The 70,578-nt window shown below is 54.2% G+C and overlaps 1 long non-coding RNA gene across 1 annotated transcript; it reads left to right on the plus strand.

The window, feature by feature from the left end:
- Positions 1 to 15,608: 15,608 nt before the first annotated feature.
- On the plus strand, positions 15,609 to 46,081 carry LOC118023967. Its single transcript, XR_004682961.1, has 3 exons — positions 15,609 to 15,944; positions 43,711 to 43,809; positions 44,187 to 46,081. It is a non-coding gene; the product is annotated as an uncharacterized LOC118023967 (long non-coding RNA).
- Positions 46,082 to 70,578: the final 24,497 nt, after the last annotated feature.

Here is a 70,578-nt window from a genome sequence, read left to right on the forward strand (position 1 = left end):
GGGCAACCTGACCTAAGACACCTCCTCAGGGAAGCTTTCCTTGATCCCCCTTTCTGGTCTCATCTTCATGGATCTCTCTTGGCGGCCCTCATTATGGCCATATTTCTACACTTTCTCAGATGTTTATTCGATTGAGGTCTGTCCCCTACCCCAGAATGCAAGGCAGAGATCATGTTGACTCTGTTCTCTGCTGCATCCCCAGTGCCTGTTACAGGGCTTGCCACACAGTAGGTGCTCAATAAATACTTGCTGAATGACTGAATGAGGAATGGCTGGGTGAGCTGGAGGTTAGGGGGGCTGGACATCATCGAGGCCCCAGGTGCTTCCCATCTCCTCCCAGCCCAGCTCCTCCCAGCTCCACGATGGTGCCAAAGCTCCTGCCATCTCTTTGTCACACAGCCACGGCCCAAGCAGGAAAAGGCCCTCACGTGTCCTCTTAAGAATGAAGCAACTATTCCCAGAAGTCCCTTGGCAAACTTCCCCATCTCACTGGCCACAAACGCATTCCAGATCTCGCCTCAGCCAATCACTGCAAGGGGAGAGAGAGGGCCATATTTGACTTGAGCCAATCAGCATTCAGCCCCAGGGTGGTGGGCGGAGTTTGCCCTTGCTTGGGAAGCGGGAATCCATCTGGGGCCACGTCTGGCCCTGAGCTGCAGACCCCTGAACTGCAGGCCTTTTTCATGTGGATCCCCTACCTGCCCTCCCTCCCGGGGGAGCCCTTGGGTGGTGGTGTGAGAAGGGAGGTGGGGTTGGGTGAGTGTTTCAAGCAAATTAGGTGGCCAGACACCTTCCCTCAGTAAATGTTTATGGCCAGTAATGGAGAGGAGGTGGGCGGGCCCAGAGGGTGAGTGTGTAGGGGAGAGACAGAGAGACATGCTGGAGAGATGGAGAGACACTGAGGGAGAGACAGAGACACAGCAGAGAGACAAAGGGAGCCACACTTTGAGGGTTGGTCTGAGAGACACAGGGAAGAAGAGAGGCAGGGAGGTAAAGAGGGGGGAAAGAGAGAGAGAGAGAGAGACTTGGCCAGGAAGGCTTTTGCCATTAGCACCTTGAGTGGTTGGAGGGCTTGTCGTGGTGGAAGCAACATCCTTGTCCCCTTCTCATTGGCTTGATGTCTGGGGCAATCTTGTGTCCAGCCTGAGCCTTGTGTCCTCCTCTGCTGGACAAGCTAAATGACCCTCCTTCACAGAACTGTCCTGGGGTGCCCAACACACTGGGATTATCATTGGCCAGTGGTCATCTTTGGCCTGTAAATGGCCTGGAGTATTGGGAATTGTCACCCCAGTGATGGGCCCAGAGTCACAGCAGGAAGGCAGGAGGGATCCGGGCCATGGGTGTGATTCTAAAGCCCCTGTCCTGTCTGTGCCCCACATAGCTGGGTTGGGCAGTGAGGGGAGGGGGGGGGTTTCCTGGCTGCTGGACACCCCTAGGGGTAGTGCTGGCCAGTAACTACAATCTTGGGAATAATAATAATCATAATGGCCGCCATGTTCTAAGTGCTTCCCAGGTGCCGGACACCAACCCCATGAGGGAAGCACTGCTTAATTCCATTTAGTTTGTAATTCCCATTTTACAGATGAGGAAACAGCCTCGGGGAGCCCCAGTGACTTCCTAACGACAGAACTGGGTTTTGAAGTCAGGCAGGCCAGGGTCTGAGTCCCTGCTCCACACCTGACAGGCTGGGTGACCTGGGGCAGTCACTCCCTCTCTCTGAGCCTCACTTTTCACATTGTAAAATAGGAAAATAACAGTTTGAAGGTTGATATAAGGGTTTTTAAAAAAGATTTATTCATTTATTTGGGAGAGAGAGAGAGCACAATCAGGAGGAGGGGCAGAGGGAGAGGGAGAGAGGATCCTTCAGGCAGACTCCCTGCTGAGCAGAGAGCCCGACATGGGGCTCAATCTCACAACCCCAAGATCACGACCTGAGCCAAAACCAAGAGTCGGATGCTTAACCCACTGAGCCACCCAGGTGCCCCAGTTGATATGAGGATTAAATGGGATGATGTACAGAAAGTGCTCAGCACAGGGCCAGGTACAGAGTAAGTGCTCAGTACTTGTTAAAAGGTATGTTGGATAATAGTATTAAAGTGATTTAAAAATAATTCCTTTAATTGCGCTCCTTTATTCAGAGGAAGAGCTGAGGTTCAGAGGGGGAAGTGACTTGCCCAACGTCACCAGCTGAGTGGAGCAGCTAGATTTTAACCCAGTGGGTCTGAGGCCAGTGTTCACTCCCAGCCCTCTGTGCCACCATGATGGCTCAGCCCTGGGTGGCCTGTTTGGGACTCAATCCTGGTGGGTCAAGAAGAAGATGCCTGTGGCCTGGCCTGATATCCCTCTGGCCTGGCACCAGCCATGATCACCCACTGGGGCGATTGCAAAACCGTACTCCCTTCACTAGCCGATAAAGGGTGCCCATTGCAAAACTCAGCGGAGAAATTATTAAGTGTTGTGTCATCCTGCGGCCAGGCCCTGGGTGCCCCTTTCCTGCCCAGAGGCCTGGGTGGGGCCGACTCCTCACTCTCTCCCTTCACAACCCTGACCTCGGGAGAGGCTGGAGTGGGGGTCAGCATGGGGCTTTCGGGGGGTGGGCAGAGGACAGACCCAGCCACCAGTCCACGCATAGCCCCGCACTCTCAGGAAATGGCAGCTCTGTCCTTTCAGGTGCTCAGGCCCAAGCCTTGGGGTGACTTGTTCATGTTTTGCCCCACATCTAATGATTGGTCAGGAAATCTTGTCAGTTCTACTTTTAAAATACACCCAGAATCCAACCAGTTTCCCCCCTTCCACTTGCACACGGGATTCAAAGCATTTCCCCTCTGATCTCGCTGCTCCTACCTTAATTCAGTCCATTCTCCACATGTAGTCAAAGGATCCTGTTCGAGCCAAGTGGATCCTAAGTCAGATTTTGTCTCTGCTTAGAACCCTCCATGGCTCCCATCTCAGAGCACATGCTGAAGTCCTTACAAGGGCCACGTGACCGTGCCTCATCTGGCCCCATTGCCCTTCCGACCTCATCCCCACCATTTTTTCTCCCTTGCTCACTTTGCTCCAGCCACAGTTGGCCTCCTTGCTATTCCTCTAACACACCCCAGGGCCTTTGCACTTGCTGCTCCCTCTGCCTGGAATGCTCTTCCCCATTTCTTTCACGCAGCTGGATCTCTCACTTTATTCAGGTCTCATCTCAATGTCACCACCTAGGAGAGGCCTTCCATGGCTACCCTGTTAAAATGTCACCCTCCACTGTCACCTTCATCCCCTCGATCCTTCTTCCTGACTTGCCATTATTATACATTTGTTTATTTGTTTAATGTCTGTCTTCTTCCTTCGATTGTCCTCTTACTCAGGGCAGGGACAGTTGTCTGTTTTGTTCACCAGTCTCCCTTGGCACTGAGCCTGGGCCTGGCACCTAGTAGGTGCTCCACAGAGAGTGGCTGAATCTGTGAACGGTGGGCAGAAGGGGCCACAGCAGCCCAGATCATGCCTCAGCAAACCTCACCAGCCCCCTTCCTCTGGCCGGTGGCTTGAGGGTGGTGCCCAGAGCATGCTCCACCCTCCTGCAGGTTGCAGCTGGAGGGGGCTCCCTGCTGGCCCAACTCCCCCCCAAACCCTCTACCTAGCTCCACGATGGCACTCGCCGTGAGTGCTGTTTTGCTTCCATAATTATCCACCTTCCTCTGCCCAGACTCTGAGCTCTCTGAGGACAGGAACTTGTCTGCCTCAGGGGCACTGCTGTCCCCAGGGCCTAGCACCGGGCCTGGCACCCTGTGGGATGGGTCAGTGGCTGGCCGATCTGCGTTTGCCTCATATGCCCCATTTACAGGGCCAGTCACAGCCAGGAGGGGGTTAAGAGGAGCCTCAGTGCCTGGACCTGCAAAGTCAGGGAGAGAAGGGGGCCCACTCAGGCCTTAATTATAACACATCCCATAATGACATGGTGTTATAATAGGGCACACAAAATGCACTAATCTGATATTATATCTGGGCTTTTTACAATAGATACAATCAGCCGGCCTCAGTTTGCTAACTCATTCTCGACCTATCTCCACGCTCCACCTAAGATTATTATCAGCTTCCTTAATTAAGTGGAAGGCAAAGCTCTGCAGGCGAGGCTCACAGCCCCAGCACCCCCGAGTCCGGCCTGGCCCTCCCATAAGCTGGGATAATCGCTACTCCCACATGGGGTGAGGCTTGTGCTGCCTTCTCCATCCCAACCCCCTGTCCCAGGCTCGGGTGTGACGGGCCTGTTCAAGGCCTAGTGAGCCACAAACACGAATCACCAAGGACTCCAACTGGTGGTCCGTGGGCCAGGTCAGCCTTGAGGTGCATTGGGTTTGGCCTGTGCGGTGCTTTTGCTGAAAGTCAAATGAGTGGCCAACACTGAAAAATTGGGACATTGTATACAAACATCCAGATTTCTGGCTTCTCTTGAGAGATGGGAAGATCCGGGAACCCTGGGCTCAGGTGAACTGTGCGCTGGGGTGGAAAGGCTATCTCCACAGGCAGGAAATGGTCATCACAGTTGCCCCCCACCTGCTTCACTTTTGTGTCCCTGCCTGGCTCCTGTAGGCAGCTGAGTTTGCAACCCTTGCTCTAGGGTTAGAGGTCAGTTACCTGTTTGCAAGATGGGAAACTGAGACTTGGAAAAGGCAAGTGACTTAACCCATATCCTACAGTGAGGCTGGAACTCAGGTTACTTGTTAAGAGATCTTTAACAAGTCTTTACTGAGCACCCACTGTATACCAGGCAGTGGGGACATAGACCACGATTGGCAGAGTCCTGCCCTCAGGGGGTGACAGTCTCCCACATCACAGCCATATTGTCACCTTTATTGCTGGGAAACAGTGTCTGTTGGAGACGGGTCCTTTCTTATCCCCTTGGGGTAGCTGTTGGCCCCCATCCCAGGACAAGGACTGGAGGCAGCCATCTTGGAAGGAAGCCCTCGGCAAAGGCTCCCAAAACAGGCTGCCACCATTCCCCATCCGGGAGGGGTGGGCAGGGGTGGGGGGAGGGAGTGAGGAGGGTGGGAGTGGAGATGGGGGAGGGGAGTGAGCCGAGAAGGCACAGTGTCAGCCAGATAGAGCATGAGAACTTTTCTGCCCTGCTTGAACCAAAGGTGAATCAACTGGGCTTCTCCCACTGCCCTCGTAAAGGCAAGAAGTGGAGAGACCAGTCGCTGGAGTACCCCAGTTCCCCACTTGCTAGTCCAGACAAAAGGCATTTGCTCAGCCAGCGGAGGACAAATTGCTCCCCACCCCCACAGCACCACCTCTGGTCAGGAGGAGAAACTGCAGCCTGGAACCCCTAGCCCTAGTCCCTCGGCATTGGACGCAGGTAGGGTCCCACTGACCCGAGGGCCACAAGGGCTGTCATAGACCTGCTGGCCTCGCAGGATCCACATCTGAAGAGCATTGAGCAGACCGCGCGCTCTGTGGCCGGCTCCCCACTGACGCAGTGGTGGTGGGGGGGGGCGGCGGGGGGGATGAATAACAGTCCCAGCCATCATGTGCATTTGCTAAAAATAAACTTGACATACTTTTGCATTGGGAAACAATGTAGATTCCAAACATTCTCAAAGGGCAGAGAGGGGAAAAAAAGGAAGAATGGAAATCAGGTTTTCGAGCTTAGTAATTAATTAGCCTGTAAACAAATGACTCACACTCCTTCTTGGCTATTTTTCTTTCCGTTTTGCGTGGATTTTCGCAGGGGCCAGAGGAAGGAGGCCAAGTGAGCCAGGCTGATAGGCAAGACAGGGCCCACATGTGTGTACCTGGGGTGGAGGGTGTTGAGGACTTGACCAGTTGGAGAGTGAGAGGAAGAGCCTCAGGTGAAGGGAATGGCATGTGCGGCGGCCTTGAGAACCAAAAGAGCTTGTCATGTAGGAGGAACAGTGAGGAGACCCATGTGGCTCAAGTAGAGTGGACAGAGGGCTGAGGCCAGAGGGGGCTGGCCACATCACACAGAGCCGGGTAGGCTGTATTAGGGCATCTAGACTTGATCCCGAAGACAGTGGGAGCCATGGAGGGGTTTTGAGCTAAGAAGGAACATTATCTGATTTACACAATGATGTCATTTTCAAAATGGATGAACAGAAAAATAAACTCTAAATGTTCTCTGTTGTTTGGATGCTTCTGGTATTTAGATTTTCCAAGTAAATGATTATTTAGTGTTTATATTTCTTAGGGGTTTATATGTTTAATGTCTGTCTCCTCTCTGTAGAGCATCAGCCCCATGATATCAGATACTTTGTTGGTCTTATTTAGTTCTGTGTCCCCAGTGCTGAGACCACTGCTTGGGAACACAATAAATGTCAAGTGACTGTACCCTCTCTGCAAGGTCGGTGGCCTCATTCCATTTTATAGAGGAGGAGCAGAAGGCAGGGAGTTCTCCATGGCCACCTTGGGAAGGTCCCAGGAAAAGGCAGGTTTTATTTAGTTCAAAATAAGGAGAAGTTTTATGGCTGAAAAATCTATTTTGTGAGGGACTGAGCTCCCCAGGTATGGGGGCATTCAACTAGAGATCACACTGGCAGCCTTACAGTAGCCCTCTCTGATTTGAGACAAACTCTGTGCTGGCTCACAGATGCCACCTGACAATCCATGAGGTTGGCACCTTGTCATATCCATCGTGCAGATGGAGAAATGGATGCCCAGAGAGGGGTTGTCACATGCCCGAGGGCACATGGTTACAAGTGGGGAGGCCCAGGTTGGGATCCAGATCTGACTATAAAGACTGTACTTTTAACTCCTTTTCTGAGCCATAGACTTTGATTTAAAACCCTGCTCTACCACTTAGATGCTTTGTGACCTTGGGTGAGTCACTTTACTTTTCTGATCTTCAGTGTTTTGCTACACTAAATGGGGATGTGGATAGTGCAGGTATTCATATCCTACACTATCTGGGTCTGAGTGGATAATGGTTGGCACACGGGTGCTCAAAACATGTGCACCCCTCCTCTCTCTGCTGGGGTCCTTCTGCCTTTGGTCCTCCCGGGCCATTGACCTCCTTTAGGCCAGCAACTCCATGGAGCCTGCTCTCCAGCCTCCACCCACCCACTGGGTGTTGATTCACCCATGAGCTTCTTGCCCTCTGCCTGTGTTTTCTTCCTCCTTTTCTTGGTAAACCCACTGCCTTCTGTGATTGCCAAAGCTTCTCTCAGGGAGCAGGCAGGCGGTGGCGGGACCCCATCATCCCACAGAATGTCTCTGCTTCTTCCGCATCCCTCCTACCCTCACCACACCCAGCTGAGGTCACCAGGCACGAGGCCTGGACCAGGGACACAGGTCACAGTTGGGGGCTTAATTAATCATTGTGGAGCAGGTGGGGCTCTGGCTGGTCCAGGGTCCCCTGTGGGAGGGCCGTGCTGGTGGGGAGAGGGGGAGTGTCAAAGGAAAAAGTCTAGGAAAGATGGCACTCACAGCCCATGGTGGACAAATACGTGGAAGAAGCCACCTGAGTGCTAAGGGGGCATGCACTTATGGGGGCAGGGGTGGCAGAGGTGGGCGGGGGTCTTGGAGAAGGCTTCATGGGGGAGGTGTGTCTGGAACCAGGTATGCAGAGGGGAGATGGAGGGCATGGGCTCTGGGGCCATCTCACCTGGGCTTGAATCTCAGCTTTGCCCCTTTCCCGTTTTGTGAATTGGTCAATTTCACCTCTCTCTCTGTGTCTCGGTTTCCTCGTTTGGAAACGAGCTAATCATAGCACTCCCCCTGCCCCCCAGAATGTGCTTAGGACTAAGTGAGATGATGCAGATAAAATGTCCAGTGCAGGGCAGGGAAAACAGCTAATGCTCAGTACATGGCAGCTATTATTTTTATTATTCCTACCAGCATAGTGGAAATACTAGAATTTCAGCCTCAGGCCTGGGTGAAATTCTCCCTTTTCCACATCTCCATATTTTGGAGGAGGCCTCCTCACCACAACCTTGGTTTCCTCACACAGAGATGGAGATGCTTTGACTTCACAGGGTTTATCATGAGGCCGAAGCATATGAATCCATGCAAGTGCTTAGCACAGTGGCTGGCAGAGAGTAGGCGCTCGAAAAACAGGGATCAGCCTTCCCTGGCCTTATAGATTCGTGGTTAAAAGCAGGGTTGGAGGGCGCCTGGGTGGCTCAATTGGTTAAGCGACTGCCTTCGGCTCAGGTCGTGATCCTGGAGTCCTGGGATCGAGTCCCGCATCAGACTCCCTGCTCAGTGGGGAGTCTGCTTCTCCCTCTGACCCTACCCCCTCTCGTGCACTCTCTCTCTCAAATAAATAAATAAAATCTTAAAAAAAAAAAAAAAGGCAGGGTTGGAGTGTTGGCTGGGTCCGAGTCCTGGCTCTGCGGCCCCAGCTTGCTGTGGGGATTAGGACCACAGGTATAACGTACCCATTCTGGTGCCTGCACACAGGTGTGGTTCTGCCACTTTCACAATAAGGAAATTGAGGCTCAGGGAGGTCAAACCACTGGCCTGTGGTGGGACCGCCGGTCTGCTTGGCTCTAGAGACTGTCTTTTTTTAAGGGTGGGAGAGGGGTGGGGGAGGCCTTTGGGCGTGTGCATTGCTGGGGAGATATCCCACCCAGGGCCCCTTAGGTCCACCATGGACGCTGAGGTAACAGCTCTTTAATGACTAAAGCAAGCAGCGAAGGCAGTGACTCTTGGCACGAGCTTCTGGGATCCAGCAGTGCGTTCCCAAGGCCCCTGTCCTAGGCTGGGGACTGGGGGGTGGCTTTGCTCTTGGGGCAGGGGGGCAGCCTCTACCGGGGCCACCCTGGGCCTTTCTCTTTCCACCCAATCAGCTCTGTAGCACTCTGCCTATTTTTGTTTTCTTCTTCTTCTTCTTTTTTTTTTGGTTAATATTGGGTACTTTGGACCATTCTTTTCTGTCCTGAATCTGAATCTCCTTCTCATGTTTGGAGAATTCCCTGCTCTACGAGCAGTTTCCATCTCCCACAAAGGATGCTGAGACGATGAGACTCGGTTTCCAGCCTCTCTTGACACATGACTCGGCTCAGCCAATCGGAGGCGCTGTCCTGTGGGGCGTCCCCTCTGGCTCGGTCCAGAGGCGTCGGTTCCACGCAGGTCATGTGGCTTCCTGCTCAGAATCCTCCATGTCTCCTCATTGCCCTTAGGGTAAAACCCAAGCTCCCCCTCATGTCCCATGAGGACCTCACCTCCTCTGTCCGTCTCCTCCTCACTCCTGCAGCCACATGGGCCTCCCTCAGCTAAACTCAACGCACTGCCAGGTGAGGAAATGGGGCTGAAGGGACCTGTGCTGGGTGCAAGGGGAATTGGAACTCAGGGTGGCCTGGCCTCTGCCTCAGCCTCCCAGCTGCCTCCACCCAGGCAGAGGCCCCTTCCTCCAGGAAGACCCGCCAGCTCCCCTTGGAAGAGGCACACCTCTGCTCGCCTCAGCTCAGCCCAACTGATGCGTCTTCAGGGGCCGTGGAGCGGGCGTGGGGGGCCATATCGCCCCCAAGAGGGTGGAAATTGATGCTCGTGGAGGGGAGAACACTTGGTTATGTATAAAGCACACACACACAAGCCATACACACATACATAGTGTATCTGTGGCATTAAAATTTCTTAGGGGGGCTGGTTAGGAAACAGGTGTCTCAGAATGCTCCTGGGGGGGGTGAACAGTGGCAACAACAGCCAGCTGAGAAACATTAGTTTAACTCAACTCAGCTTAAACCCACCTGAACTTGATTTGACTCAACTCCTCAAGTCAACTCAACTCAACCAAACTCAACTCGCTCAGTTCGGCAGACCTCAGCTCGGTGTCGCTCGCTCGGTTGACAACGGCTCTGTGCCCCTCAGTTCAGTATAGCGCAATCCAGTAAAGGACACAAACTGATTGAACTCAAGTCAACCTAACTCAACTCAACTCACCTTATCTCAACTAGTTGTTCACCTTGGTTCAGCTCAGCTTAATTCACCTCCACTCACCTCAATCGCACCCACGTCAATTCAGCTTGAGTCAGTCCCACTCAGTTTCATGCTCAACCCAGCCTAGCTCACCTCCTGTCCTCAACCCACCCCATCTAAACTTGATTTAACTCCACTCAGCTCGACTTGACTCCACTTTGCCACCTCAACCCACCTTAAACATTCATTCTCTTTGTCACCTCCCCTCCCCATACCTCCCCCAGGTCTTGCAGGAGAGGGATGCCTCAGACATTGTTCCTGCCCCCAATGTGCTCCCAGTCTAGCTGGGGACTCTGACACATCCATCTCTTCAACAGGTGCTGTCATGGGGGAAGCCCAGGGCGCTATATGAGCAGCCCTAGGGAGCCCTGGATGACTTCCCATAGGAGGAGGATCCAGCTCAGGCAGAAGAGTGGGAGGAAGGACATTCTGGGCAAAAGAACAGCATGTGCAAAGGGTCTGAGGCAAGATGGACAGAACATTCAGAGGACTGGAAGTGGCTCCAGCTAGAGGGCAGAGTGGGAGGATGAGGGTGGCACAAGAGGTGGCTTGGGACAGGTGGGGATGCTGGCCTGGGGACAGTGGGCAGCCACCACAGTGTTGAGCTGAGGAGAAATGTGGTTGAAAGGATCCCTCTGGTTGCTGGGAAGAAACAGAGCCGAGAGGTGGGACTGGCATATTGGGCAGTGCCCGAGCTGAGAAATCCAGCGTTGGGTGTTGGCGGGGGGGGGGGGGGGGGGGGGGGGGGGGGGGGGGTGGGGGGTGGTGGCAAGCAGGTGGGAGCTTAAAGAAAGAATTTAGGAAATGAATCATAAAAAAATGACCAGGAATCAAACTTACTCTGGAGCAGGCCTTGTCTACTTGTCTTAAATATCTGGCTAATGTGGCGCCTGGGTGGCTCAGTTGGTTAATCGTCTACCTTCACCTCAGGTCATGATCTCAGGGTCCTGGGATCGAGCCCCATGTCAGCCTCCCTGCTCAGCGGGGAGCCTGCTTCTCCCTCTTCCTCTGTGCCCCCCCCACTCATGCTTGCTCTCTCTCAAGTAAATAAATAAAATCTTTTAAAAGATATATGAATATATATATGAACTAATTCAATCCTCACAATTCATGAGGTAGGTATTACTAATCACCCTATTTTACAGATGAGGAAACAGGCTCAAAGAGGCCAGGACATTTGCCCATGGCACACAGCTCCTAAGGGGCAGAGCTGGGATCTGAACTCAGGCAATGATGCGCCAGAGACCTCAGGAGCAGCTGTGAGTTCCCTTCAAAATTCCCATGGCAGGTGCTGCCGACAGGTCTCCACTCCACGTAACAGGTGCTCAGGAAACCCTTGTTCCAGGAGTTTATGGGGCTTATATCATCACTGCCATTTGATTGGGAATGCCCCACCCCCTTTCAAAGGAAGACTCTTATCTTTGTCATTTCACAGGAGAGGAAATTGAGGCCCAGGGTCACAGAGGCAGGAGGTAGTGAGGCCAGGATTTGAACCTCAAGTAGGAAAGTGTTCTACAAATAGGCATGGTGATCCTCATTAGGATCTTCAGCCGTTTGAATTTTAATTCAACCTTCATGTATGCACTGAGCGGGCCCTGCATACTGCACCGGGGAGAGGATCTTGCTCTTGTCCCTTCCCTGCTCAGAATACCCCCAAGGCTGCCCATGGTCCTGAGGATGCAATCCAGGCTCCTCGCTCCCCCCAAGGCCATGCCTGATCTGCTCCCCACCCTGCCCGCTTCTCTGACCTCCCCTCCCACATTCTCCCTTTCTTCCTCTCTGCTCCGGTCTACTCCAACACATGTTTCCCACCCCAGGGCCTTTGCACATGCAGCTCCCCTGCCTGGAACTCTCTTTCCACAGCGACTCCATCTTACCCCTTGGTTTTCAGCTCTAATGTCACCTCCTTAGAGAAGCGTTTCTTGATCATTTGAGCTCAATTTCCCCCCGTCATGTTACCCATCACATCACCTTTTCTTTTCCTTTCTTTTGTTCTTTTCTTCTCTTTTTCTTTCTTTCTTCTTTTCTCTTCTCTTCTTTTTCTTTTCTTTCCTTTTCTTTCCGTATTTTGCCCCCTTGCTGGAGTTTTATTTTTTTATTATCTACCTCCTCTAGTGGGCTGTGCCCTTGTGGGCAGGGACCATGTTGGTTTTGTTCACTGCTGTACTGCCCGGCTATAGTAGGTGCTCCATAAACATGTGTGGGATGAATGAATGAGTGAGGGATGGATGGAAATGGTTGGAAAAATCTGGGTGCTGAGAGGAGGAGTAGAAGGCTCAGGGCCCAGGCTGGGGTCCGAGATCTCTTTTCCCTGGGTCTCCCTGCCCTGGAGAGGAGCCCCTGCCAGGGTGGGAGGGTGGACGTGGGGGCACCGGGCAGGGCCGGGCGAGGCCTCCTCGCTCCTTACTGTTTTCATCCTCTTGGTAATTACGGGCTCAGACACTCCTCGATGCCTTCTCGGAATAATAGCCGGGCCTGTTATCAGCAGCATCTCCCCGACCTTTTCACAAACAGTCATTAATCAAGTCTCGCTGCCACCCTGCCCTCCCTCCCGGTGGAAACCAAGGCACAGAGAGGTGAGGCCACTTTCCCAGCATCACACAGCCAATTTGAGGAGGATGGGCTGTTTTGCCCCCGACCCTCTGGTGTGGGATAGGGTCTCCTTCCCCTTTCCACTTGGGGGGAGCCTCTCAGCCTGCCCTGGATGGGGGGGGGGGTCCTGCCCCCAGTTCCCAGCCCCCAGCCTTCCTTGAAGCCCTGGGGGCCTTCCAAGGTGGCCTCTTAATCACTGCCGGTTAATTAAGGAGGTTAAACAACTCTGTGGGGCCCATGCGGGCCTGCCCAGGGAGAAGGTGGCAGGGCTGTCTTGCAGTGAGGCCCCCACTCCCCAGGCCTGGCAGGGCACTGTGCCGCCTCTGCCCTCCCCAGGGCCTGGGGGTCTCTGGGGAAGGTTCCATAGGACGGCACTGTTGGCGTGCGCCCCCTCCCCTTCTTCGGGTGGTGTGTGGGAGGTGCTGGCCTCGCTTAATGAGGCCTCCACGGCTGCCAAGGAGAGCTGGAGGAGTTGAAACAGGTTCTGGGTGAGGTGAGTTTCATGGGCTTGGCAGAATCTGTGGCTCTTTGCCATGTGGGCGCTCCCTGGGGCAGTGGGGGGCAGGTGTGGGACCCCTTCCTCCTCCCTGTCCTCCCTCTGCCCCTATGGGAGCAGAGGAGGCTTGGGAGGGGACAGTGAAGATGACAGTGGACGGTGGTCAGGACTCCCCTGCTCCCCACCATAAGCCTGTGGGAACCACACCAAATAGGACCACAGGGGCCAGGGGTCCTGAGCTGTTGCTAATCTGCACTCTGATACAGACTTGGGCCCTGGTCTTCCTGTCTGAGAAATGGGGGTGGGGGGTGGGGGCCGAGGTTGGAGGTGACAGTCTCAGGCCCAAAGCTTTAGTTTAGGAATGGTCCATCCCAGACAGAGCTGTCTAACTTGCTGTGTGACTTTGGGCAAGTTGCTTTCGTCCTCTGGGTCCTTGTAGCTCTGGCTATACTGGTGGTGATGGGGTGGACAGAGTGATGACACATGGTCGTTCCTGCTGACTCTCTGTCTCTGGTGAGGCTGAGAACACCTCCTGAGGGGCACCCAGAGCCACTTTCTCCAGATCACACAAAGAGGTTGGCCCTGGGGAACCTGAGACCCTGGACTCAGGCCAAGGAGGTTTGGGAGGAAGCTCCCATGTGGTGCCTGGACACTCCCCGGGGCTGGGCTGTGGGTCCCAGGACCTGGAGGGCCAGCCCCTCTGCATTGCTGACCATCCCCCCAACCCACCCAGGGTCTACCATGGGACAGGCTCAGGCAAGGCTGGCTCAAGGCAGGACCCACTGTGCTCCTGGAGACCATGGGGGAGTGGGGCCCTACTGGCTCCTTGTGTCCCACAGCTGTTACGTTTTTTTTTTTTTAATCACCTTTTTGGAAGTATAATTTACATACAGTAAAATTCACCCTTTTTTGGTGTACAGTTCTCTGAAGTTTTACAAACTTATACAGTTACATAACCACTACCACGAACAAGATACAGAGTACTTCCTCACTCCAGAAAGTTCCCTGTGCCCATTTGTAGTAAATCCCTTTCCCCACCACCAGCTGCTGACGACCACTGATCTCCCCCAACTTTTTATTTTAGAGATTTTCAAACTTATAGAAAAGTGCAAAAACCTTACCATGAACCATGGTAGTCCTTCCACCCACATTCTCCACCTGTCAGCCCTTGGCCCTGTGTGCATTCTCGGCCTCTATCTCTCTGTCTGCATGATTTCTGCGGAACTGTTTGTAACTTGCAGACGTCCTGACGCTTTACCCTAAACACTTCAGGGAGCATCTCTGAAGAACAGGGCATTCTCTGGCACAGCTCACAGCCCTAATGCCATTATCATACCTGAGAGATTTAGCTTTGACTCGTTCCTGTCACCCAATATCCAGGGCCCGTGTCCAAATTACTGAGATTGCTCCAAGGTGTCCCTAATGGTTGAGGCTTTTTTGCTCTTTGTTTTTTCCTGGTCCAGATTCCAATCAAGGATCAGGCTCTGCCTTTGGTGGCAAGTCTCTTTGGTCTCCTCTTATCTGGAACATTCTCTCTGCCCTTGCTTGATATGTAATGCTCTCTTTCTTAAAGCTGCTCTCATGATTCTCCATACCTGGAGCTCGAGGGCAGGTACCAGGCGGACAGAGTGCTAGGGAAGAGGGCTGCTGACTTGGGGACGTGAGGTATCCTAAGGGTCTTTTCTTAACAACTTTGTTTAGAAGGAGGGGCTTGAAGGGAGGGAGAGAGAAGGAGAGAGAGACAGACAGACTTGGGTTCATTGTTTCAACTTCCAATGATGCTGAAGAATTCAAAGAAAAAGTATAAATTGCCCAGTTTGAATTGAGAGGGCTCTGTAGTCCGATGGTTGTGGCCCACATCCCAGCTCTCCTCCCTGGGCTGTGAGACCTTGGGCAGAAGACTTCCCCTCTTGGGCCTCAGTTTCCCTGTCTGTGAAATGAGGATAGTACCAGTCTGTCCACCTCCCTCCCACTGTCTTGAGAATTCAATGAAGGAACTCATGTAGCATATAAATAACAGCAACTCTGGTTGTTAACCATCTGGTGACGGTCTTCCCAGACATTTCTCTCCATACCTATCTACCTGCATGGAAATATTACAGCATATAAGTTGGGTCCCCTCCTTTTCCCCTTAATAGTTTATCAAAGCATTTTCCCACATTCAAAAATGTAGCACTCTTCCATCATTTAACAGATTTTAACTTTTATTAATGTTTGTCTACAGATAATACCTTCATAGAGCACCAAATGCACAGGTACCAGAAGCCTGCAGTTAAAAGTCTGTCTTCCTCCTGCCCCCCGTCCCCTCAGTTCCTCCTGGGACGTTTTGTTTGGCTTTCCAGAAAGGTTCTAAGCATATACAAACAAAAACATAGATTTTCTTTCTTTTTCTCTGCCTACAGATATTCGACAACAGTACCCATGTTTCTGGGCCTTGTTTTTTCACTTAACAGTAGATCTTGGAGATGGTCCACATCAGTGCATAAGGAATGCCCTTCCTTTTTTAAAAAAGTAGTCCCTTGTGGAAACGACCAGGATTTAATGACCCGGTTCTTACTGATGGCCATTGAGGTACTTACAGGCTTTCGCCACTAGAAATTGCAACAGAGAGCCTTGTGCAAACGTCTTTGTGTCCATGTGCAAGTCTGTAGCATATATTCCTAGAAGTCGAACTGCTGGGTCAGGGGTCATGTGTATTTTGAGCTTTGCTCGTCCATCATCGCTGATGGCTACATGGATCCCGGTGTGTGTAACTGTCCCCTCTTGGTGCGCATTCAGGGGTTCCAAGTTGTCTTTCCTATAAACAACACCACAGTGAACATCTTTGTGCAGCTGTCTTTGTGTGCGGGAGAGCCGGCTTGCGGGGAATTCCCAGGAATCTGAGGACGGATCAACAGGAAGTGCTGAGCAGAGAAAATCGAACCAAAGGGGCCTGTGGGTAAGGCTGGTGGTTTGAGTGGCTGCTGGTGGGACCCTCATAGTAACATAGTAACAGACTCCTGTAAACCCAGTTAGGACCCTCCGCTTGGGGCCAGCCTGGGAGGCGGTTAGAAATGCAGAGTCTTGGGCCCCACCCCAGCCCTGTTGAGTCAGAACCTCCATTTGGCTGGCACAGACAATTTGGAGAAATGCCCTAACACAAACCCAGAGACCCCAAGGCCTGTTCCTGGATGAAATGGTCTAGCCTTGGCTCTGGGGTGGATCTGAGGCCAAACCTGGCTTCTCCACCCACTGGCTGTATGACTGGGGCTGAGCTGGGTGACCTCTCTGCCTCAATTTCCTCAACTCTAAATAGGAACAAAAGTAGCCCTCACCTCCCCAGGGTGCTTGTGAGAATCATATGTGCTCACTCACAGAGAAGTGTTTCGCATAGTAAGTGCTCACTAAATGCTGTCATTGTTCGGGAGATGCACATTAGGTAAGATGTGGGAGTTGGATCTCGCTGTCTCCACCATCACCACTCCCTCTGTCTCTCTCGGTCCCCATCTGTCTCTCCTTCTGTTTTGGACTCTGTCTCCCTGTCTCTCGCTGTCTCTGACTCTCTGTTTTTCTCTCTCTCTCGTGCGGCCATATGAACTTTATAAGCATCTGTGAAAATGCTAAAAGCGTGGAAAAATGAAGCTAGAATACAAAGAGGAAAATGCAGGCTGAAAAGGAACAGTACCATGAGGGCAAAACCATATCATTACACAAGCTTAGAAATATTAATGGCAAAAAAATGCACTTTTCCAGCGGGATGTGGGGCCCTTTCCATCTGTGCGGTGGGCTGTGGTGGGGGCCTGCCAGGACCAACAGCCCGGCCCGTGGTTGCCTCTCTTTCCTATATCTTTGGACCCAGTGCAGCCTTTGGACTGGGGAGAGCAGAATGATGAAGAGCAAAGATTCTAGCCCCAGATGGCCACGGAGTGCCTTCTTCCCTGTCATATCCTTGCTGCGGGACCCTGGGTAGGCAGAGTTAGTTGGTGATTTGTGTTCTTCCAGCTCATTTACAGAGCACCTGCTACGTCAGGCCCTGGGATGCAACAGTGTACGAGATAGACAAAAGCCCTGCTTCATGCCACTGAGATCACAGGGGTATGCATATGGCAGATAACATAGACGTGAGTGAACAAATATGCAGGACAATTTTAGAGAGTGCTAAGTTATCTGACTAAAATAAAATATGGTTATGTAATAGAGAAAGATAGGGGTGGAGTTACTTTGCCCTGGGGTTAAGGGTCTGGGAAGGCTGCTCTGACCTTAATTCAGGGACCAGAATGATGAAAAGGATCTGGGCATAGAAAGTTCTGGGAGAAGGACATTCCAGAAGAGGGAATAGCAAGGGCAAAGGCCCTGAGGCAGGAACAAGCTTGGGGGCCAGTCATGATTGGAAGCTTTCAGAGGAGGAAAAGATCTCAAGAGCAGGACAGTCTTTGCTGAGTGTTTCAAACAAGTCACTTGCCCTCTCTGAGCCTCTCTTCCCCCTGTGTAAAATGCTAAAATCCAGTAGTGGGCCAGAATCTCTCTATATCAGGGAATGATTGGAGCTTGGGAGGATTTGTCTTGAAACTGGGGACAGCAGGACCACTCTTTGTACTTGGATTATTTGGGGTGGCTTTTGGGGGGCGACAATGGAGGTTATTTGGGGCTGAAAGCCATGCCCCAGTCTCACCATGGCTCAGCCCCTGATTTCAGGAGTTAATAGCCGGAAGCACTTGGCATAATGCCGGGCACAGAACAAGTAGACAGGAATGGGGAGGGCATTCCAGGTGGGAGGAAAGGCGTGGAGACGGGAATGTTTAAGGCGTGTTAGGGAAGAGTGAGGAGACCAGCTTGGCTGGTGGGGAGGGGTGAGGGAGGAGGCTGGAAAGACAGGTTGAGGCCCAGGATGAGACCTTGAATGGCATGCAGAAGGAGGGTGGACCTTAGCTTGTAGGCAGTGGGGAGCCATTGTACGTTCTAGAGCAGGAGAAGCCACGGAAATGGTTGTTTTTGGTTTGGTTTTCAATGAAATATTTTAGACATTCAAAAAAGTAAGAAGGATAATAAAATAAGCTTCTGCGCAGCCATCATTCGGCTTAAGAAGAAAACACCCCAGTATCGTTGGCAACCTCAGAAACCCCTCCCCAGTCGTCTCTCTCCTAAAAGTTGCTGCAACCCCGGATTTGGTGTTCAGGATCCCATGCATGTCTCGGTTCTTCTGTTGTTTGTTCGCTGGAGGTATAAAGTACACACCGTCAAACGCAAAAAAATCTTATACAATCTGATAGCTCATGGGATCACCACCTGCATCCAGTTATAGACCGATTCTAGCATTTGGTCTTGCTGTTCTTGAACTTCAGATGCGTGGAATCATTCCGTATGTACTGTTTGGTATCTGGCACTTTCACTCACTGTTAGGCCCATGAGCTCTCTCTGTGTTTTGCGTCCGTGGTTCATTTCCTTTTCTCCACTGTGTTGTAGTCCACTGTTTAAACAGACCACAGTTACCTTAATCACCTGTCTATGGAGATGGACATTCCTTCCAGTTTCCAGTATTTTGAGTAGTGCTGCTGGGAATGTTCTTGTGCATATCTTTTGGTGGGCATAAGAACACCCTTCTTTTCGTCTCTGTTCAAGAAGGGAATTGCAAGATGATGGGGTATTTGCATATTTAGTTTTTCGAGCTGTGGCCAGTTTCCCAAAGTCACTGTGCCACATCTTTATACTTTTACGCACACACACACACATCCCTGAGGGTTCGGGGACCCTGATTCAGTTGTGGGTACAGACGGTGTCTCTTGTACATTTGCTTCTGCAACTTGCTTTTTTTTTTTTTTTTTTTCCTACTCCGAGTCCTGTTCCAGAACTCTGTGCCCAGTGGTGTAGCAGCTCGGATGCATCTATTTGTTCCCAGTGTAGGATCTGTCGTGTCAACAGACTGCAGTGATCTTCCAGCTCCTGTGCATGCGTATGTAGCTTATTCCTCTGGGATTCTCTTTCTGGATTTTCAGGATCATCTCCTATGTGTTGGGTCAGGCCAGTGAGGATGGGCGTCAGGGAGCTATTGCATCCATCCTGGTGGGAGATGAGGTCGAGCGGCCGCTGGTACAGATGGATTTGAGGGACATTTAGGGAATCTGATTGTGGGGGGAGGAGGAAGGAAATAAGACCGAAGACCGGGACGCTGGGGGCCAGAAGCCCGTGGTTGAATCCCTCGTCCCACTTTCTGGCTGGGTGACCTTGGGCACTTGATTTTGTTGTCACAGCCTCGGTTTTCTAATCTGTACTTGGGATCATTCACCTGGCCTGGCAGGGTGGTTGTGGGGGTTGGGCGAGTAGGGACATTTGTGGACTAGGCAGGGTTTGAATCCGTTTATTAGCTGGCTGACTTTAGGCAGCCTCATCCTCTCCTCTTGTCATCTGTAAAATGGGGATAACTATACTACCTGCCTCCTGGTGGATTTGTGACAAGGCAATGAGATCCCATACGTAAAGCATTTATTACGCGCTCGATAACGGAGAGCTATGCGTTATCATTGCTGTTGTCATGCCTTCTCTTTCCTTCCCTCAGAAGGTGGGTGCCGGGAGGGCACGGCCTGGCCTTTAGCCCCCCTCTTCCTCCCAGGGTCATCAGAAATCTGTGGAGTCTCACTACACACGACGGCTGCGTCCCAGGTGGGTGGGCTGGGCGAGCCCAGCCCCTGCCAGAGCCTCGGTCTCCTCCTGTAATATGGGGCTCGGGGCAGGGCCTGCCTGACCAGGAGGTTCCCGCTGGGCCTATGATTTAGAAAAGGGAAAGAGCTCTAGAGTGGGTAGGCGGGGCCTTGTGAGGGGGCGACATTTTCTTAACAAAGCTGTGGATGCAATCTTGGGGGACCTCCTGGAGATGGGGTGGGTGGGGGCGCTTCTGACTGAGCCCCTTTGGAAAGGGGACACGGGGGTGGTGAGAAGAGAGAGGAAGGGCACTGTGACTCTGCTGACCCCCCAAGGGAAGGTTTTCGCAGCAGGGATGTCCAAGCCCCTTGCTGTGGGGTGGGGACCACAGGCCGCAGTGAGAGGGAAGCTGGCGTCCCAGTTCCCGACCCATCTCTGATGTCCATGTGCTGTGTGGCCCTGGGTGCCGGGTCTATCTTCTCTGTGCCTCGGTTTCCTTTGCCGTGAGTGTCTCAGGTAGGCCTCGCTCCCTCACCTGCTGGATCTCCCGGCCCCCGCAGACCCCCTGGCCCGGCCCCCTTGCCCGCGTGGAGGCTGAGGCCAGGGCTCAGGGCCAGGGCTGCGCACCTTGACAACCCGCCCACGTCAGGCACAAAGGCCCATTGTTTGGGCCCACGTTGGCGGGGAAGCGGGCGGGGAGCAGCCGCCTTTCTCCCAACCCGCTTGTGGTCGGCGGGGACTGAGGAGCGATTCACAGAGGCCCCCGCCCCCTGACCGGGCACCGGGCCAGGCCGCCTCCCGGGCAGGCACCCTTGCCAAGCGGGCAGCTCCTACGCTGAGCTGGGCCTCAGTTTCCCCAGCTGAGAAGAGGGCGGCCGAGTGGCCCTGGCGGGGCGGGCGGAGCTTGCTCTTGGGTCTCGCTGCCCTGAGATCCCTACCCGTGGGGCTGCGGCTTCGTTGGCACAGAGAGGCCTCCCCAGCTGCGCCTGAGGAGGCCAGAGGCATTGGGGCTTCAGGGCCTGACAGGCCTGGGTCCAAATTCTGGGTGATTTGGGGTGAGTCTGTTCACCTCCATGAACCTTAGTTTCTTCCTCTGTAAGAGGAGACTTGGAGGCCATGGCCCTCAGGGAAAACGAGAAGAGCTGCCACAGGTGACATTTATTTGGTCGTTCATTCAAAAATACATCCTGGGTGTCACGCAGGTACACGAGTGACTGTAGAATTTGGGTGCAAAATGAAATACAGTGCCCCTTGTTCACAATAAGAGCTTCAAGATGAAACCAAACATGGCAGCTTCTAAGCGTGGGACTCTGTGGGATGGCGCGGGTTGCGTGCCCATGAGCCCCCCTCCTACTGTGCTGGGCACTGTTCCGGGCTTGGGGACGCAGCTCATAAACAGAGGAAAGCTGTGGCGTCGTGGGGCTGACAATCTGTCAGGGGGACCCAGGGCTTCCTTGGGGGCTGCCTGGTTGATCTTTCTGAAGCCAGGTGCCCCTGGAGACTTGCTCCTCCGGGGCCTGCTGGCCAGGCCATGCTGGGTGAGCTGGGGCGCCCAAGCTTCCCACCAAGGCTTTGGTGTCAGTGACCCCCCCCGCATCAGGCTGGGCCCCCCCTGGAGTGATGGTTGACATTTACTGAGTGCAGACTCCATGCTGGGGCTGATCCAGACACTTTTCCCAGTTAACGCAGATCATCTTTGTGACAGCCATACTAGGAGGCAGGGCAGTGTGGTTCCCCTCTAAACAGATGGGGAAACTGAGGCTCAAGTCAGTGAATGGCAGAGGCAGGATTTAAACCCAGGCTGTCTGGTGCCAGAGCCTTAATCTCCTCGTCCTACTGTCTGCCAAGGGGGGCAGCGGTGAGCCAGGTGGTGTGTGCCTGGGACAGAGGCCCTGCTGGGATTCGAGGCTGGGAAGGGCGCGGGTGTGCTGGTGGCCCGCCAACTGCCACCTGGGTTGGCCCTGCTGTGGCCCTGAGTCACAGCCCTGTGTCCTGGGAAGCTGGCTGTGCCTCGGGCACCTGTGGGGCCTGAGTCACAGCAGAGCACACCCTGCCACCCTGCCCACCTCCCGCCTGGGCCTGGGGACAGGTAGGCCCTAGAAGCAGATCCCTAGGCAGGAACTCACATTTGTGCCCACTGTCAGGGGCGAGAGAGGGGCACCTGCTTGCAGCCCCAGAAGCACATTTCTGCCTTGTCTCATTGAGCCCAAGCCCACCCTTCCAAGTTATCCCAAGATGGATTAGCTGGCTGGTGAGTTACTGAGCTCCCTGTCCCTGGGAGCATTCAAGGAAGCATCGCCTGTCAGGGTGCTGAGGAGGGTCGCTGTATCAAATTGGGCCTGGCATTGGAGTATGTGACTTCCAAAGCCCTATACTTTGTTCACGTACTTACTTTTGAGTAGCTACTGTGAGCAAATGGTCTAAAATCCAAAAAGTACAAAAGGATAGGGAGTGAAAAGTAAGTGTCCGCCCTCCCTGACTCCCAGCCTCCAACTTTTCCTCCCCAGAAGCAGCCACCATTAACTGATTTGTCCCCCCCAGAGCTAATTTATGTACATACAAACAAATATATACATTGTCCTTTCCTCCGTCCTTCCTTCACACACAAATGATAGCCTACTGGTTTATACTCCATTCTGCTCCTCATTTTATTTGTTTTACTTGACAACTTACCTTGAAGGCTGTTCCAGATGGCACACACGGTGCACTGCTGCCTCACACGTCTTACCCTGCCACTCGGCATTCCTACCCCCCCCAAATAATCTGTATAACACATTTAACGAAAGGGTTTTCAATCCTGAATTCTGCATTTTGGGGTTGGTGCGGTCCTCCACTCTGGTGATGGCCTGAGGAAATTTTCTAAGTTTGACTGGAAACTGCAGGGATGTTCCTGGGGTGGGGGGTGGGGGTGTCTGTTTTTGGTTGAAATCATACAAGAAGTAAAAGAGAGAGAGCAAGAGCGAGAGAGAACCTTTCACCCACACACCTCCATGCCAGGCACTGATGATCTAATGGTGAACCCCACAGGCACCAGCTCATCTGCCTGCAGTGTGGTCAGGTTGTGGGAGGAGGTGCCCATGTGCGGTGTCAGGGAGCCCAGAGGAGAGGACTTCCCGTGTGTGTGTGTATGCGCGCGTGCGCACACGTGTGTGAGGGGTCAGCGATGAGACCAGTTAGGTGGGGCTTTAAGGGATGCATAGGAGTTCATATGAAAAGCGTGGAGATGGGCCTACCAGGCAGAGGGGACAGCAGGAAGAGCGAAACACCTTGGTGGATGCAGAACCGACTATCAGCTTCAATTTATTGAGTACCTACTATGTGCCAAGTACTGTGTTCAGTGCTTTAAAGTCATTGCTGCATTTAAACTCCCCAGAATTCTAGGCTATTATCCCCCCCACTTTACAGATGCAAACCGAGGTGTAGAAAGGCATAGTCACGTGCTCATGGCCCCACAGCTGTAGGAATTAGAGACTGGATTTGAACCAGGCGGCTTGAGCTCTTGGACGTTCTAATATTTCACAAAGGCCAAGGGATAGCTGGCAAGGCTCTGAATGTTAGACTTCAACCTCTGACCTTCCCAGCTCAGGTCCTGCCCCTGCTCAGAGGCCTTCAGTGGTTCCCCATGGCCCCAGGACCCCCTGGTCTGAGCTACCCTCCGCCCCTGCAGCCAGCGTGGGTGCCTCGGGCAGCACGGGACCTTTCTGGTGAGCTGGGTACTGCAGGCACACTCCCTAACTGCCAGGGAGTACTCGGGGCATAGTGACCCTGGCCTGTTCCCCCCCCACCCCCCCGCCGGGGGGTTTCAGACGCGGCTGGAGACTGGATTCCAAGGTCTTGGTGCTTCGAGGCCCCTCCGGGCTGTCGCACGTAGAGCTCTGGTTAGCACTATGGCCCAGCCCCTCTGGGCTCCGAGGACAGAGTGTGACCAGATCCTGGCCCCCTAGACCTGTTTCCCATGTGCTTTGGTGGGTATGGGTCTGAGGCTTTTGAAATCCCACTGACCCTGCAGTGTGGGAATTCATCACCCTGCTCTCCCGGTTAGACCATACACAGATGAGACAATGGAAGTTCAGAGAGGTGAGGTGACTTGTTTAAGGCCACACAGTGATGAAAGGGCAGAGCCAGGACATGAGTCCAGACCCCAAGTTTGACTCTTAACCATCCCACACTGCTGCCTCTGTTCAGGAGGGTTTTCCAGTCTGCCCCTGGGCAGGGGCTTCATCTCTCTCACCTGGTGTTCTGGAAAGGAGCAATGAACCTATTGTCCTGGGGAGCTTGACTGCTGTGCCCAGGAGCGCAGGATCAAGGGGGGACCTGGAGAGGGCCCATGCGGCTCCCCCCACCCCTCTGCCAGCATTAAGATGCAGACCTCCTTGCTTCTCTCAGCAGTGAGAGAATAATAGTCGGTTCAAATGTCAGGCCTGCTCTGTTGCCTGTGGGGAGACTGGTTGAGCAGGTCTGGGGGAGGGACGGAGGGAGGAAATTATTAATAATTGCAAAGCAGCTGACCTTGTTGCAGGCCCTTGAGATGAGGTACAGGATTGGGGGCGCTAATCCTAGGGACCCTGCCCTGGAGGGAGGGGCAGCCTGCAGCTTCCCGGGGGCCTGTGTGTGTGGAGAAGGCGATTGGCGGCACAGAGTCAGCCTGTCTGATTTGAGGCACGTCTTGGCCTCCCTGCCTCCCATCAACCCCTATCAGGAAGGCTCTGCCAATGGCAAGAGGAGGCAGGAAAGAGCCTGCAGTGTGCCCTCAGAAGGTGTCTCACTATAGCCAGGTAAGGCTGGCATTGTTATTGTCTTCAGTTGGCAGGGAAACTGAGGCACAGAGGGGTTCAGTTGGGATTTAAACTCAGGATGTTTGATTGCAGCTAGACTGCCCTTGCTGGTGTCTCCACACTCTACTTAGGGTGAGGGAAAGCCCCCCCGCCCCCAGCATCAGCACGATCACCAGTGTTATGCCCCAGAGGATGGGAGTTGGTCCCGGGCTTCTCTGAACCTCAGTCTCTTCATCTGTAGAATGGGGAACCAGAGTTCCTTCGTCATGGGTCAGGGGTGGCTGACAAGGGGAGGAAGTACAGAGGTAAAGGGCAGGTTTACCACCTGCCTACCATCTCCTCCCCTCCAGCGCCAGTCCCTGGCGCCCATCGCTCTACCGACGTCCCTTCTTTCCCCCTTTCTCCAGCACCCACTGCAAGCTCTCCCGGTTAGACCATACACAGCTCTCCACTGGATCTTCCTTGGCCCCTGGGGGACCTACAGAGCGGGTTCCCTAGCAGGGTTTGATCAGTGCACACTCTAGCAGCAAAATGGCTTGAATGGTGCAAGCCGAGGCCATTCAGAGAAAGACTGGTGGGGGTTCTGGGAGCCGAAAGCCGACCTCTGGGCTTGTGGCTAGCTGCCGCCGATGGCAGAGGCATGCCCGGATCGCGTGCCACTGAGCTCCAGGACTGCCGCGTCTGTGGGGGACCTCCGGGCGTCCCCCTCCTTGGCCTGCCCCGATGGACCGATAAGGCCCGGCTCGGGGGAGGCGGCAGCCATAATTACAGGCCTCAGTGGTGGCGGGAGGCGAGTCATGAGGTGGGGGTGACTCAGAGGATTGCTCCACGAGTAGAGCGGGGGTGGGGCCGCCTGCCCGTCTGCCCCTCACCCCACTGGCCTGAGGAAGGCCTGGGCACCCAAAAGGCCCTTCGGGGCCACTGGATGCGGCCAGGCCAGGCGCTCACCCCTGGGCCTGTGACTAGGGCCCCGTGCCTCTTGGCATCCTTGGGGCTTGGCTTTGTGTCGGGATCTGGGCGGCTGGGTTTTCCCCTTGCTCCCTCTCGGGCATCACTTCTGGGAAGTGGGAATCAGGGCTCAGGGGCGCCAGACAGTGGGATCTAACTGAGAGCAGTAAGGCTTGTGGCCTTGCAGATTTACTGAACCACGGGGGCAGGGCACCGGGAATCCCAGATTAGTGACATGTGGGAACTCCAAGAGCCAGCAGGTGCTGGTTTTTAGAACCAACATTTCCAGGTTCAAGGATTCATGGATTAGCAGATTTATAGATTTATAGATTTATAAAATCAGGGAATCAGTTACAGTCAGTTCCAGAGAATTCATACATCCATCGAGGGAGAGATTTTTTTAAAAAATCACAGCAGCTGGGGGCGCCTGGGTAGCTTAGTCGGTTGGGCGGCTGCCTTCAGCTCAGGTCATGATCCCAGGATCCTGGAATCGAGCCCCGCATTGGGCTCCCTGCTCCGCAGGAAGCCTGCTCCTCCCTCTCCCACTCCCCCTGCTTGTGTTCCCTCTCTCGCTGTGTCTCTCTCTGTCAAATAAATAAAATCTTAAAAAAAAAAAAATCACAGCAGCTGAAGAATTTAGGAATAAATTGTCTTGGTGTCTTCAGCTTGCTCCCACATTGGTCAGAAAGAAGAAACAAGAAAAGGGAATGAAAGTATAAATATTCATCTTGTTCTATCTAGCGAGAGGGAAAGCTCATGAAGCTAAAAGTCAACAACTGGTGAATTGAGACATTCGTTGTGCTGGGTTTTTCTTTTGAACTTTCTCTGGTTTTGAAATTTGTCAAAAGGAAAAGTTGGGGAAAAGTAAAATAGGAAATGAAATGTAAACATGAGGTGTAGTGTAACAGATGATACACCTGGGTGATCTGTAATAGGGTGACTTCGTGATTTCTGCATCTGTGATTCTCTTGATTTGTTCATTGTGGTTTTTATCTATATGATGTTCAGGTTACCTACTGTAGGGCCGGAGCTATTCTAGAGGCTCTGCAAATATTAACTTGTTTAATTCTTAACAACCCTATGAGGTGGGTGTCATTGTGGTGCTCGTTTCACAGATGGGGAAACTGAGGCACGGGGGGGGAAGTAACTTATTCAAATCATGCTCAGTGCCTTGTTAGGAGCCTGCTACCTGCCAGGTACTGTGCTAGACTCTGGGACAGACACTGTCCCTGCCCTTGGGGAACTTGGCAGCGGAGACAAATAATAAGCAAATGGGTGAGATTATTGTAAGTTTAAGGAGGAAAATGAGCCTGCTGCTTTGAGGGGGTGCAGGGTGCAGGGGCTCCCTCAGATCAAGCGAGCTGGAGGGCCCATCTGAGAAGGTGGTTTTGAGCGGGGGCCCAAGGGAGAGAAGAAGGCTCACTGGGCAGAATGCCCTCCCTTTGCCCCGGCTGTGCCTTCTGCCGGGAGCGCCCTTCCCTCTGCATCTCTGTGCCAAACTCCCACGCACTGTTCCAGGCCCTGCTGGGCAGGTACTTCCTCTGGTGGTGGGAGGTGGACTGGGGGGCTTCCCCAGCCGGAGGGGGAACCTGTCCTCCCCTGTCTTCTTTCTCCTGTCTGTTCCTGAGGCAGGCCCTGAATGTGGGGGGCCTCCATCGAATCAGCAGCAACACCCACCTGCCAGCCACTATGCTGGGGTCTCTCCCGGAGTTGGAGGCAGGATTACCTCCTAGGAAAGAAATGAAGGTCCAGAGGGGTGAAGAGACTTGCCCAAGGATGCACAACTAGCAAGTATTTAAAGAGGGGAGGGGTCTGCACTCAAGACTTACAGGCTGCCTTTTGGTTATTGTCTTCCTGCCACCTCCCTGCCCACCCTGGCTGGGGGCCTCTTGAGGGTAGGTCCTGGGAGCCCGAGTTAGCTCGGTGCCCGGCATCCCCTAGCTCCGGGCCTGGGCTGCTTGGAGAAGGCGTGTGGAATGATTTGACCTTTTTCGGGCTGAGAGCATGAAACTGAGCAACAGCTAGCTAGGCCAGAGCCTTGGGGGGTGGCCCTACCCCCAGGGGAAGGCAGGTGGGGACCGGAGCCCCGGTGCCCGCTGGTACCCTCTATGCCCCAGTGAACACTGAGAATTTACTTGGGACAAGTGGGCCCACATCACCCCCACACTGGGCTGGTTCAGACCCTTTGCTCTCCAAGCCTGTTCTTGGAACCCCCTGGCACACAGGCAGACTACCTGCACACCCGGTTCCCAGCCTGACCCCAGGGGCTCCACCAGGCAGCGGGGACAGGGAGGTGTTCAGAAGGTTCTGCCTTAGAGGAGGGGTGCAGGCATGTGGGGGCGGGGCCCCCCTCCCTGCATCTCTGTCACTGAGGGAACTGGCAGGGTGGAAGGAGCCCAGACCTGGAGTTCTCAGACTGGGTTCAAAGCTGCTCTGTCCTTTGAGGCTCTGAAGTCTGAACACTTGGTCTTATCTGCAAAACGGAGACCATAAAACTACCCGCCCCAGGGATGAAAGAGTAGCGCCACGGCCAGCACATAGTAGGTGCTCAAGCACCCCGGCTGTTGTAGCTACAGATTAGGGCGGCTGCTGAGGATTTCCGAGTCTTTGCGCGCTCCTTCATCTCACCAGTATTTCCTGAGACCCTACTATATGTCAGGCCCTGGGTAGAGTGTTAGGGGCCCGTCACAGAACAAAACAGACAAAATCTCTGCCTTTGGACAGAGGGACAGTGAACAGGGGAACAAGGAAGCAAACAGCATCATTTCCGACCATGGTAAAGGCTTAGAAGGAAATGAAGCAGGGAGGTGTGATAGAGAGTAACTGGGCACTTCTTTAAGGAGCGGGGCTGGAGAGGGCCTCCCTGAGAAGCAGCGGCGGCCTAAAAGAAGGGTGTTGAAGGTGCAGGGAACGGCAGAGGCAAAGGCCCCAAGGTAGGAACAAGTGAGGTGGGTTCACAGGGCCGCCGCCATGGGAGGCGCAGGGTGAGGGAGAGGGAGAGGATTGGAAAGAGAGGGAGGCAGGGGTGAGGACTTGGAATTTCATTCCAACGGTGATAATTATAAACAAAGACCAAAGTTGTGAATGACTACAATATACGAAGTGCAAACTCATGGTGATTCACTTCCAGCCCAGAGCTTGGGCACTTTGGATCGGGCTCCTGAAAGAAAAGCACCTGCATGCCCCTCCCCTGCCTACTTTCTTGTGTAAAGAAATACAAAGGGAACAGGTCACTGCCATCTGTGAGGTGCAAACACAGTGTGTAAGATGCAAATGTGTTTGTTAGTTGTGAACGTGGCCACAGCGTTTGGCCCTCGGTGCTTGTGAGGGGGGTGAGGGGGGCGGGGGGGGGGGCGCGTAACATCACCAGCCCTGATTTCAACAGCACCGTGTCAACTGGGGAAGGCTTGGGAGATCAGCTGGTCCAACCCCTTGACTCCCAGATGAGGAACCTGAGGTCCAGACGAGGGGAAGTGAGTGGCCAAAGGTGACACTATGACTCAGAGGCAGATGCAGGACTTGAACCCAGACCCCCGACTTCCAACCCAGACTTTCTGAGAAATGGGTGTCTTGCCATGTGCTTCCCCTTTGTTCTTTCCTCCCAGACAGAGTCAGCTGCCCTCAGGGCTAGGGAGGAGGCCTGGGACAGGGGTCTGGAGATGTGGGGCCCACCCCCTCACTCTCCTGAAGAATTTCTTGGTGTTACCCCTGGCATTTTGACCCAGATAATCTACCGTCTGCTTTGGAGGCCATCCTGGTGCAGCCTTCAGACCATCTCTCCCATGGAGCCCTGCCTAGAAGCGGGGGCAGAGGAAGGCAGACGGGGAAACTGAGGCACGGTGGGGGAAGTAACTTATTCAAATCATGCTCAGTGCCTTGTTAGGTGCCCGGAGATCATAAAGTTGCAGGGAAGGAGGAATTTCACTTAGAATTAGTAATGATCCCCGAGGGTTAACCCCCCAATGGCATTGCTGGCTATTGACGTAAACAACAGGCGTCTACAGGATGAATAACCCAGGAACTACTCCCATGTCAGGAGAATAGACCCTTTGGCTCAAGACACAATTTCCACACACAACGATTTTCACAGAGCGCCACTTCCCATCAGCCTGCGGATGAGCACGCTGTGACCTGGAAACCTGAGGTCAGGGACTCAGAATGGACGGCCGCACAATGAAGGTGCTGATGCTGAAGAGGTGGCAGCCAGGTGCGGAGAAAGCCATTCCACGGACTTGAAGAGTATGGGGCGGAAAAGGCACACTGGAAAAAGAAATGAGTTTCGAAGAGTAGACTTTATGTATTTATTTTTTAATTTTTATTTATTTATTTTTTTAAAGATTTTATTTATTCATTTATTTGAGAGAGTGAGAGAGAGAGGGAGAGAGAGAGAGCACATGAGGGGGGGAGGTCAGAGGGAGAAGCAGACCCCCCGCCGAGCAGGGAGCCCGATGCGGGACTCGATCCCGGGACTCCAGGACCATGACCTGAGCCGAAGGCAGTCGCTCAACCAACTGAGCCACCCAGGCGCCCGAGTAGACTTTATTTTTTAGAACAGTTTTAGATTTGCAGAAAAATGGAGAAGATAGCACCCTACACCCAGTGTCTCCCATGGCTAACGCCTTCGCCTTAGTGCAGTGCGTTTGTTACAATTAATGCATCAGTGTCGAGGCGTTACAGTGAACAAAGTCCGCAGTTTATTCACATCTCCTCAGGTTTTACTGACATCCTTTGTCTGGTACAGGATCCCACTCAAGATTCCGCATTGCATTTAGTTATCATGTTCCTTTAGCCTCCTCTTGGCTGTGACAGTTTCTCAGACTTGCCTTGTTTTCCGTGACCTTGACAGTTTTGAGGAGCGCTGGTCAGGTTTTTGGTAAGCTGCTGCTCTATTGGAATACTTTGATGTTTTTTTATTTTATTTTATTTATTTATTTATTAAGATTTTATTTATTTATTCATGAGAGACAGAGAGAGAGAGAGAGGCAGAGGGAGAAGCAGGCTCCCAAGGAGCAGGGAGCCCGATGCGGGGCTCGATCCCAGGACCCTGAGATCATGACCTGAGCCGAAGGCAGACGCTTAACCATCTGAGCCACCCAGGCGCCCACTTTGATGTTTTTCTTATGGTCAGGGGAGGAAGTTCTCAGGAGGAAAGTGCCATTTTTATCATATCATATCAAGGGTATGTCCTATCAACATGATGTATCACTGTGGGTGTTGACCTTGGTCACCTGGTTCAGGTAGTGTTTGTTAGTTTCCTCCATGGTAAAAGTTACTCTGTTTTCCCCTTTTCATAGTATCCTCTTTGGAAGGAAGTCACTCTGCGATTCAGTTTTGCTTGTATCAGTAGGGACTCAAGGATATTTATTTTATTTATACATTGGGTTATAATTCAACACCACTGTATTTTGTTGCTTGGCTTGTTCCAGCTTTGACCACTGGGAGCTCTTTCAGTTGCCCCTTGGAGTGCCCCCGTCAATGTTGGTGTTTTTGGTTAATGTTTTGTTTGGCTTTTGTTTTGAGCACTTTCTTATCTCTGGCACCACAGGATGCTCCAGGCTCATCTTGTATGTTTCCTGCGCCAGTCTTAGAATCAGCCATTTCTCCACGGGGAGCAGTGGCTCCTTCTATGGGAGAATGGTATTAGAAACCAAGCTCTGGGGTCGGGTGTGCCCATGGTTAGTGGGGTGGCATTTCTTTTAGGCCTTCTCAGCTGACAGAGCGAAGAAACTTACGTGTGCATATTAACCCACGTATATACACCGGTCTATAAATATTTTTATATGTATCCACCTGTATCTGTATTTAGCCAAACATGAGTTCATCCTGATGTCTCCAGGATCTGTTATGTTTTATAATGTGATTTGAAATAGTGGTGTGTCACCATATTGATAACCATAATTATAGCTACCACTTACTGAGTGCTCATGATGGTTGAGTTCTGTCTGTTTAATGGGCATCATCTTTACACTGCATGATGGCCCTGGGTCCTGGTTACTCCCCTCAACCCCATTTTACCGATGAGGCACATAAAGGCACAGAGAAGGTAAGCATATTGCCCAAAGTCTCCCAGCCAGTAAGTGATGAAGTAAGTTTCAAAACCACCTTCAGTCATATCAAACATTAAACGCACCTACATCATTAATAAAACTTAGACACAATTGAAAAAATAAGAAAGAAAAAAACCCCAAATGTTACCTTGCAGCTGACTTGCTGACATAGTACTACATTTCGAAGATACCTCACTTAAATGTCATGATTTCCTTGGAAGCCAGTACATTTGTGTTTTGGATCTCAGACATCTTCTGCTTGAGGTTCTGTTGTCTCTAATGACCGACAGATGAAAGAGCTCGGGCATTTGCCCTTACCAGTTTCCCCGGCCACCGTGTTGGGCCATTCTCAGTACCTCCTTCCAGCTGGCCGCATGGGAAATTCGCAGGGACAGAGTCTTCTGGGAAACATGCCCTAGGCAGCTCAGATCCCAGAGGGGCAAAGGAGGGTGGAAAGGAAGCATGGGTGCAGAGAGCGGGCAGGCAGCCCCTGAGGTGTTCCTGGTGTCAGTCTGGTCTCACCTGCTGGGCCTCTTCAGGGAGTCCTGGACAGCAGCCTGCCCTGACCCCCAGTGTGGCCTGGGGCAGCGCAAGCCTGGCCCCTCCTCTCAGGCCCGCCTCAGCCTCCTCAGGCCCAAAGCAGCCTGGTTTCACCTCCTCCAGGAAGTCTTCTTTGCCTGCACCACCCTCAATGATGTCCATGTTCCTGAAATCCCAAGCCTAGACCAAGGGTCTCAAACTAGGAGCCCTCAGATATGCTTTCTTTAGCTTGCACAGTGTCTTCTAGACATCAAATTTTGATTTGGTTCTAGCATTGAAGAGCAAGAGGTTTCCTATGAACACGTGGACGCCCAGCCTATCTTACAAGGGTTGAAAACCTGGCAGCCCCGAGCTCACATTCCCACCGGCTGGTTCAGCCCCGTGCCTGGCCCACAGTAGGTGCTCAGCCGCTGTGGACGGCATGAAGGGGCCAGGCGCACTCAGCTTGGAGGCCTGCCTTTGGAGGCAGACAGGACTGATTTTCAATGCCAGCCCTGCCCCTTCCTGGCTGTGGGGCCTGGGAAAAAACATTTCTCTTCCCTCAGCCTCCGTGTCCTCCTTTGGAAAATGGGCTCAAATCCTACCTCACGGTGTTGTTATGAGGGTGAAGGGAGCTCATATATGGGGTGGGCTGAGGACAGGACAGGCACTCAGGACTCCTGCATACAGAGTTCCCCCTCTTTCTTCCTTTGCTTCCGTACCTCTTGGTTCCTATGCGCCCCCATCCACCCGTTCATTCTGCACATAGCTGCTGTATGCCAGACACGTGGAAGACCCCAGCTGCGGCCCCCTGGTCTAGCTGAGAAGACATTTTATTCATGCTGGCACTTATTCATTTATTCATTCACTACTGAATACCTACTGTGTGCCAGGAGTTGTTCAGAACACTGAGGATACAGCGGCGAACAAAGTAGATGAAAATGCCTGCCATCACAGAGCTGACAATCTAGTGGTGCCCGACAGACTGTAGACCAGTACGGTGTCAGGGAGCACGAAGTTCTGTGAAGAACAATCACGGGCATGATGGAGGGGCTGCTCCTTGGTCAGGGAAGGCGTCTCTGTGAGCAGGGAGGGAGCCGTGGGGCTGGCTCTCTGAGGTAAGAGCATTCCAGGCAGAAGGAACAGCAAGTGCAAAGGCCCTGAGGCAGCCGTGGGCCTGGAGTGTTCAAGGGGCAAAGAGAAGGCCAGCGTGACTGAAAAAGCCTGAGTTACATGTTTCTGCAATGTTAGAGTTCCTCTCCTTCCCTTTTCAACATCCCTCTCCCCTCCTCTCTCTCTCTTTTTTTTTACAATGAGTCTCTTAATTTTGTAATCCAAATACACAATGACAATTTATAAAAATAGAAATAATATCTGGGAAGCCTTTGGCATGTTGCTGGTACACAGGAGCAGTGACTGATATTATTATCATTTCTGGTCAGAATGAATCACTGACTCCCAAAGTTTCCTAAAGAGGCAATGGACCCTGGGGCCCTTGTCCACCGTGGAGTGGTTGGTTTTCTTTGTCTTTTCCAGCTCTCTTGAGATATAATCGGCATATAACATTGTGATATTTAAGGTGTATGACCTGTTGAGTTGATACACTTATCTATTGCAAAGTGACCACCACCCTAGTGTGCATGAACGCCTCCTGCGGAGTGCCTTTCTTTTACGCATCATGCTGTGGTTTTAGGAAGGTGAGTGTGGGGTGGGTGCCTGAGTCTGTGGCTAGGGGAAGGTGCCTCGTCCTCACCCCCTTCTTTTCCCTCCCCTCCCCTCCCCTTCCCTCCTCTGTTCCTTTCCCCCTGCAGACTTTTCAGCAGAAGGAAGCATCCAAATTTGGGAAGTCTCGTTTCAGGGCCATTGAGAATGTGTGAGGTCTCTGGAGTCTGGGCTACAGAGGGGCCGGGGGCACAGCTCATTGGGTCAGAAAGATGGGGGCGGGGTTCATGGAGTGCTTGAGAATGAAGGTCTTAAAAGTGGGCGCTGGTCCCACCTGAAGACCCCTCACTGTCTCCAGAGCAGAGCTTCTGGGCTCCTTCCCATCTCCCACCCCCCCTGGTCCAGCCCCATTGTCTCCTCCCCTGACCACTGGGTCACCTCCTCCCTGGGCTCCCTGGCTTCCACCCAGAGCCCCCCTGCCAGTTCTCCACACACAGCCAGAGGAGCCCTTAGAACGAAGTCAGACCATGCCCCCCACTGAGAGGCCTACAAGGCCCGGCATGACAGACCCCATCACCTCCTGAGCTCACCTGCCCCTAGCCTCGTCCCTGCCTCGGTTCCAAGGCACTGGCCTCCTTGCTGCCCCATGAAGGTCTCCTGCTCTTTGACTGCTGTACCCTCCCCAAGCAGGCAGTTTCTCCCCTCCTCTCGTGGGGTCGGCCCGACCCCCAGCAACCTGCCTGCCCACCTGCAGGAGTGGGCCTTCTGCCACACCTGCGTGCAAGCTCCCTGTCTTCAGCCGCCAAGCCCTCTATCACTATTTGAAGAAACACGTTCATGGGTCTGCTCACTGGGCAACTGCCCCTGTTCGCTCAGGGTGTCAGTCCCAGGAGGGCCAGCTGGGTCTGGGGGCTGTGCCCCAGGGCCTGGAACAGTGTTGGTGTGCAGTATACAGTAGGTGCTCAGTGAGTGCTTGGTGAATGAGTGAGCGCTAGTGCTTTAAAGTCAGACATTGGAGTCTTTGCACAGTTCTTAAAATTCCAGCAATGGAGAGCTCAAGAGTCAGGGGCTCTGGGAGCCGCCTGCCCCGGACCAGGCCCTGCTGTGTGTCCCTCCCGCTCTTGTCCCTCTCTTTGTCTCTCTCTCCTCCATCTCTGTCTCTTTCTCTTCTCTGTCCCTCTTGTTTCTCCATCCCTCTCTGTCTGTCTCTCCTCTGTCTGTCCGTCCTCCCCTCTCATCCCCTGCCCTCACCTCCATGGGCCCTGGGCTGGCTCCAGCTGCAGGACACTTTTCAGCCTCTGTAGCTGCCATCTACCCCATGAGGACCCCTCCAAGTGTGACAAAGTTGGTGCCGTGAGAGCGGGAAGCGAGCCGGGGAGGCTGGAAGCTCTCAGCAACCTTCTCGCGGCATGACTCCTCAAAGTTATAACCTCTCTGCTCTCTGTGCCCCGATTTCCTTGTCTCTACAAAGAGTGTTAACAATTTCTGGGACTTCCTTTATTTCTCTTCCAAATATGCTTATTATTTTATTGGCTTGCGGTGAAGCTCAGAGAAGTTTATGGGTGGGGGAACTTCACCGCTGCAACCTCCCTGGCAGCAGAAACAGTTCTTGCCAGAAGCTGACCATGTGTGGGCCTGGAATGGGTGTGTTCCTGGCTTAGGCCACTGTCTGCCCTGGGCTTGGCACACAGGGCCCTTTCTGCCTGGCCAGGCCTCCTCTTAGAGACTCGAACTCACTAGGCTGCCTCTAGTCTCAGGGCTTTGACAGGTGCTGTTCCTTCTGTTGGAGATGTTCTTCCTTCTGTCCTTGGCCTGATTGAATTCCTACTTCTGATTCTGATTCTGGCTCAAACACCACCTCTTTCAGGAAGCCTTCCCTGATGATACCCCCCAAGTCAGGTCACTTGTTAACCAATTTTTTTATCATTTATCACCATTGTATTACTTTATTTATTTGCTCTCAGCCTCCATGAGGCTCCCTACCCCATTATCTGAGCTTAGGTTTCCCCTGGAGGGAAGTTGGGAAGCCCAGGCCTGTGAATCAGCAAAGTTCTCCTTCCCGTCTTGGTACTTTGTGGAGGTTGAGAGTTGGCTTCCTCCAAGAGGGACTAAATTCAGGGGTACATAGTGGAGGGGAGGTGGGCAGGGCCTCTCCCTGTCCCCCAGACCAGCCCTCCACCATCAGACAGCTTCTCTCCCTGCCTGGGCCCCCATCGACTGCTCTCCTCTTCCCCCACCCTTCCTGGAGAGCCAGAGGGAGCTTTTCAAAACCGAAATCTAGTCCCCAGTCTGATGCTCCAAACCCTTCCTTGGCCTCCTGTTACTCAGAGGTGGCTGGGCTACAAGCCCTCTGTGGTCTGACCTTGCCTCTTTCCCTTCCTGCCCTGGCAACACCCAGCTCCTTGTAGCTCCCTGCCTCTGGGTCTTTGCCCTTGCTGTTCCCTCTGCTCTTAACACTGTTCTCCCAAATGGATGATAGCTACAGGACTCCCTCCCTCACCTCTTTTGGATCTTTGCCCAAATGTCCCTTTCCCAGGAGGCCCTCCCTGACTGCTCTATTTAAAAAATCTAATCTCCCTGCCACCCCTTTTCTCCCTTCCTGCCTTTATTTCTCCCTATAATCTTGACTCCCCGGAATAGGCCTCGTAGGTTCCTGATTCATCTTATTTCCTGTCTGTGTCTCCCACTAAAATGTCAGCTCCCCCAGGGCAGGTGCCTTGGTCACTGTGCCTCCCTGCTGTGTTCCCAGCAAGGAGTGGGCCCAGGACTATGTGGCTCTGGGGTCAGATAGGCCTGGCTTTGGAGTTCTGGCTCAGTCACTTCCTGACCTTTTCCTCTCTGGGCCTTGGTTTTCCCATCTGAAAAATGGGAGAAAATATGGGGTTGAGTGAGGGCAAAATAAAACCCTGTTTGTAAATTGCCTAGTGCCTACATGTGAAAAGAGACTCCCCCCTCCTCACCCCCACCCAAAAAAAAGCCAAAATGAAAACTCACCATGCATCATTTTGGGGAAATGGGTGACACCATTCTGGTCTGTCCATAGCATGGACTATTATGCAGCTATTAAAAAGAATGGTTCACAGTTTTCCCAGGTGACTTGTGTGGCTCAGCTTCTTTGTATGTTTTTAAACAATCTTTATTACAGAGGCATCTTTTTCTCTAGGATTTATTTTTAGTTGAAAGAGTTCAAAGTAGAGTAGAGTGTGCATAGTCTTCTACCTTTGTTTTAAAAAGGACAATATATACATTTATATTTTTCATAGTTTTAAAAATTGAAGTGAAATTCACATAATGAAAAAGTAACCATTTTAATTAATCATTAAGTAGTTAACCATTTTAAAGTGGGCAATTTGGTGATATGAGTACATTTGCAGTGTAACCACCACCTCTATTTAGTTCCAAAACATTTTCATCAACCTCTAAACAGACCCTGGACCCACTAAACATGCCTCTCCTCACCCGGCTGCCCCAGGGCCGCCCCCCCCTCCACTAGTCTGCTTCCTGTGTCTATTGGGTTTATCTATTTTGCATATTTCCTATAAATGGGATCATACAATATAGGACCTTTCCGGTCTGGCTTCTTTTAATTAGCATGTATTAGTCAGTACTTCATTCCTTTTTATGGCCAAATAATGTTCTATTGTGTGGATAGGCCACATTATGTTTATCCATTCACCTGTTGATGGGCATTTAGGTTGTTTGCACCTTTTGGCAATTGTGGATACTGCTGCTGTGAACAATCAAGGAGAATTCCTGTTTGTGCGGAGATTCTTACAGAGAAAAGCAAGATGCTGGAAAGGGTGTACAATGTGGTCCTGATTTGTAAAAGAAATGACAGATAAAGAGATCCCTTGTCCAGGCATAGTCTGTATGGGATTTTCATGCTTACAGAAAAATATGTAAAAACCCATTCTCAACTGTCAACACAGGGAGAGAGAAGGCTTTTGCAGAAAGGAAAAGAGAAAAAAGAAGGCCAGATGCCAAATGAAAACAGTGCACACAAAATGATTCCATTTAGGCATGTGTGACAAGTTACAGATTGAGTAATCGTGTATGTAGATGTAAAAAAAACCACGAAACCCCCAAAACAACAACAGAAACCCCCCCAAACTCTTCTCTGCAAGAAGGGCTGGGCAGGAGCCTGATCAGATGGGGGAAATGAGGTTGGAATAGAAGGGAACCCGGGGGAGTGGATGTTCTCCAGGGTGTCCCCACCCCCCCAGCCCCCGCCTACTGTGAGGTCCCATTGGAGCCAAATTTCCTCAATGTTGCCCGTTCTCTGGCTGGGACCTGAGTAGGAGCCAGAACCTTCCTTGTGGGGGTGCAGTGGTCCTGCCTGGGGGCCCCTCTGCAATGATCTCCTGCATGTGGTTCCCATTTCCTGCAGGGAGGTGCTGAGCCAAGGGGAAAGGTAGGAAGGGACCCAGGAGGGAGAAGTGGCCAGACTGGGGGATGGACCCCTTGACCTCCACCGGCCTCAGGGCCCTCACCCAGGATCCTGGTTGAGCCTCCTGGCGGGCTGCCGAACCTGCTTTGTCTCCTCTGCTCATTCTTCTTCTTTTTTTTTTTTTTTAAAGATTTTATTCATTTATCTGACAGAGAGAGACACAGCGAGAGAGGGAACACAAGGAGGGGGAGTGGGAGAGGGAGAAGCAGGCTTCCCGCTGAGCCGAGAGCCCGATGTGGGGCTTGATCCCAGGACCCTGGGATCATGACCTGAGCCGAAGGCAGACGCCTAATGACTGAGCCACCCAGGTTTCCCTGCTCATTCTTCTTTTAGGAAGGCCCACAACCACCTGGAACGTCACAGGAGATGGTTATAAGGAGCCTCAGGTCCCTATCAGCCGCTTAGTCAAATCCTAACATTTTACCTTATTGATTTCGGATCTGTAGTCGTCGGGGTGTGGCAGGAAACAGACCTCTCAAACCAGATACCTCAGGGAAAATTGAATAAAGTGACTTTTCGAAGGTGTGGGCAGGGTTAAGGGAACCAACAACGGAAAGGTGCAGAGTGGGGCCGGCATCAGTGGGGAGCAGATGTTTGCAGGGATGGGGTGCAGGGAGAGGCCCCCCTGGCAGGAGTTGAGAACTTCAGGAAGGACAGCTCCAGCCTGGGGGCTGGGGGCACAGCACGGAGGGGGCTGTCAGGCTCCTCCAGCCCTCCCATCTCCTCCATTCAGGGAACCCCACAGGAAGCCCAGCGTTGGTGGCATCCCTCCAGGTCAGCCTCCGAGGCACAGATTAGGCTGGGGAAGGTGATGATCTAGAGGGAGCAAAGGAGAGCGTGTCACCAGTTTGCCCCACCTGGAGTGGTGGGTGGGCATCCATGGTAGCCCATGGTGCTGCTCAGTGTTCAGCTCTGGCCCCGGATGTGGGTGACACGGGGCAGGAGGGCTCTCCTGCTGTCTGGGTTCTCTTTTCCCAGCTGCTGCGTGCCTGCCAATAACTTTTGCCATTTTCAAGCTCTGGTTTGTAAGCTCCTATTAATGGAGCACTTAGTACCTGCTAAGTGTTTCACCCAGCTGATGGCCTGATTCCCCTCCCCACCGAGTTTTATAGCTTCAGAGAGGGGTTCAGAGAGGAGCAAGGCTTTGTGCAAGGCAGGGCCCAGAGCTGGACTTGAACCCGGAGCAGCTGCTATGGAAATCTGAGCCCTTAGCCGTGATGCCTTCTGCCTCATGATCCAGCTTTCTTCCATCTCTACCCTGTGAAGATCCCCAGAGGACCTCCCGCTGAGGGGACATAACTGCCCTAGAAATCCCCTGATGCGTGGTTCCAGCTACAGGTCCGGGGTACCCAGACCCGGTTCTGGGGGGGTATCCTGATTCAGCCTGGCCTGGGCTCTGCCAATTCTACCTACATCAACCAGGGTGGGCATCTGACTCCCCGGGCCTCAGTCTCTCCCTCTGGAAAATGGGCACACAGCGAGCCCCTCCCTGCAGCGAAGTGGTAAAGGTTTGATGAGGTGATAGGCAAGAAGCCTAGGACCCGGCACACGGAAGGCTGCCCCAGCTGGCCCTGCTGGGTTTCTGATTTCCCGAGACGCCTCCTGGGGGCTGGATCCCCAGCTGGAGGAAGGATGAGGCCTGGCCCTGGAGGCCCTGGGAGGGCCTGGTCCCAGGACAATGCCGAGCATTGAGTTCATGCCAGCCCTGGTTTGGGGTTGGAAAAATAGAGTAATCTGGGCAGGACCGAGACAAAGACCTAGGGGCCGGGTTGGCCGAGGGGCGTCAGGTTACCCCCCACAGGCTGCAGCCACGCCAGTGGCTTCTCCAGCAGCTCGAGGGGGGTGTTCTCCTTTCCCCAAAGATTATAATTAATTAAGTGAGCAATCAGGGCCCCTCGCTGAGGTCTCGCGGGCAGGCGGGTTTTGTTACAGGAAGAACTGCAGGTACGGGGGTTCACAGGCCTGCTGGGGCGTGGCAGCACCATAGTAATAATAGTGGCGGTGAGAACGGCCAGCCAGGCCCCTGGGGAGCAGGTCCGCTTGCACCTCGCTCCTCCCCGAAGTCCCGAGAGGTGGGTCCTGGGTCATCCCCATTTCACGAAGGGTCAAACTGAGGCTCCGGGAGTCACTTTGGCGGCTGCCCCCTTCGTGTCTTCAGCAGGGTCTGGAATCACACGGGCCTCCGAGCCTCCTTGCCTCAAGCTTCCCCTCTGGAAATGAGGATTACCCAGTGCTGACCTCATTGGGAGTTATTATGAGAATCAAGTGAGCAGGAAAATGTCTGTCCCCTCCTTCTGTTTACTTGGATGACAAGGGCCAGGCTCTGCCTCTGAGGAGTTTGTGCTCGTGACACCTGTCGACTACTCCCACCGCTTCCTCCCTTTGTGAAGGGCTCCGGCCTTCAGGACCCCCGGAGGGTAGGAGGATGAGGCCTCAAATGATTTCTGCCAGGGGAGATGGGCAGGGGGGACAACAGGTCAGAAGCCTGTGGAGGTTGGAGAGCACTGTCTGGGGAGCAGTGCAGGGACTCAGACTATGGGGTTTGAATTTCGGCTCCATCATGTCTTTGCTGTGTGACCTCAGGCAGGCTACTTGACCTCTCTGGTCTCAGACTCTTACCCACAGAATGAGAGTGTGAGAAGAAAACCTCCTGCAAAGGGTTGTTGTGAAAAGAACAGTGCCTGGCACATAATAATACTCAATACATATTGTTATTCGTAACCGCTTCCTACAGGAAGCCCACCTTGACCTCCTCTGGCTCTTGAGGCTGCCTGGGGCACCCTCCATCACAGGCTGCTGCCTCTTCCACGTGCCAGTCTCCCACCCTCACCCAGATGAGGGCTGCGTCCCCAGAGCCCAGCAAGAATCCAGCGCGGAGCAGCCATGGGAGGCCAGGTTTTGGGTGGATGGTATTGCTGAGCACCTGTATTATGTGCAAGCCTTTCACATGCAAGTCCTGACTTTAACATCTTTCTTCTCCCAGAATGTTGGCTTCACCAAGACTCGCCCATAGTAGGTGCCCAGGAAATACGTGATGGAATTGTTGAGATGAATGAGTACTCAGAAGAAAGAGGGCTTTCTTTCTTCTGGGGGGGCCTCAGCAGGTCCAGCTCATGTGACAATAAGAAGAAAAACAACAGTAATAACTGTTACTATTTGCCATGCTCCAGGCTCCATGTTGAGTCATTTTGGTTCATCTGCCCAGCAGGCTAGTATTGTTAATGTTTCTGTCTCCCAGCTGGGGAAACTGAGGCACAGAGAGGTTAAAGTGGCTTACTCCAAGTCGCACAACAAGTGAGTGGCAGAGCCACTCTCAGACCCAAGACTGTCTGACAGAGGAGCCTGCCCTGAGACTAACAACATACCTGCTCCTACCTAGAGGGAAAGTACTGTTATTGTACCCATTTTCCAGTTGGGGAAACAGGGGCAAGACGGTCTACCCATGTCTGCACATAGAAACTGTGGCTGAGCAGGAGATGCCCGAGGGAGGGCCCTGGACGCCCAGGCTAGCACCCTGATGGAGGGGTAGGAGATCCCCAACCAAGCTGCCCCCTGCCTGTCTCTGGCTGATACCCTGGCTTCTGTTTACCCAGCCCAACACCCAGAATGCTGCCCCTTCCGCTTGCCCAGGAATCTCAGGTGCCTTCACAATAGGATTCTCTGTCCCTGCAGCTGGTTTTCATTCAAGCCCTTTGTGCTAAAAAGAAAAAAATGAAAAGAAAACTTGGCTCCAAGCCCCCCACCCCTTCCCCCGCTTCCTACGGAGAGAGGAAGATCCCAGCCTCTTCTTTCCCTCATTCTGGGGCCCAGAGATGTCTGCGGCCTGCCAGAGGTCACACAGCAGGGTCGGAGCCTTAGACTCCTCATCCAGTGCTCTGCTCATGGCACCCCAGCTTCATGGCCAGTGGCCCCCTCCCCACCCCTGCATTTGCTCTTTCTGGCTCTGTCCTCTAGGCCTGGGGGAGCAGAGGAAGTGGGACTAATGTTCCCTGAGGCTTCCTACATGCCGGCCACTCTGCCATCCCCAAACTCATAGAATCTTCAGTACAGCTCTGTGAGGTCCTGTCACCCCATTTCACAAATGAGGAAACCGAGGCACAGGGAGGTGAAGTGCCTAAGGTCACACAGATGGGATGTGGCAGAGCAGGGATTCGAACTTGCGTTCCCATAGCTCAGTTGCTGCCCCACCTGGCACCCTCTTGTAGGGAGGCCTGAGCCCTGGGGATGGTGGGGGAACTAGAGGGAAGTGGGAGCCTGGGCAGGGCCAGGACCCTGGAGTGGAGCCAGAAAGGAACAATGGGTCCTCAGAGACGGTGGTGGCCCCGGGTGGGGTGTGAGTCGGAGCCAGGGGCCGCAGGGCTAGGCTGTGGGCCGGGAGACTCAGCACTCCTTTCCTCTCCTCTAGCTCCTGGGTCGGGACCTAGGGACACTCCTGACACCTTGACTCCCAAACCTGACAGACCCAGGGCTCTGGCGGGAGGCGGGTCAGCCACGGGGAGCAATAATGGCTAATCACCAGACTTCATGCTGCTCTGGGACAGTAGACCACACGCTGCAGCTAGGGCCTTCCTGGATCCTCACCACCAGCCTGGGAGGCGGGACTGTCGTAAATGCCCTTTTACACACATGGACAAGGAGGCCCGGAGAGGCCCTCGGCACTTGCCTAGGGCCACAGAGAGACAAAGAATTTTGTCAGGGGAAGCCCCTGGACTCTCTGAGGAATAGTGAGCTGCCTGTCCCAAGAGGCATGCAAGCAGAGGTGGAGGGAATGCAGTGAGGTCACAGTGGGGAGTTGGTGCTCCTTAACAGTGGCTCACTGAACATGGGGCCTGGGGAGCCAGGAGCTGGGGAGTGGATGAGGCCTCTTGGAGATGACAGGGGTCAGTGGTATGCCCAGGATTGGCAATGTGCCTCCCATAGAGGAGGCGCACCCTTCATGGAGCATCCGCTGTTTGCAGACACAGGAACTCACCCCTGTGGAGCCTGCCATGCACCCAGGCCCTGTGCCTCGATGGTTCTGAGTGCTCACCACTTCTCAGCCAGTTTGCTGAGTGCCTCAGGGATCCTTGAGACTCACAACACCTTGGGACGGCCACCTGCTGTTCACATCCCTATTGGCAGATGAGCAGCCAAGGCTCAGAGAGGCCCAAGGACCTTCGTGGGAGGTAATCAGCACAGCTGGATGCATGAGCCAGTCTGCCTCTGCTGTGTGGCCTTGGACCACTACTGACTGCCTCTGGCCTCAGTTTCCCCACCTGTACATTAGGTGTAACTATCTACAGCATCTTAGACTTCTAGGTGAAGATTTGAGAGTCTGTAAGGTTACACTGTTTTTTCCCCCAGGAGTTTGCTGCCCCAAATGAAATCCTCTCTAAAAGACTCCTTTTTAGGGGTGCCTGGGTGGCTCAGTTGGTTAAGCATCTGCCTTCGGCTCAGGTCATGATTCCAGGGTCCCCGGATCGAGCTCCGCATTGGGCTCCCTGCCCGGCGGGGAGTCTGCTTCTCCCTCTGCCTCTGCCTGCAGCTCCCCCTGCTTGTGCTCTCTCTCTGTCCCCCGCCCTGTCAAATGAATAAATAAAAACTTAAAAATAAATAAATAAAAGACTCTTTTTCAGCCTCCTCATTCCCACCCCCTCTCTACTTTCTCCCCTGTCTCAGGGTTCATTCCCAGTTTCCTTTTGTCCCAATTAGGCCATCTTCCATGCCTGGAACAGTGAAGACATTGAATTAAATCTTAGAACAAGAAGTCGGGATATGGGGCTGTTCTGGGATCCACTATCTGGGTTCTAGGTTGGTATCTCTTCACTTTTCTTTTCTTCATGGGCCCCGGGGGCTGCTGTGGCACCAGATGTCACATCCCACGTAACCACATTTTAATTAGGAAGGGAAGGGGGTGGGCAGAAAAGAGATTTTTCTCATCCAGAATCTCACTCTTTTATCAAGCAGGACAATATTTCCTAAATGTCCCAGTAGACTTCCCTGTAACAATGTGACAATGGAGTCACATGTCCACCTTTAAGCCAGAAAAGAGTTCCCATGGCTGACTTAGATCAATCAGGACTCAGCCTCTCTGGTTGCCCCCAAAGAAATATGGCTCTGAGGGTGACGGGGCCACAGCCAGGCCGGCCACCAGTTCCAGTCCTTGCTGACATTCATTTTCCCTCTAGACTGCGCCTGGATGTGCCTGGATGTGCCGAACCTTCTCTGGCTTGTTCTCTTGGTGGTGAGCACTGTCTTCCCAGGCCTCCAGATGCCAGCTCTCTGGTTCTCCTCTGCCTCCCTGCCTGGTCCTCCTTGGGCCTCACAAATGGCCCTTGAGGTGAGGTGGAGCCCTCTCCTGCCTTCACCTGCCCATGCCTGGTGAGCCAGCCGCATGGGGTCCCTTGTTCCTGGACTGCCTGAGCCCGGCCTCTTCCTCCTCCAGAGACATGGGTGTCAGTTAACCAGCCATGCCCCACTTCGCTCCCCGGCTCAGAGAATGGCGCTGCCACCCACCCAGCAGGTCTCGGACCCTGGAGCTGTTTTCCACTCTACCCTCTCCAACGCCATCAGCCTTACCTTCCAACCGTGTCAGAATCTGACCTGCCTCCCCTCCTCTGCCGCCATCCTTACCCCTCCCTGCGTCCGCCCTCACCACCTCCTGAGGGGTCGTGCTGGAGCCTCAGTCATTTAACACTGCTGCCCTGCTCAGAGCCCTCCTGTGGCTCCCACCTGCCTCCAGGAAAGCCAAGTCCTCCCCATCTCAGGGGACCCTGCAGGATGGGCCCCTCTCCTCCCCGCCCCTCTACCCTCCCTTCTGGCCGTGCTGCCATTCACTCCTTAAACAACACCACACGATTTCCCCCCACACTTTCCCCACCTTTGCTCTTGTTGTTCCCTCTGCTTGGAACACTGTTCTTCTGGATCTTTCCATGACCTGCCCCCTCTCCTCACTTGGGCCTGTGCTCTGCAGAGAGGCCTCCCAGACCAGCCCCTACTGCAGCCCTCCCCTCATTCTCCATCCTGGCCCTCATTCATTTTTTTGCTGCGCACTTGTCATCCTCTATTTATGTGTTCATTTGCTCAGTGTCGTGTGCCCACCCTGAAGGTGAGCTCTAGCAAGGAGCTAGAGTCTTATTCAGCACAGGGCCTGGCACACAGGTGGTGCACAAAACACTGTGCTTGGCGACAGTCTTGGCAAGACAACCTCCCAGAGATGGCCGTGGAGACTATGTCTGGGTCTGGAGGTAAGTCCTGGCTGGGGGTCCAAGGTGCTGTCCGGACCTCAGGGCAGGGGAGGGTCCCAGGCAGTGGGGAGAGGATCTCTGAACCTCCACCTTGTCCAGAACAGAGGGCAACAGGGCCTTCAGGAGCCCGGAGGTGATACTGGGCAGGAATGGACTGTAGGAATTTTTAGGCCACCTTCAGTGCTTCCTGTGGGGACATCTTGTCTGATGGTTTAATTTTTTTCTTTTTTTCTGAGCGGTGGTACCCATTGTTCAACAGAAGATCCCAGTGCAGCGGCCCACGTCTCCCAAGTGCAGGCTCTAAAGCTGGCTTGTAAGGTGGAAATCGACCACGGCCAAGTTCCCCTTGGGGATTCCACAGGAAGGACACAGCCCTCCCCAACCGAGGCGGATGTACGGTTTCCATAAATTCAGCCCACCAATCCCTCCTGCGTTGGGTCCCGCCCAGGGAAGGCCTGGCTTGTGTTCTGGGGGCCACGGTGTGGAAACAGGATTGCATCTGAGCAGACTCAGACTGTGGGGGAACCGCTAACCCATACCTCCCCCTCCTGGCATATCCACCATCAATCGGCTCTTTTCTCTCTGAGGCTGTCTTTTTATTTTTTCCTGAGCATGTATAACTGAATTCCTGTCAAAGTACCTAAGTTGTGACTGCCCTGAGTATAACATAATTAAGGGGGGGCTGCTATTCTAGTTGATATCGGGGATGGGGCTTCCTGGCCTTGACCTCTTCTCCAGGGTGACCCCAAGACCCATCCTTAGAATACCAGGCTCAGGGGAACTCAGCCCATGATCGAGGTCCATGTCTCTGGTTTCCATCCAGGAAAATAAGGCTGTGAGAGGAGAGGGAGGTCGTGCTTTGGGGACAAGGAGCAGGGTGGCTGAAGCAGCCATCCTGGGGGAGGGGGTCTGGGCAGGTAGGGGTGGCACAGGGCCCAAGGCCAGAGCAGGATGTGAGAGGGGGCGTCTGGGGGCATGATGTGTCCATTGCGCTATTCATTCTGTGTTTATCATTCATTCATTCAGCAAATGTGAATGAAGCACCTACTCTGTGCCATGTGCTGGGGAGGTGATGATCCCTGCCGACAAGCTGCTCATAGTCCACTATGGGGAATGGATTTTAGCCAATTCACTCTCAGAAATGGCAATTTGTGACTGAGAAGTACAAAATGACAAGGGCCTACAATGGGCAGGAGGGCTGATGTGATTGGGGAGGTCAGAAAGACTTCCTAGAAGCTGCCGAGCTGAGAACTGAAGGGTGATAGAGGCCAAGTAGATGAGAAAGGAAGGAACAAATGTTCCAGCAAGTGGGCACAGCAAGTGCAAAGGCCCTATGATGGGACAGAACAGAGGAGTAGGTGAATCTAAAAGACCCTGGAGCTGGAGCTGTGAGGTGAGGGGTGAGTGGGGAGTAGGGAAGGCTGAGGGCTGGGCTGGACAGGCTCCACAGAGGGAGAGCAGCCTGGTCTTATGCTGAGAGCAATGGAGAGCCTTGGGAAAGTCTGAGCAGGGAGATGGGGTCACGAGGCACCTCTGCCTGCCTCTGCCTTCTCACCTGACTACCTGGCATGCCCTGGCTCAGCATCTTTCATGAATGGTCTCTTTGAATCTCCACCACTTCTGAAGACCAGCTTTTGAAGGTGCCAGGAGTTGAGCCCACTTGTCAGATGAGGAAACTGAGTCTCTGAATCTTCTCACGGCCCCACCCACTTCCTCCTGCCCAGAGAAAAGAGGAACGGGGGACCAACGCCCCATAATCAGCTGGGAAGAGGCTGGGTTGGGAATGGGGAGGGTGAGGCCCTCAGAGGCCGGTGCCTGGGATGGGCAGGGGCCCTGCTTCCGTTGAACCACAGCCCTGTGGCATGCCCCAAAAGGGAAGTAGAGGCTGCCTGTCCTCATCCCCTGAACCCCAGGGAGGGGGCTAGGGATGCCCTGGGGAGGCATGACAGACTGGGATCTTGAAGAACTTTCTGGTCAGCTGAACCCAGCTGGGTGACCTTGTGATCGAGCCTCATTAGCTGGGCTTCCTCCTCCTCTTCCTTCCAACTAGAGGATCAGAACCTCTCTCTTGCCTGTTCTCAGGATTAGCACATGGTGGGCCTCACTGAATGGCTGGCCGAAGGTTGTTGGTTGAATGCGCTAAAGGTGTTTTTCTTCCTGAAGGGAGTAGCCAATTAGATAAAGAACCCATGTATTTGACCTTCAACAAATATTTATTGAGCACCCACTGTGTGCCAGGCCTTGTCCCGGTGTTGTGGAGACAGCAATGAACAAACCAGACATACATGCCTGCAGACGCCCCACCATCCTGCCTGCCCTGCGGCAGACATCACGAATCGATCATCTTTCCCACTGATATCAGAATTCTCGCCAGCAGCGTGCGCAGGCTGGGACCTGGCACCCGAGGGGGACCGACCTGTCATTCCCGGGGAAGGACTGCGAATATGGCCTCGGAAGATTCCAGTGAGAACCCCCTACATGACTGAAGCCGTTTCCTCTCAGTCTCTTTCAACAAACATCTATTGAGCACCTACTGTGTGCCAGGTGCTAGGGACATAGCGGTGACCAGGGTGGACATGATGCTTGCCCTTGTGGGGCTGGCATTCCGGTGAGAGAGAGAGAGAGACAAACGTACAAGTAAGGAGGTCCTTCCGGACACAGATACATGTTATAGAGACATAAGCAGAGGGGTCCAGTGGGGGGTGAGTAACAGGGGAACCCCCCTGGCAGGGGCTGGGGGGTGGTCTGAGAGGAGGTGGCATTTATGGAGACCTGACTAATTGAGACGCGGCCACCAAGGGAAAAGAGGGGGGAGCTTTACAGGTGGAGGGAACAGCAAGCAAAGGTCCAGAGGTGGGAATCCGGGTGGACTCATTTTAGGAACAGGAAGATGTTTATATTTCTGGGGAGGTGAGTGATGGGAAAAGAAGGAGGTGGTGTTGGCGGGGGCAGGAGCCAGATGTCCAGGGCTGGGCCAGGCACGGTCATGTGGATTTTATCCTAAATGTGATGGGAGGTCACCGGGGGGGTTGAATCAGGGGAGTGACTTGGTCAGGGTTACACTTTTGATCCCTCCGGCTGCCACATGGGGAGGTTGTGGTGGGGACAAGGGTGAAGCAGGGAGAGCGGCTTGGAAACAACTGCGGGTTTCCAGGTGAGCGGCGATGGTGTCTTGGACCAGGATGGGGGCAGTGAAGCAGAGCTGGATGGTCAGGGGCTGGCGGGAGGTCCAGCCCTCTGCATTCGGTTTCATTTTTCCTTTCACCCGATCCCCCCCCACCCCCGTGGGGCTCTGTGTCACTGGATTTTCCCTGGAGCTGCTGGTGGAGCTCCCAGCGTGCCGGGAACCTGGCCTGTCCCCCTCCTGGCTCCCTCCCCGCCCCAGCCTGGACCCAGCCTCTTCTCAGTTACTTAGTTACTCTGCCACTGTGGTCCCCCCAGTATGCTGCTTCTGCCTTATGGGCTGTTCATATACCACTTGGCAACCCTGCTGGGGAGATGCCTTCTTCAGATCAGGTTTGTCCCCAAGGCAGGGGCCTTGAGAGTCTGGGCGGGCAGGAGTAGATTTGTTTCCTGATTCTAGAGACCTATCTGAAGGTAGCTTGCCAGAAGGCAGCCTCTTTCTTGGGAGTGTTTCTCTGATCCAGCCTGGTGCTGGGCTGGAGCAGGCAGACATACTCTCCTTCCTTACTCGGGTCGCAGGTGCTTGATTGGACAGTGGCTGGAGAGCTATCTTGAGCAGGGTTCTGGACTCCTTGGAGGGAGAATCATAATTGATTAGTAATGCCTGCTGTGGGCCCAGGACTGTGGATAGGAGATCACATTGGCTTCATTGTTGTGTCTCCAGCATGCACTGGGTCCTCAGAGCTGTCCTCCCCCATCGTGCCCCTAAATCTTCAAGTATAATAGATGCTGCTTGAAAACAGCCTATGGCTTTGGGTTCTTCATCAGTCAAATGGGCATGGTGATGACATACCCCCAAGGGGCTGGGAGGCTTGGAGGAACGGCTTCCCTGTTCTCCAGCAGGGCCTGGACTCAGAGGCCCTGAGCTGCGTTGTCCACAGTCACGCAGCTGGGAGATGGCAGAGGTGGGATTTGAACTCTGGGCCCCTGCATCAGGGACAGCGGGTGGAACAGTTGGGCCAGGGAGCGGAAGGCACTGCCCGGATCTCCCTGTGACCCCGGACACCACTTCTCCTTTCTACCCAGTGCACTCAGCACACAGGAAGCCTGGCTGGGGCCTCCCTTGCCCATCCTGTCTGCAGCGGGTGGACATGGGGTCCTGGCGTCACCCGCCACCACCCCGGGCCTCCCTCTTCCTGTCTTGTGCAAGACTAGGCGTCCCCTGCGTGGAATGGGCAGGCGGCTCCGGCGGATGGGTGGACGGGTGGATAGGGGCCTCTCAGGCAGGGTCACTGCCCGCAGTTACCGCTAGCAGGCCTGGCCCAGGCCCCGGCCCCTTCCTCCTCCTCCTCTGTTTCTCCCAAGTTCAGCAGCCTTAAGCAAGAGGCTGGGGGACCCAGGAAATTGGGGAGGTCACTCAGCCAGCATCGTGTCCCTGTTGGGGGACGGCCTGGGCTCGGGCCCTAAGCAACGATCACAACTCTAATGACAAGGCTCCCATTTACCGCACGCCTTCTGGGCGCCAGGCATGACCTCCTCTAAACACCGACATTTATGTAAGCACCTGCTAGTTGCCCTGTGCTGTTCTAAGCCCTTTAGATCTAGTGTCCCAGCAAATCCCCACAAAAATCTTGGGAGGTAGTTTTTTGTTGTTGTATTGTTTTAATGATCCCTTTCTTCAGCGGAGGACACTGAGGCTCTGAGAGGCGGAGGGGCCGGCCCATAGTCACGCAGCTCAGCCGCGTCCTGCGGGTCATCGTCTGTGACCCAGGGCCAGTACTGTTCCAGAAGTCAGGCGGCCCAGAAGGGAGATCCATTCAGCCACTCTCCCACCGCGCAGCCCGTGGCATGGGGTGGACCCTCTGGTCCTCAGTTTTCCCATCTGTACCAGCTCTGGTTTCTCAGGCTTCTGTTTTTGGGTCAGAAGCAGCGTGGGAAGAGAGAGGGACGGAAGATGCCTCTGGGATGGTCACAGTACCGGGTCCTCTCCGCGTCCACCTGGGAGGGCACACTTGGGGCTGCGGTCCTGAGTCACTCAGGCTGCAGAGTGTGGGGCGGACGTGAGAGACACTAGCCAGGGGAGGTGGGAACGGGCGCGTAGATGCGCTGGGACAATGCAGACGCATGTTCTACTCCTTCTCCCAGAGGTTCCAGGATGCCGAGCCCACAGAGGCGACCTATTCACCTCCCTTCCTGTCTCACTTCCTCATTCCCCACTGGTGTTTCTGGGATCACCTCCCAAATAGAACGCTCGTGCCCCAAGCCTTGTCTTTGCCCACCTAAGCCAGCATCTGTACCGCGTGGGGGTTAAGAGCTTTGGAATTAGACAGACCTGAGTTTAAATCCTGCCACTGCCTTGGCTGTGACCTTGGGAACCTGCCCCCTCTCTTAGAACCTCAGTTCCTCCCTCTGTGAAACAGGAACTTAGAATCGGAGAACCAAGTGATGATGAGATGGACGGGGAGTTTGGCGTCACGGGGGCTGGAGCCGAGTTCCCAGCTGTGAGTCCCGTGAGGGATGCTGGGTGCCATCTCTGAAGGCTTCGGGGGCAGGCGGGGGGCGAGCAGCCGGAGTCCAGTGGTAGGGTAGGCAGGGGAAGAGGGCAAAAGGGAACAGGCTGGACGCAGATGTGGAGGGAAGAGCTGGCCATGAGTCCTCCTCAGCCCTGTTTGGCTGGCAGGGGAGGCACATACAACCTTGTTCCGGTCCCAACCTCCTACCCTCTAGGATTCTAGGGAGTCTGGCGGATGCTCAGAGCAGAGCAAAGAACAATGAGTTTGCTCACTCTGGGCTGAGGTTGGGCTGGTCATGGGAGCTCTGTCCGCAGGGCTCTCACAGGTCGACAGCACCTCATTTCTGGGGTCCTAGATTCTGGGGCCATCTGACCATGGGACCCCCTTCACTGATACTGTGCTTGAGGCAGGGGTGCGGGGGACTAGGTGCCCCTCTTTTACCCCAAGTGGGACCTCATGCCCAGAAGAGCCCCCTGCCCCCACCACAAACCTGGGATCTTCCCCACTATGGTGATGGCAGCCACTTGGCTGCCCAGGCTCCAGACCTGGGTATCCCTCTGCTGCCCCATGGCCGGGCCATCAGCAAGCTCATCCAAGTGTCCAAGGGTCCACCTCCACTGTCCCACCCTGGGCCAGCACTGCCTTCTCCCACTGGGACCTTTGCAGTCTTCTCTTCATCTCCCTGCCTCCGCTCTTGCCCTTCTAAACCAGAGGGATTCCCTTAGAACCCAAGACAGATCCTGTCCCTCCCCTGCTCAGAACCTTCATGGTTCCCAGTGCACTCAAGAGTGGAAGCCAGAGTCCTCACAGCAGCCCACAAAGCTCTGGGGGATCACCTCCCCTGTCCTGAAGCCCTTTCTAACTTCACTCCCTCCTCCTACCACAGTCCACCCATTCTCTCCCCTTTTCTGCTCAGCTGCAGCCTCACTGGCCCCCGGCCTATGGCTGAACATAACTGTATGCTGCTGCCTCAGGGCCTTTGCACTTGCTGTCCCCTCTGGACTGGAGAACACTCTCCCCTCAGCTCTCCCCATGAAGTGAGTCGGGCCTTGGTTCCAAAGTCACCCCTCAGAGAGGCCCTCCCTGGCTAGCCCTCCCTTCCATCGGCTCATGCTGTTTCATCTTCTTCCTAGGACTTACAGCCTACTCTAAAAATTGCTCTGCTTATTTATCTGACTTCTTGACTGGTTTCTTCCACTGGAATGTCACCATCGCTCGGGTGGGGAGTTTTGTCTGTGCTGTTCATTGCTCTACATCCCGCTCCCAGCGCGGTGTCTGTACAGAGCAGGTCCCAGTAAACACTTGGGAATGAATGAATGAAGGACAGATGAGGGAGCTGAGACCCAGAGAAAGCCCCAGGGCACTCACGTTCTAGAACTTTCTCCTGACTCTCCCCGGTCTCTGGAGCAGTTCGTTGGCAGCCCGGTTTGGGGTCCTGGGTACTAATCTCGACGCCTGCATGCCTTGGCTTCTGCTGTGGGGCTGTCAGCAGGTCTGCTTCCTCATCTGCAGGGTGGGTCACGTGGACATCCCAGCAGCACAGGTTTGGGCTGCCAAGGGGATGGGATGGTGTGTGGTGAGGGCTCAGCATGAAATAGGTGCTCAGTAAATGGGAGTGGCTGTGGGGGAGGCTCTGGCTTGGGGTCCCCTCCCCCTCTGCTCCAGGGCCTGTAATTACCACTTACCCTGGTCAGTGGGCCCAAGAGATTCCATGTGTGGGCAGGGCTGTGGCCGGGTGCTCGCCCGGCCACTGGCGGGTCCCACGGGCACTGTCCGACCCCTGGGCCTCATGGCTGACATTCCAGGCACGTTTCCCAGCCCTGGGGCTGCCACAGGCCCATACAGGGTGGGGGTGGGGGGTCGTAGGCTTCAGGCTGGACAAACCAGTCAGCCTCCTGGGCTGGGCTGCGTGACCACCAACTTCCTGCTGGGCCTCCTGAGGCCCACAGCGGCCTCCAAGTCTTTCCGTCTGCATCCACTGCCACCATTGCCTCCTGTCCACCGTGGCACAGAAGCTTCCATCGAGGCCCCCCCGCCAGAAATTCCCTCCTCACATTCAGCCAGAGGGGTCCTTTAAAACTGTGGCTCAGCCGTGTTATTCTCCTGCTGAATTGTACCCCGAGTGCTTCAGGTTCTTCCCCCATCATCTGACCTCCTCTTCCTCCTCCTCCTCACTCACCCTTCCAGCTATACTGACTTCCTCGGGGTCTCTGAAACAGTCCAAGCTCATGCTGCCTCATGGCCTTTGCATGGGTTGTTCCCTCTGTCTGGAGCACTCTTCACCCAAGTGTCCACAGGGCCCCCTCTGTCCCTTTCTTCAGGTTTCTGCTCAAGTGTCATCTTCATATGGAGCCTCCTCTGACCCCCCACTTCTATCCCCCACCCAGTATTGCACCCCCCCTTTTCTGCTTTATGTTCCCCTGGGATGCTCATCACCATCTGACAACTGCGGATTTTACTGATCCACAAGGACATGAGATTTTTGTCTGCTTTGGGGCGCCCGGGTGGCTCAGATGGTGAAGCGTCCGACTCTTGATTTCGGCTCAGGTCATGATCTTGTGGTCGTTGAGATCGAGCCCTGGTCAGGCACCGGGCTCAGCAGGGAGTCCGCTGGAGATTCGCTCTCTCCCTCTGCCCCTCCCCCCGCTTGCGCCTCTCTCTCTTTCTCTCTCAAATAAATAAATAAATCTTAAAAGTAAAAAAAAAAACGAGTTTCGTCTCCTTTGTTCTCTGTTGTAGCTCCAGCGCCCAGCACGGTGCCCAGAATGTAATCCGTGCTCAACAAACATTTGCTGAATGACCGAACAAACAACTCTACGAGTTCTTGGCAGATAAGGACACAGCGGTCCCTCGGGGTAGGTGACCAGCCCAAGGCCACACAGCTAGTCTGAGATTGAGCCAGGAGAGGAGATGAGCTTGGGTTTGTGAGATCCTGGAGCTGGTACCTCGGAAACTTTCAGGAGCGGAGCAGATGGGACCGAGGCCCTAGCAGTGAATCCTGATGATTCTGTCGCCCTGCCAGCCCCAGGGCCAGGCAGTACACGGGCTGATCCAGGAGTCCCGGCCTGCCTGCCCAGGCATTCCAGGCTCTGACCCAGGTTCCGAGCTTTCTATTTTGAGCCTCCGAGTCCTGAGGACTGTGTGTTCCCAGCAGGCGGCGCGGGCCAGAGGCTGAGCCGGGGTGTGGCTGTCACCCTAACTAGGGCCTTGCCGGTGGGTGCTGGAGCTGGGGCCCTGCCAGGGAGCCCAAGGACCTAGATCCCTCGGTCCTTAGCCTGTTGTCTGCTGAGGCCTCTGGCACAAGCCTCGTTCTCTGCCTGATGGTCCCGCACTCAAGCCCTTGCCCTGGTATCTCGCTGGAGTGCTATTGACTCATCCCACCTTGGATTACATGCTTCTGGTTGTGCCCAGGACTTCGGGGCCCATTCAAATTCTGGCTCCGCCCCTTTCAAGAAGTGACCTTGGGCAAGTCACTTCACCTCTCTGAGTCTACTTCCTCACCTGGGAAATGGGGACAAGAAGAGGACCTGTGTCCTGGATTGCTGGGGACATTCTGTTGCGATAAATCCGGTGAAAGTGCCCCGTACTCAGCAAGTATGTGATAAGGAGCCCCCTTCCGGGGGACGTTTCCTCCCCATGTGCCCTGATTTCTTTCCGCCATTGCCCCTCTCTCTACCTGGTGCATGTGCATTAATTGTCAGTTGCTTGTCTGTCTCTCCCTCTAGAATGTCAGCTCCACCAGGGGAGGGGCTTTTGTTTGCCTTTTTCACTTATCTGTGTCCCCTGGGCCCATCACAGCACCTGGCACACAGTAGGGGCTCAATAAATCTTTGGTGGAAGAACGAAGACATGAATAATGACCCCTTGGGGAACACAGGCCCTGACCTCAGAAAGTGTGTCCTCACTCCCCCCTCAGCCCCAGGGGGGGCACCTAGCATTCTAGGGTGCTTGTTGGTTCCAGACACCAGCCCCCCCACACCCCCCGCTGTGCGAGTGCCATCAACCTTGCCTCACAGATGGGGAGGGGGAGTCACCTGTCTAATGTCACCCAGTGGGCAGCCCCTGAGCCAGGATTCCAGCCCGGTACCGTCTGCGGGAAGGCTCAGTCTTTCCCTGGAGGGAGTTGGTAGTGATGGAGAGGATGATGGGGTCAGTGATGAGGTCCTGGGGGAAGGAGGGCTGGGAAAGGAGTCAGCCCCTCCTGAGTTCCGTCTCTCTTTGTGTCTCCCTGGATCCCTTTGTCCCTGTCTTTGTCCCGTCTCTCTCTGACTCTGTGGCTCTCTCCCTGTCTTGTGTATTTGACCCACTGCAGCATACCCCTGGCTTGGAGGTTGAGATGTTGGTGACTCAGCTACCTCTGGCCTCCCCCAGCCCCAGCATCATGGTCCGTGGCTGCTAAGCATGGAGGGGGCGCTCCCCTGACAGCCCCACCCGTTGCCTCCTCTACCTCTTTGAGGGCAACCTTCCCAAATTAATTAACTCAATAGTTTATTTCCCCAATGCTGGGGACACCTTGGGCAAATTCCTTCACTCTCTGCTCTGTAAACAGGGCTCCGGTGGGATCTACCCCTTTAGGATGTTGCGAGAAAGAAATGGGTCTGTGAAAGGAAGAGCTTGGCTTGGCCCCAAGCACGGCAGGTACTCAAGACACGTGCTCATGGATTCATTCGAGGGTCCCCGAGATGCTCCCTGAGGCCTCCCCCAGGCCAGCCTGGTGCTGGGGGGAGGGAAGGTGAGGGGGGGCACGGGTGCCCAAAACACAGTCCTTGTCCTCATCTAAATGCCGGAGACTTTCAAAGGCATCTCTCCAACCTGGACATCTCCCCTGACTCCAGACCCGAGTCTCCCCCACAAAAACCCCTGATCCTCTCCCAAAACTATTCCCGTCTCAGTTACTGGCTCCCCCATCCTCCAGGTGTGCCCCCAAACCTGGGAGTCATCCTTGACCCTTTGTTCTCACTTGCCCCCAGATCTGATTGCTCACCACATGCTATTACACCCCCCTCCCCCCCAACCCTGTCTCCGCTGCCCTGCACTGGCCCAGGCCACCAGCCTGGGGGCCTCATGCCTACAGTTTGTTCTCCACACACAGCCAGAGGGGATGATCCCCTTAGACCTAAGTCAGATCCTGTCCCTCCCCTGCTCAGAGACCTCCCAGGGCTCCCGCCTTGCTCAGAATAAAAGCCAAAGTCACCCCCATGGTCCTCAAGGCCCTGTGTAATCCCCTCCCCCAGCAAACCCTATACCTCTCTGATGACTTTATCTCCTCCCACCCTCCCCTTGCTATTCCTTTCCAACCCAATGGCCTCCTTGCTGTTCCTCTAATAAGCCTCAGACCTTTCTACCCCAGGGCCTTTGCACATGCTATTCCCTGTGCTTGGAAACCTCACCTACCATGTATTCACATGACTCACTCCGTCACCCCCTTCAGGTCTCAGCGTGGATGCCACCCCTCAGAGCAGCCTTCTCTGAGCCCCCTTCCCTTGTCAGCATCAATATCTTCCACCTCCTTTATACTATCTCTCTCTGCACCCTGATCCTGCTCTGTTTGTCCTTTATGAGCGGAGGAGATTGCCCAGGGGAAAGGTACTCCCAAGAAGGGGATAGCATGTGCAAAAGCCTGGGACTGTGAGCAGTGAGGGGGTCCAGGGTGGTGGCAGAGGAGAGGTTGGTGAAGACAGGACAGCGGGCTGAGCTCCAGGATAAAGCACTGTCCTGCAGTCAGTAGGCTGGGGTCATCCTGGTTCTGTTACTCCCTGGCTGTGTGACTTCAGGAAGCCCTGTCCCTCTGTGCACCCAAGAATCTTCAACTCCTAGTGGAGACCACCTAAGTGGGCCCATTATTTGACAGATGGGGAAACCAAGGCTGCAAAACTTCTATGACCTAGTTAAAGGTCAACCCAGGCATAGGGATAAACCAGGGATTGTTAGCAGTCACTCACAATTTAGCGTGAATGAGTTCCCTGGGTTCTTGGCTACCCAGTGCCCTCTAGACCTCAGAGGGCCTGGGAGGCAGGATGAGTGCAGGGCTGAGGCTCCCAGGGTTGGGCAGAGAAAGCAGGAGTGCCAGGCTGGTGAGGATAGGATGTAAGTTTGTTGGGATACACAATCACCACATCTGTGGTTATGACACGGGCAGGTGACACAGGCTGCCTGGGAGTCACCCCTGGGCCACGCAGCCTTGTCACATAAACTTCCCCCTCCACGCATAGCCTGACTTGTACTCTGCTCCCTGAGCTGCCATTTCCTGACAGTGTGACTCTGGGCAAGTCACTTCCCCCTCTCTGAGCCTCAATTTCCTCTTCTGTAAGGGGAGATAGTGGAAGTACCCGCCCTGCTGGCTGTTGGGAGGGTTCACCCCATCCCTGCCACACTGACCCACTTGCTATCCCTCAAATGTGCCAGGCATGCTCCTACCCCAGGGCCTTTGCACTTCCCATCCTCAGTGCCTGCTACACCTTCCCAAAGGTGGCTTGCTCTCACTCCTCCTTTAGGTCTCTGCGCAAATGTCACAGCTCAGTGAGGCTTCCTCTGACCCCAGACACCCCCTTCCTCTCTTAGTTTGTCTCTGTAGCTTTTTTTTTTTTTAAAGATTTTATTTATTTATTTGAGAGAGAGAGAATAAGAGAGAGCACATGAGAGGGGGAAGGGTCAGAGGGAGAAGCAGACTCCCTGCCGAGCAGGGAGCCCGATGCGGGACTTGATCCAGGGCCTCCAGGATCATGACCTGAGCCGAAGGCAGTCGCTTAACCAACTGAGCCACCCAGGCGCCCGTCTCTGTAGCTTTTACCACTACCTGAGACATCATGGTTTTGCTTCTTTGTCTACCTCCCCAAGGACGGCAGCTCCATTTTTGTCCCTCATGATCATTGTTACGTTCCTATCCCCCAGCATGGCACCTGGCGCAAGAAGGTGCTCACTAAAGACTTGCAGGGTGGCTGAATGAATGAATGAACAACTGTCAAGCGCTCAGCACCATGCAGGGCCATGCTAAGCACTCCCTCCCCAATGTGGTGAACAGTGTTATTCTTGGCAGTGGCTTCCCAATGCCCCTTCACTCCCAGCTGCCTTAAATCCTGCTCTCACCAACCCTGCGCTCCCGCTTTGTCCCCCCAGCCCAGCTCCCCGCTGCCGGCACCGTCTTGTCCCTCCCTGGGTCAGGGCAACCTCTGGGGAGCCACAGGGCTGTGGGGCGGGCTCCCCCAGGCTCTACCTCTGGCTCTTCTTACATCCCCCCACCCGGGGTGGGGGGGGCAGGGGCTTATGGGAAATGGGCAGAGCCACGCTTTGAGGCTCCCCTGGGTCAGACCCACCGAGCTCCTGGGCCTTCCTTCGATGTGGCCTGATGTGACCCTGCTATTGCACAAATGGGACAGTGAGACTAGAGAGGGGCAGCCGCCGTGCTTGGCGGCTCGCCTTCGGGGCTCCCGAGGCGTCCAGGGCAGCTCCCAGAACAGGCCTGGGACTCAGGCGCCTGTTTTCCAGATGGCAAGACTGACTCTCGTAGAGGCTTTGAGACCAGGTTTGAATCTCATCCTCCCACTTCCTGGCTGTGTGATCTGAGGCTTGTCCCTCGGTCCCTCTGAGTGACAGTTTCCTTGTCTGTAGAATGGCGCGCTCATGGTTTCCAGCTCACAGGGGTGTTTGGGAGGACAAGACCAGCCATCTGGCCGGCATCTCGGGTCTGCGGCCCCTTCCCTGGGCCTCAGGTGTCCCGGCTCCAGAGCCCCCTGGGCCCGGGCCACTCTGGGCCTGGCGCTGGGCCTCATGGTTGGGGTAATCCACAGCCCCAGGAGGCCACCACCGCTGCTGCTGGTTTAGTTTTTCCCTCCCCGACTTCTCCCCTCCTCATCCTGGCCTCCCTTCTCCAGAGCCAGCTTGTTTTTGTTTTCTGTTTTTACGGCTCCATAAATGAGTCACGAGCCTGATTTGATTTAATTTCGTTGTAACTGTTATCTTTTCAAGCTTGTTTTTTTCCACTCAGTTACTCACGAGACCACAAAACCTAAACAGGACGGGGCCTTCCCCAGCTTGCTGCCCAGCACCCACAGCACGGCCTCCTGGGCCTCGGGGGCTCGGGGCCAGGGTCAGCAGCTCCTGGAGGACTGAGGTGGGGTCCGGGGGGCTTCTGGGGGGTAGACGCTCAGTGTGCTGGGCAGGGCTGGGGGTCTTGAGTCCCGGGGTGGTAGCCCTGATCCGTGTGCTGTGTGACCCTGGAAGTGTTGTTTAAGCTCTCTGGGCCCGATTCCTCCCTGGCTAGCTTTAGAACAGAAACTCAGACATCTCCGGGTCGGGAGGTGACATGTTGAGTGAGGTGGGCTGGGTGGCGACTGCCATGAACTGGAGAGAATAGGCCCTTCTCAGGGGACAGCTGCCTCTTGGCCGGCACTCGGCCCAGATCTTTCAATTTATCAAGAGAAGCCAGAAATCTGAGGTCGCATGTGAAAAGTCCTGATTTTTAAATGTTGGCCAACGAATCAAATTAAAAACAACAAACAACCCAACTCTGTGGACACGTCTGGTTTAGAAGGTTCTAGAAGAGTCAGCCCTGCCCACACTCCAGCTGTGGCTGGAGTTCCTACTCCCTCCACACCTTTGCCAAGCAGCTCCCTCTGCCTGGAACACTCTCCCCTCTTCCTCACCTCATCGTTCTGGATGGTGAGTGTGTCCCTGCTCTCCCACAGCCCCCCGGGTGCCCCTGGTCACCGTGGGGCTGGGGATCACGCTTTCAGTCATCTCTCCCACCGACAAGCAGCTCAGGAGGACCACATTAGGAGCCAGTGAGGGGCTAAGGAATGGGGGCTCAGGGGGAAGGCAGGACCCTGGCCAGAGGGAAGGAGGGGTTGAGGGCTGCTCCTCCAAGCATGAGTAAGGCCATGTGACCGGTGTGCACCAATCAGGCGCATCCATGCCACTTTATGAATCAGAAGTTGGAAATGTTGGGGGTGGGGCGCAGGAGTCCATTCTGGGGTGGGTGGGGCCACAGCGTCCTCTACTTTCCAGGCGCTGCAGTGGGCGGGCCGGTTCTAGGGACAGTGACCAGGGCCCAGTGGTAGTCGCAGGGCAGACTGAATCATTTTGCAGAGATGCCTCTCTCTGTGATTCTTTAGGGTTGGTCAAATGCAATGAAAAGGACATTGCACTCTGCTGTCATGCAATTTTGTTTAAATATATTTAAACACAGCAACACTCGATTGACTTTGTTCATCCTAAGAATTTGCATAGTTATATGTGAGGAGAAGAGAAAATCCATATATCTTTCACCTATTTTTTTAGACATTGCAAAATAGGGTCCTCGTCAAATTTCTTTCAGGTGGATCTTTATTTTGAAGTTTTGGCCCCAATTCTGGATGAATTCACTTTATGTGGCTTTTTTACTGGGCCAAATTGTCTACCTTTGTTTTCTGAGCTTCTGTGTGAGTCCTCCAGAATTTCCCGCCCCTACACCGCCAGGCACAGCTCATGTTCTTTGAGGGGTACTAGGATCTCCAATGCTGGGAAGCCCTGGGATGTCTCCCAAGCTGGGGCCCATCATCCATCACCCCCACCGGTGGCCTCAGCCTTCCAACCTTCTGGCCTAGCCCCTGCCTCCCCTTTTGTCTTGCCCTCTGGCCTTTCTCTCTCCAAGCCAGGACCTGGGTGACCCTCAGCAGTGCACCAGCCTGTAATAGAACCTCGGTGGATGCTCAAGGTCATGGAGTCCTGGAAACAGAGAATTCTTCCCTCCAGGACAAAAGAATCCTGGCTTTCAGTCAACCAAGCCCCTGCAATTCTAACATTCGAATGCATGGGAGGCCTGGTAGACCCAGACCCCTTGGTAGATATTTATTGAGCATCTATTATGTGCCAAGCACATCAGGGAACAAAACAAGCAAACTCCCTGCCTTTGTGGTGCTTACATTTTAGTAGGGGAGACAATCAAGAAACAAATGAGTGAAAGAGCATATCGGATGGTGAAATCAGTGAAGGGGGCAAAGGGGGACGAGGATAAAGGGGCTGCAGTGTCACATGGCCCGTCACAGAAGGAACAGGAGGCTGGAGGAAAGTGAGGGGACCGGTCCTGCAGACATCTGGGGCAGAGTGTTCCAGATGGTGGGAAGAGCAGATGCAAACGCCCTGAGGTGGGAAAAATTTTGCATTGTTGGGGAAAGATAAGAAGAGCAATCTGGCCCAGTGAGCAGGGGGGAGGCCAGCAGGGCCCAGATCACTCAGGGCTGTTGGGGCCCGGGAGAAGGAGTTTGGATTTTATTGCAAGTGAAGTGGGAGCCCCTGGAGGGTTGTGACCTAGGAGGGGCAGGGTCTGACTTAGGTTCCGACACAGGCTTTCCCACCCTGGGCGCTCTGGACAGTCAGCCAGCTGGTTCTGGGTTGTGGGGGCTGTCCTGGGCATTGCAGGAGGCCGAGCAGCATCTCTGGCCTCTCCCCACTGGAAGCCAGCGGCGCTTCTCCCTCCACCCAGTTGTGACAACTAAAAATACCTCCAGACATTGTCAAATGTGCCCTGGGGTGCAAAATCGCCCCCAGTTGGGAACTATTGGTCTAACAGGATCCCTCTAGCTTAGAATGAGGAGAGCAGGCTGTAGACATTCCAGGGAGGGTGAGGGAGTGGAGGGACGGAAGAGAGGAGAAGCCTTTGGATTCTGAGCCTGTTTTGAAGGTGAGGTGAGCAGGATTTGTTGGACTGCACCTGGAAGAGCGAGAGGGAGAGAGAGTCCATCCACCTAGGGTGTTTCAGGAAGGGATTCTGAGACTGAAGGAAGCCTTGGGACCCCCGCTCCAGTGCAAGGATTGCAAACTCCAGGGCCAGGCAAGCAGTGCAGATGGTGACGTGGCTGGCAAGAGGGGCAGGCCTGTCTCAAGGGTGGGCACCGCTCAGTTTCAGCCCAACGGCGCCATGTGGAAAGGCCAGGATTTCCAGTTTTCCACTAGAAGCTATAAATCTGGGTTGACTTTTCTGGGGTTTTCAATGTTGGGGAAATCTACGAATAGACAGATTTGTCCCGAGGGCCATGCGTTTGACATCCCTGTCCCCCTTCCATCTCTCTCATCTTGCAGATGAGGGGCGCCCCAGAGGAGAATCGGAGGGGTAGCTGCTGCCGAGGAGGGCGGACTCCCCTGGGTCAGGCGGGGCTGGGAGCCATCAGGGACGGAGGTGGGGCTTGGACTCCACTCTGAAGAAGCGTCAGCTGCCGACTCAAAAAGAGGAGAGGGCATTCCAGGAGGTGGGGGAGTGTGAGCAAGGGTGTGGAGGTGGGACTATGGAAGACTGTTTTCGAGGAGGAGGGAGATAAGAAGAGATGGAACCAGGAGGGAAGAGAAGGAGATAATGAGGGGGTGGGTTACCAGGAAATACACAAAGAGGCCAGACCAAAAGCAGGACTGGAAAAATCACAAAAGGACTTTAATAATATTAATAATTTCACTTCCGAAGTTGTTTGGCAACAAGCAGCTCATTTATTTTACCACTGACTTTGGGTTCTTGGCAATCCCCACGTACACCAGGGAGTGTTTGCCCAACAAGGAACATTCTCGTTTGCAGATTGTTTTCAAACGGCATGAAAATTTTTGCAAATACTGTATTAGGAATTTATTACTGAATTGTGAAGTTTGAGTGGATTAATGAAAGATTTATTCATTTCGATTTAGCAGGTTTCTTTAAGTATTTTAGAGGCAAAAACATTTCTTTTCCAAATCTCCCTTGCAAATTTTCCACCTCACAGAGGCCAAAATTTGAGGTGACGTGTGCAAAAATAGCTGATGTGTAATGATAGAAAGGGGTAAGTGAGGTTTAGAGAGAATCCGAGAGAGTGTGCTTGCAGCGGGGAGGATCAGGGCAGGCTCCCTGGAGGAGGCGGTTTTGAACCCAAGTGGCAAAGGATGGGTGAAATATAGACCAGGCAGATGGGTTAGAGTAAGTGAGGGCATGCCAGGTGGAGGGCCCTGTGTGTGCAGGTGTGAAGGTGGGAATCATGGGGTGGGGGCCTGGACCAAGGGAGCCGGGGCTGGGGCTAGCGATGGCAAGAGGCACTACAAGAACCAATGGGCAAAGCTGAGACCTGTCAGGAGCACAGCCAGGCCCAAGAGCGGAGAGGGTGAAGAAGAATGAGGAGCTGACCTCCTCTGTTTAAATTGCTTGTGGGTCCAGAAGGGTGGCAGAGAGTGTGGATGCCTTGTCCTTCTATCCGTGGCCTAGGGCTGCTTCCCCTCACCCCAGCGGAGTCATCTTAGGTGAAATATCAGAACAAGTTACCTGTATTGAGTGCCTGCGGAATGCCCAGCTCTTCCTCCCATCGGCAGCATGGGGGAGGTGTTATGATGCCCATTTTACCGAGGACATGGAAGCCCAGAGAGGTTATGCTCCCTACCTGAGGTCACACAGTAGGATTGGAACCCAGACCTGCCTGAGCCCCAAGTCCATGTTCTGACCTCTGCTCTGTAACGACCCTCATGTGCTCCCGCCAGGTCTAGCTCCCTGTGACCTGAGTACCAGAGTCATCCCTATTAGAGGGGTAAACCGAGGCTCTGAGCGGTGGAGTCACTTCCGTGACATCACACAAATAGAATGGGTGGAGCCAGGGTCTGCATCCCCAGGGCCACTTGACTCTGGAGCCCACTCTCTTGCCACCAGATGACACAGCTGCCTGCCTTCCCAGGTCTCTGTTTCCTCGTCTGATAAATGGGGGTGAGGACAGCGTGTGCCTGGATGGGGTCCATGCGAAGATCAGCGGTGGTGCATTTCAATCACCCAGTTCAGTGTGTGGCACTTAGTAGGTGCTTTAAAAATGATGGCTGGAATTGTTTGTGTGAAGGTGGCTGCCTATTAAATGAGTGACTTAGGGGCACCTGGGTGGCTCAGTCGTTAAGCGCCTGCCTTCGGCTCGGGTCATGATCCCAGGGTCCTGGGATCGAGCCCCGCATCGGGCTCCCTGCTCCGCGGGAAGCCTGCTTCTCCCTCTCTCACTATTGTTTTCCCTCTCTCGCTGTGTCTCTCTCTGTCAAATAAATAAATAAAATCTTTAAATAAATAAATAAATAAGTGAGTGAGTGAGTGACTTAATGTCAGACATTTAGAGTAGTACCCTCCGTGGTACTGATGTGCCTGAGGATAGAGTAGGTGCTCAAGAAATGCTAAGTGTTATTTATTTATTTATTTTTAAGATTTTATTTATTTATTTGAGAGAGAGAGAATGAGAGAGAGAGAGCATGAGAAGGAGGAAGGTCAGAGGGAGAAGCAGACTCCCTGCTGAGCAGGGAGCCCGATGCGGGACTCGATCCCGGGACTCCAGGATCATGACCTGAGCCGAAGGCAGTCGCTTAACCCACTGAGCCACCCAGGCGCCCGAAATGCTAAGTGTTATTATTCTAGGACCTACCCCAGGCGACAGCCTGATACCCTTCCAAACTTGCTTCCTTCCCAAATGGCCTTCCCTGTGTTTCTGACTTCATCCAATCAACTGGCCTCAGGGTCTAGGTTAGGATTTGGGGGTAAGGAGGATGCAAAGCCTCCTGCCCTTCAGTCAGACAGATGCCAAGAGCACTGGTTGATGAGTCCAGAAATCTGGGTTTGAACTCTGGACTCACTGTGTGGCCTCTGGCAAGTGCCTTGCCCTCTCTGAGCCTCAGTTTCCCCTTTCATTTGCAGAGCCTGGGCCAGGCTGCCCTGGGAGGTGCCTGCCCTGCACAGGGATGGGGGCAGTTCCCCTGTCCCCTGTGGCCACCAGTCCCCACCTCCTGCCTCTTGAGCTGCAGGCCCGCCCGGCTCAGCTCTGACGACCAACCAGCCAGTCTGTTTACTGAACTGACTGACCCCTTCCGGGAACTCGGCCCAAGCTTCCCAGAACTCGGGTATTAATGACCGGGAGCCGCATGACAGAGCATGACACAGCACTTTTGGGCACGGGGCCGGGCCCAGAGGGGCGCGTGGGGGGCCGCGGCCCAGCCCCCAAGCCCGGCTGGCCGGTGAGTCAACCCGGCCTCCTGCAGCTTCCTGATCCCAGCCACCCTGCCGCCCTCCCCCACCCCCAGGACCTCCTCTCCCTGGTAGGGCCACCCCAGGACCCCCGGGCTTCTGCCCCAGTGACCTAGAAGAGGTCGTGGGTGATCAGGGCTGCCCTCTGGGGTTACAGATGGGGAAAGCAAGGCCCAGAGAACTGGAGTAAGTAACTGTATGCACTTATTAAGCGCTTACGGTGTTCGAGGCGCTGGGCAAATATCCTAGTCTTATGACAACCCTAATGAAACAATGAATGCCACATGGGGAAACTGAGGCTCGGAGGGGAGCAACGGCATGCAACCGTGCGGGGCCGCACTGAATCCCAGCAGCTCTTTTTGACCTCAGGCGATCTCCTTTCAATTCCTCAACAACTCGACTGGGTGGGGCCACGTGGTCTATTCCACAGCTGGGGAAACTGAGGCCCACAGGGGCTGAGTACCGTGCCTGCGGTCTCAGTACTAGTCGGCTTCAAGGATCAGTGCTCGGAACCAGTGCCTGGCACACAGCGCTCCCACGATATCCGTGGGCTGACAAGGGTGGGTGAGCGCACACACGGACTTTGGTGCCCGGCAGAGCTGGGTTCGAATCCTGACTGTGCCTTTCCCTGGCTGCTCGGCTGGGAGCTTGCAGCTGCACCCCGCTACGCCTCGGTTTCTTCCCTGGCAAAGGGTCATTGTGGTGATCCTGACTTTGCAGCGTGGCCGTGAGCACTGTCTGTAGTGTTCCAACAGCTCCTGGGCCCGCAAAAAGTGCCCCGTGAACACTGATGGTCATGGTCCGCATCTTCTCCGGGCCCGGGTCTCAGAAGCCATGTTGGGGTCAGTCCCTGGGCCCCGAGCCTGCCTCCTTCACTCTTCGCTGCCCAAGGGCGAAGTGGTGAGAGTGGTGGTTCTTATGGGGCTGGGAACCAGACAGGCTCTGGGGCTCAGAGGGAGCCACCTGGTTCGCAGTCCCTGAACTTTGGGCTGGGGGTGGGGGTAGGCAGGGGAAGGGCAGCACTTTGATGATCTTCCCTTCATGTTACAACCATTGCTTGAGCACCTACTGTATACCAGACTCCAGGGAACAGAGTGGCGAACAAGGTCTCTGCCTGCATTCCGGTGGAGGACATAGGAGCAAACCCATGAACAGATAAGACAGTTTCAGGCAGGGAGAAGGCCATAGCAGAGATAAGTAGGGGTGTTTTGGAGCTGTGTGGATCAGAGAGGGCTTCTCTGAGGAGGTAGTGTGGAGAGACATCTAAAGGAGGAGAAGGAATGGACCCCAGGGGAAGGGATTTTCAGCAGGGGGAACAGCAAGGGCAAAGGCCCTGGGGTGGGTTTGGGCTTGGAATGTTCCAGGAAATGTAGGAGGCCAGGTGGTTGAACGGAACCGGGGGTGGGGGGGGTGGCGGCGAGTGACAGGAGATGATGCTGGAGAGGTCAACAGGGCTGAGATCATGCAGGGATTTGTGGGCCGAGTGCCACTGGCAGGATCTGAGTCGGGAGGGCACTGATGTGACCCAATTTGACGGACAGCAAGCCTTCACATACTCTGACATTCAAATTTTCTACCCATCTGATAGATGAGCTAACTATGGCCCAGGCCAAGTTCACCCAGAAGGTCAGCGGCAGGGTGGGGATGAAACCCAGGGTGGCTGGACGGCCAGTGCAGGACAAATGCCCCGAAGGAGAGGGAAGTAAGACCACGGGCTGAGGACTAGAGGGCCCATGGGTCAGCAGAATGGGGCCCTGCAGCCCAAAGTGCTGCAAGCTTCCGGGCAGAGGAGTGCCCTCTAAGCCGAGGTGGGGGGGCGAGGTGCTGGAAGAGTGGTCTGGGAAGAGGGAACAGCATATAGAAGGGAGAGGTGATGGGGGATGTGCTAAGGATCCTGATCCTGGGAGGCCTCGGAACCAAGGGGGAGGAGCTGGGGTTTCATTCCGAAGGCCTTCTGTGTTCCGGGCCTGGGCTGGACCCTATGGACACCAAGATGGGCACCTGTCCCCCTCCTCACCCTCCTGGGCCTTGGTTTCCTCCTCTGCAAATACCACCTGGAAAGATACTGTCAGAGCTCTGTGAGATCATTCTTTCATTCACTCATTCATTCATTCAGTCACTATTTTTTGAGCACCTACTATGTGCCAGGCACTAGGCTTGGTGCTGGGGACACAGCAGTGACAAAAACCTTGCTCTGAGGGGAGAGGTGGTATTTAAGTTAAGAACATGACTCTGGAGCCAGATGGCCTGCGGTAGCTCCTGGCCCACCACTCATCAACTGTGTGACCTTGGGCGAGTCACTTTACCTCTCTGAGCCTTACCTGTAACATGGACTCGTTATAGTACCCCCCTCATAGGGCTGCTGTAAGGACATATGAGTTGATACCTGTGATGTGTTTAGCACGGAGTCGGGGGCACAGTAGGTGCCCAGGAAGTGTTCTCCATGCTTGGGCTCAAATAGGGGAGAGAGACAATAGACAGGCAGATGACAGGTGAATGGACAAGATGGTGTCTGATGTGGAAAGTGACAATTCCAGCTCTTAGCACCAAGTAGGTGTATAGTAGGTACTGAAGTCTTTCTCGTCCCTTGTCCCCTTCTGAGCCCAGCGTGGACTATGATAGGGACCCGAAGCTTGGGAGTCTGTATGGAAGCTGGGAAGCTCTGTGCTGATCCAGAAACCCAGGGCTGAGCTTGGGGGCCAGGGATGGCAGAGACATCCCCACCACCCCTTTGCCCCCCACACTCCCTGCACCCCATCCCCAGCAATGATGGCAGCCTGGGTGGTGGGGGGCGAGCCAGGGCCTGCCTGGCGGGTCCCCAGAAATGACACTCATTACACAGGTGTCTGGAAACACAGAGGGAGGCGAGGGCCCCAGGGGCTGCGTTCACATGGCACCCAGCCAGCCCACCCCAGGCCCTTCCTCATCCTTTATGAGTCTGGTGCCCGGGGCGGGCAGGCAGGTCGGGGGAGAGGAGTTGGCATTGGGCCAGCTGGCGCCTGGTTAAAGGAGGGAAAGTTGAGAAGTTTGGGTGCCAAGGGCTGATGTGGAGGACAGGGTAGAGGGTGCTGGTGGCGGTGTGCGTGCGTGTGTGTGTGTGCGTGCGTGCGTGCGTGTGTGTCCACACTCACATGTGCGGGTGTGTACCGGGGCCCAGAGAACCAGTCTAGGCATCCCTCCAGCCCGTCCATGAGGAGGTGAGAGGGTCCATGTAGATGGAGCACTGATGGCCCCCAGACTGGGTCAAAATCTCCAACACCCGTTTCACTTGTTCGTTTAACTGACACTAATTGGTGGGCGCCAGGCCGTGCTGGTGACGTTAGACCCAGTGCTGGGCCGGCCCTGGGCTCTGCCATCTAAGGCTCCAAATCCACGGAGAGACAGATGCCAAACCAGGTGGACAAGAAATCCCCATGAAGCCTTTTGGGGAGGAGAATAAGGCAGGATGAGGACGGAGAGAGCAACAGGATGGGGGCAGCGAGGGCCCCTCTGAGGAGGTAACCTTAGAGCTGAGGCCTAAGGGATGAGCAGCCATGGCAAGATCTGGAGGAAGAGAGTTCTGAGCGGGAGGAACAGCAAGTGCAAAGGCCCTGAGGCAGCATCAGCCTGGCATGTTTGCAGAGCATTAGGGGGGCCCTAGGTAGAAGAGTGACTGAAGAGAGGGGGTAGGAGGCAGGGTCATGTATGGGTAGAGCCAGAACTCATGGGCCAGGGTCAGGAGTGTGGATCTTATTCTGAGTACGAGAAGTTTGGCACCTGGCAGAATACAGATGGGGCACCCCCGGGGTGAATGGGTTTGAAGAGAGTAGGGGCCAGGCCCGCTGGGTGTGGGAACGATCAGCTTTTAGACCCACAGACGGGAACGTGGGCTGTTCAATTTGCGTTTGAACCTCTTCTCCCGGGTTCAAACCCCCTGGCTCCTGCAGCCTGTTATTAAGCTGGCTGCACCCTGGGGCGCCTGCCTTTATCCCCAGACAGAGCCTGGCCCGCCTGCCCTGAAGTCGACCCTGACCCCCAGATGGGAGTGGATGGGCGGGACTGGTGAACCCCTGTGCCCGCCCCAGCCCCCACCAGGCACCTTGGCAGGGCCAGATCTACTTCTGAGAGCTGGAAGGAGACTGTGGAGCAGGAAAGTCTCCAGGTTGCACATAGGGAAAGCGAAGAACAGAGGAGGAGAGGATATGTCCCTGAGCCTTGCGGTGGGGAGCTGGTGGTAGCACCCGGGACGCCTCTGTCGTCGCTCATATCTCTTTCCACTTCCTCCCCCGTCCACTGGACTCCTCTCAGTGTGACTCTGGCCAAGGGAGCAGTTGGTGCCTGGGCAGGGCCAGGGGGAGGAGCTGGGGCCAATTTGAGAGGCCTCTTAATTAAGCCCTAGAGATAGAACTGCCCGACAGTTGAGATAGTGAGTTTCCCATCACTGGAGGCATGCAAGCAGATCCAGATAGCTCTTCATTTGCTCACAGGGTCGCAGAGAGGTTTAGATGAATGAGAGACCCCTCCCCTTCAAGCTCTGTGATTTCACAGGATCTCGGCCTAATCCTCTGTTGGAGCCTCAGTTTCCCCACTGTAAATTCAATCAATCGATCCATCCATCAATTAATTAATGTGACCTTGATAGAAGAACAGCCTTGATAATGAAACTCCCCTATTTTCAGTTCTTTCTTGACGTCCCAGGCCTCTGGAGACAGCTCCAGCCCTCACCATGGCCCAGGCATCCTACAGCCCTGGCCCCTGAAGCCTCTCCCTCCCTCTCTGATGAAGCCATTCTGACTCCCTCACTGTTGTTCACATCGCTGCCCCTTCTTGCAGTGTTGATGCTGTGGCCGTTGGATACCAGGCTAAGTGCTTTCCATAATTTAAATCCCCCATCAGCCCTTTGGGATAAATACTATTGTGGGGTCCATTTTACAGATGAGGGAGCTGAGTCTCAGAGAGGTACAGTCTCTTGCCCAGAGTTGCACAGCCTGAAAGCAGAGGAGTCAGGATTTGAGCTCAGGCCGTCTGGAACTTAACACCACTCTCTTCTTTCCTTATGTAACTCATTTTCATCTTCAGAATTTTGCTCAGTAGTCTCCTTCTCCAGGAAGCCTTCCCTGATTGCCTTCCCAGTCCTTCTCCCATGCCCTTCCTGAGGTTTCCCGTTGCTGCACTGATCACACCACCTCACAGTTATCTTTGTAGAACAGAGACAGACCTACAATAACTGGCACATATCCTAGTGTACACTTTGATGCGTTCTGACACACGTATGCACTCATGAAACCACCAGCACAGCCAAGGCGGCGAACAGATCTATCCCCTCCACAGGTTTCCTTGTGTCCTTTTATCATTCATTCTCCTGCCCCCCACCTCCCCACTCCCATCGCCAGGCAACCACAGTAGGCTTTCGGTTGTTGCAGGTCAGTCTGTGTTCTCTAGAATTTTCTGTAAGTGGAATCATACAGCATATTTAACCTTTGTTGTGCTTCTTTCCCTCGGCATAATGATTATGAGGTTCACCCATGTTGCTGCAACCATTTTTGGGGGGGTATCTGCCCCGCTCGCCCTGAGATCCACAGGGTGAGAGACTTGCTTCTCTCTATGTCGCCGGCACCCAGCACAGGGCTGGGCACAGAGGAGATGCCTAATAATTGTTGACTGGCTTGCTGGCAGGAGGATAGGGATGCGTCCAAGTGGGGAAAGGGCAGGCACATTTGCATGGCAGCAAGGAGCCCAAGGACTGACT

This window comes from Mirounga leonina, unplaced genomic scaffold (assembly GCF_011800145.1).
Source record: "Mirounga leonina isolate KUSES-001 unplaced genomic scaffold, KU_Mleo_1.0 Mir_195, whole genome shotgun sequence".
NCBI classification, from domain to species: Eukaryota; Metazoa; Chordata; class Mammalia; order Carnivora; family Phocidae; genus Mirounga; species Mirounga leonina.